The following is a 71,851-nucleotide window of genomic DNA, read 5'->3' as shown; positions in this document are numbered from 1 at the left end:
TCTATAGGGTTCCCTGAGGTTTTGATGGTGAAACCTTCATTGCCTATCACTCTCTCCTCCCTTTTCCATGTTGCTTTATTTTTCTTCATGGCAGTGACTATTCTTGACATGTTCTACATTTACCTGATTTCTCTTTTATCCTCTCTCTCCCCCCACCAACATGGAAGCTCCAGACAGGTAGAGATTTTGTTTTGTTCACTGTGATTTCCCTGGTGGCCAGATCAGGGTCTGGCGTGTAGTTGGAACTCAAAAATATTTGGTTTGGGTGGATGGATGGGAGGATGGATGGATGGACGGATGGATGGAGGATAGACGAATGGGTGACGAATGGATGGGTGGATGGATGGATGGATGGATGGAAGGTGGATGAAGGATGGATGATGGATGGATAGATGAATGGATGATGGATCGATGGAGGATAGATGGATGGATGGAAGGATAGGTGAATGGATGGAAGGATGGATGGATGGATGAATGGATGATGAATGGATGATGGATGGATGGATGGATGGATGGATGGAAGGATAGGTGAATGGGTGGAAGGATGGATGGATGGATGAATGGATGATGAATGGATGATGGATGGATGGATGGATGGATGGATGGATGGAAGGATAGGTGAATGGGTGGAAGGATGGATGGATGGATAGATGAATGGATGATGAATGGATGATGGATGGATGGAAGGATAGGTGAATGGATGGAAGGATGGATGGATGGATAGATGAATGGATGATGAATGGATGATGGATGGATGGATGGATGGATGGATGGAAAACAGATATGGTTCCTGCCCCTGTGGAGTTTTTAGTTTTGTGAAGAAGACTATGAATTTAAGAGTCATGAACAAAAATGAATGTAAAATTGCAATTGTGTCAAATGCCAGAAAGAAGAAAAAGGCAGCTTCCGTGAAGAATCTAACAAACGACTTTGGCTTGATCTGGAGGGGGTGGGGCCCTTACTCTGAGGAAGTACTTCCCTCTTTCTAACAGTAATTGCGCAGATATGATAGACCATGGTGGGGTTGCAAAACAAGATTGAAAATATGACTTTAGCCAAATGGTACCAGCTGGGGAGAGGGTTTTTTTCTGACTTAAACAGAACTTTTGAGAACCTAGGAACCAACTGACTATCTCCTCTTCTCCTAGTGCCCTATCAGTGCAGCCTAGGAAAGAGAGAAGAGCACTGAAAACGGTGTCCCCCTCCTTGGTTCAAATCCTTGCTTTGCTACCTCTCACCTGTGTAACCTTGGGGTACGTCACCCTCCTCAGCCTCAGTTTCACCATCAGGGGAATGGGAACCATAGTTGTAAAAGTGCTTTCTAACACAAGTCAGTAGGAACTTAATAAATATCTACTGTTTTTATGATTAGTGGTCAACTATCCTCACAAAAGAATTCTCACCGGTGCCAATTGTCCATTTACTCAAAAAAGTAACTATTGGCTGTGCTGGATGCACTGAGGCCACAAAGACAACTCTGGTGTGATTTTTGCCTCCAGATATACAATAATAGAGTAAGGGAGATCCATGGGCAGTCATGGGCAGAGCAGATATCTCTACTTGGGGGGTAGAAAGAGTTCAGAGGGGAATTCATAAAGGGGCCAGAGTACTGTAGCAGAGGGAATCCCGGAGAGCTTCTTGGAGGAGGTGAATCAGAACTCACTAACTTTAGTCCACAAAGAAGCACCTGGAGCAGGTAGAGGGAAATGTGGCAAGTCAAACACTCCATCTTCAAAGCTCTGCCAGGAAGTGACCCGCGTCCCTTCTGTCCCCAGCCCGCTGGCCAAAGCAAGTCGCTTGTTCATGCCCAACTTCAACAGGGATGGAAAGACAACCCAACCTTGTGCTTAGAAGGAAGGGAACGGACTGCAGGTGAACAGCCCCAATGACCATCACGTTATTGTCCCTGAAAACCGCCAGCTCTGTGCCCACTGCTGGGCTAGCAGCCCTGGATGTCAGGAGTTGGGGGGCCTGGTGGAGCAGGAGACCGTGCATAAAGGAGGGGACCCAGGCTCTGTCCTCAGGGCTCACAGAGCCCGCTCCCTCTCTCTTGACCTCCGGCCTGCATGCCTGCTGCTGTATCTGCCTGGACCCCCTCCCCTCATCCCTTGAAGCCCCGACTCTAATTCATTCTGCGGGTCTCAAGTCAAATCTTACGCTGTCAGAACTCCCTTAGCTGCCCCCCCACAACTATCCAAACGGGGATCCCCACTTTTATTCTCTCAATTCCCTCCATTCTTTCCCATCGTAGGACAGATCCCCATTTGTCATCATACATTTATTTTTGCGCAGGATTTTCTTGGCAGCCCTCCCCCCCGCCCCCCTACCAGGCTAGAAGCCCCATGAAAGCCGAGATCGCATCTGTGTTTTCATAGCCGCACCCTCGGCACCTAGCACAGGGCTGCACACAGAGTAAATACATACTCATCAAAAGAATTAACATATTAGGAAGGCAAGAAACACATGGAACGACCAGAAAGGATATGAAGAGAAGATAATAATCCCCTCATATTTGTATCATGCTTTTCATTCACACTGCCTTTTGCCAAGCGCCAAGGCAGGTGAACCCGGACCTCAATTTTCTCATTTCGTACCCCTCTCTCTCGTAACTGTGTTGCTGCCCCAACATCCCTGATACCAGAACGAGGATTTTTATCCTCAGCTTAGAGATGGGAAGTCTCAGAGAGGGACAGCGACCTGCTTTAGGTCACCTGGGTAGTATTGATTTGAGATCCTAAGCTTTGTCCTCTTCATAGACCCTCCAAACACAGGCTCTCACCAAATGCTCACAACTTGGGCTGGTTGGTTAAATGCAGCCACTGCTAAGTTTGGATCCAGAGATCAACCAGAAGGACTACGGAATATTGCAAATGAATGGAGTTCATGAACTTGGTTGATTTTTTGTTTTTTCAGCAGACTTCCATGTCTGCCTCGGGGGGGGGGGGGGGGGACAAAGTGTAACATTGGAAAAGGGCACGGGCGGGGGAGGGGGGGGAGGTGGTTCTGGAAGGAAAGGTCCTGAGAGCTTAGGGTTTGCTCCGCAGCTCTGCCTTACGGTTTTATCTTTTGTCCGTCGTCGAATTTGGTCAGTTTTGCGTCTTTGCCAAGGCTGGCAAGTCAAGCTCACCTTGGCGGTGGCTTTAAGGATCTGGAGAAGAGCGCAGAGGAAGGGCATGAGGAAGCCCTGCCCTTGAGGGGTCCCCAGCCCTGGTGGGAAGGAAAAGCTCTTATAACGCAAAGTCAGCCCCAGGCGCCGCTCAGAACCTGCTGGTGGACCCCGAGAGCCAAAGGGAAGCACCCCTCTCACTCTGGGGACAAGGCTGAGTCTAAGCCTTACGGTCTTCCTCAGCCTTGAGATCCAATGCCTGGTGAGCAACGGAAACTCAACTCCAATTGGCTCGAGGGGGAAATACAAGGGAAATTGTGTCCTATGTCATTGACAAACCCCGGAGTAAGGCTTGATCCAGCTCCTCCAGACCCTGCCTCTCCTCCTCAGCTCCGTTTGCTCTGAGACAGCAAGGCCTTCTGCCTGTGGTGCCGCCGCCGCACCTCCCACGTTCAAGTCCACTGCGAGAGAAACGCGGCTTTCTAGAACCCCCCCCCCCCCCCACGCAGCGCCACGATTTGCTCTGACTCCTTCTGATTGGGCCTCAGAGAGGCCAAAGGAATGTGAGGCTCTGATTGGCCAGTCGTGGTCACGTGGTCACCGCAGCTCGGTGTTGGAACCAACTTCCACCCACCCCCACCCCTACGCCTCCGGGTGAACAGAGAGCCAAGGAGCAAGGCTTCTGCGCGGAGCTTTGGAGGCTCTGATCGGAAGAATGGGAACTAGCTGGCAGATGTTCACCAGGGAGAGCTGTGATTATTATTCCTGTCTCAAAAATGAGAAAATTGAGGTCCAGAGAGTTTAAGCAACTTCCCCTAAGTCATGAAGATTTGGGGGAAATAGTCTGCATTGTTTAACCATCGTGCTCCAAATAGTACCCGTGAGGCTGGGTCACCTGCTGCTATGTCCTGAAAACTCACCATTTCTATCTGCATTTTTGGGAGACAGGTTCCAAGAAGGATGTTTGTAATTCAGTAGGCTTTAGTCTGAACAACTACGCCATCTGCCCTGTGGGCTAAAGAAAGCCCCACATCCTTCTCCATGAATAGAGCTCGGAGTCGTCCTCCCTCTACCCTCCCCCCCCCCTTTTTTTTTTTTTTTTTTTTTTTTCTTTTTACTTTTACTGGGTTGGAATTGAAACATCGTTGTAGCAACTATTAGTTTCCAGGAAAAATTGTAATTGCTCCTAGATGCGCTCACTGGTTTCAAGAGCGCTTTAACCTTTAACTTTCTCAGTACAAAAGGAGGCTTGCTGTGCAGTGAATCTAACAAGACCATCATTTATCGCTGGCAGAGTTCATTAGTCAATCGTAACAGTTTAATTATTAGCATTTTAATGCATGAGCGTTTAACTAGATGGAACAACAAGCTTTGGCGTACAGAACAAGACTCCTTAAAGGGAGCTGAATTAACCCACACAATTGTTTGTATTGTGGCGTGTTATTAAAACGAGATGATTAAAATTCAAGAAACAAATAGTTCCATATATTTAGCCAACAAACCAGCATTTGGCTTCACGGTATTGAGAGCAGGCTTTCTTTTTGAGCTTGAATTTTGAATTTTGAAATCTTTGTTTTCTTTTTCCTGCCCCAAATTATAAGCTAAACTGATACCAAGAAGATTCACTTTGGTCCACTGATTGTGATGGGGGGCTTTAGCAAAGAGATGGATGGGAATGCAAGCTGGTGAAGCCGCTCTGGAAAACAGTATGGAGGTTCCTCAAAAAAACTAAAAATAGAACCACCCTATGACCCAGCAATGGCAGGACTAGGCAGTGATCCAAGGGATACAGGTGTGCTGTTTCGAAGGGACACATGCACCCCCATGTTTATAGCAGCACTATCGACAATAGCCAAAGGATGGAAAGAGCCCAAATGTCCATCGATGGAGGAATGGATAAAGAAGATGTGGTATATATATACAATGGAGTATTACTCGGCAATCAAAAAGAATGAAATCTTGCCATTTGCAACTACGTGGATGGAACTAGAGGGTGTTATGCTAAGTGAAATTAGTCAGAGAAAGACAAACATCGTATGACTTCACGCACTTGAGGACTTTAAGAGACAAAACAGATGAACATAAGGGGAGGGAAACAAAAAGAATATAAAAACAGGGAAGGGGACAAAACAGAAGAGACTCATACATATGGAGAACAAACTGAGGGTTGCTGGAGGGGGTCTGGGAGGGGGGAGGGGCTAAATGGGGAAGGGGCACTAAGGAATCTACTCTTGAAAACATTGTTGCACTCCATGCTACCTAACTTGGATGTAAATTTTAGAAAAGAAAAAAGAAAGTTAAAAAGAAAAAGAAAAAAAATGGAGACCCAAAGGAGAAAGCCTATGAATGGTCTCGAGTGGCCCAATCTGGGAGACCTACTACTGTTATGGGTCCACGGCCCCAATTCTGGCTTCATGAAAGAATCGTCTGGACGGTTCTTTAAACTTCACCTCCAGAGAATCTGTTGCTCTGATGGTACAGAGTGGTTTCTTGAGTTTTTGTGGGTTTTTTTTTAAAGTTTATTTATTTGAGAGAGAGAGAGAGAGTGAGTGAACAGGGGAGAGGCAGAGAGAGAGGAAGTGAGACGATCCCAAATAGGCTCCTTGCTGCCAGTGCAGAGCCCGACGTGGGACCGTAACTCACAAACCCTGAGATCCTGACCTGAGCCAAAACCAAGAGTTGGATGCTTAACTGACTGGGCCCCCCAGTCCCCCCACACTGAGCCAGCCAGGCACTCTGTGTTTTGGTTTTGTTTCTGGTTTTTGACTCCCCAGGTCACTCCGACATGCAGTCAGAGTGGGGATCCAGGCTCTGCCTCCGTGAGACAAGGTGGGTCACTTAACCGCATTTGTCAGATAAGTCTTGCCAATGTCCGTAGCAGCTTTCTTCACAATGGCCTAAAGGAAAAACAGTGCACATGTCCATCAACGGATGAACGGATAAACAAAATGGGATGTCCGCATACAATGGAATAGTCAGGCAGCCTTCGAAAAGAATGAAATTCTATACATTCCGCCACATAGATGAAACTCGAAGACATTATACTCGGCGCAAGAAGCCGGACACAAAAGGAGAAGTATGAGTCTACTTCTGTGAAGGCCCGAGGATAGTCAGGTTCGTGGAGACAGAAGGCAGGTCAGAGGTTACCAGGGTCTGGGGGGGAGGGGAGGATCAGGCCTCAGGGTCTAATGGACACAGAATTTTCATTTGGGGTGATTAAGAAGCTCCGGAGACGGATGGTGGTGACGGCTGCACAATGTTGTAAATGTACTCCGTGCCGCTGAAGCTGACACTTAAAATGGTTAAAAATGGTGAGTTGGATGTTATGCATATGTTACCGCTATAAAAAAAAAAAAAATGGGGGCAAAAAATACACACATTGTAGAATCAAAATGTGTCCTCAAACCAAATTGTGGATAGAAAAGCCTTTTGTAAGCTTAAAATGGCGTATACATTTCAAGTGGTAGTAATAGTCTTTAATTATTTGTTTTAATCATATTGTTTTAATAAGAGGCTACAATATAAACAGCTGAGAAGGTTAATTAATAATGTCAAACCTAAACGAGTATAATTAATGTCACTCAGTGAAGGCCTTCACTAGGCTCAAAACATATTTTCTCCTGGGGGTAATCGTGGCCTGATTTTCCTAAACAGCTTCTCCTCCGACTGGGAAGCGGGAACTAGTAGAGAAAATGGGAAGAGGTGGAAAGCCTTGCATTTTTCACTTGAGGCCAGATCCCTGTTCCGGGGATCAGGTTCAGGGCTGCAGTCCCTGAACGGCCTCTCCTCTGACAGGCACCGAAAACGGACAATGCACAGCAAACAGTGTTCATAGAAGCTAGCCCTTCCTAAATGCCAGGCTCCTGATGGAAATAAAGTTGGGGGTAGTTGGAAGGATGGATGGGAAGAGAAGAGGTTGGATCCCTCCTCCCACGGCCGGGCAAAAACAAACTCAAAATCCCAAAGAATATTCCATTACTTCTTCGCTTCTGATTCAAGCGCTATGATCTGACCCGGTGTGTCTGGAATGCTGGGGATGTGGACCTGATGGCTGGACTGTGAAAATGTCACTTGCCCCTCAGCGAACGGAGCAAATCCCCCCTTGTTCCTCCCTCTCCTGCCGGATTCTCCTTAGAAAGTGACTTTGGTTCTGGGCTGATACCCGGACTGATAGGCAGCAGAGGTTCTAACAAATTCACCATCTGACATGGCTGCTCATTTTGCCTGAGGAGTCTAAAAGCACAGGGAACCAAGTCCCACATAGGTCTCCTGAATTTTAACTCGGTAATGTGCCCATCTCCCATCTATCATTGGGCAACAGAACTTTCTGGAAAGTTCTTCAAGCCAAACTAGTTGCAAAATAAACTCCATAGGCAGAATCAGGATGTAGGCATCACATACAGTGATTTTTTTTTTCCCTCATTTCCTATTCGCCAACCTCCTCAGCGGTGTTGGCCTAGGAATGATGGCAGGAAGAGTCCCTCTTTCTGCTAATCCCAGCCACATTGATGGGCTTTCTTAGCACTTACTGAATTGTGAGCCACAGAGTATTCTCTGGATGCCCTTGGCCCATTAGTTATTGGAGTTTGGGTTCATGAAGTTGGATAATGAGTTTCCTGCCCATGACTGGGGTTAGCATTTTTCACGGCCAGTATTTGCAAAGATCGAAACCCACACTGCCTGTCTCTCGAAATTCCTTCCTACCTTAACGGAGAAGAAGCTGGTGCAGGTGTCCCCTTTCTTGTCAACCCTGGAATGTGTCCTCACCCTCCTTCTCGAACACATATGAATCCTGCACTCCGTGAAAACAAGATTTTCAGTGTGAAAACATTCCTTCTTTACAGGAAGTGCCCGGGGCCCACGTGTGCTGACTTCCCTGGACCACATTGTGGGAACAGGAATGGTTTCTAGAGAGTTCCCTGTTCTGCTTTCAGGACCTAGGGGAATGACTGGCAAATCGTATGTACTTAGTAAAAATGTGTATAACAACAGAACCCACCTTAGCTCTTATCTCTGACCATCTCCATAAGGTGTGGCGATGGAGCGAGAAGGTGGAGAAGGAACGATCCCGATGTGCACAGAGAGAGCTGCTCTGAGGAATTGGAGAAAATACTTCCCTTAGACACCGGCACGACAAGAAGCAGCAGAAATTTCAGGAACCATCTAGTTGTATTCTCAACACCGTATCAAGAACAGCTGAGAATTTATTTTTTTCAGTTTATTTTATTTATTTTTTTTATTTATTTTTTTTATTTGTTTTAAATTTTTTTTTTTCAACGTTTATTTATTTTTGGGACAGAGAGAGACAGAGCATGAACGGGGGAGGGGCAGAGAGAGAGGGAGACACAGAATCGGAAACAGGCTCCAGGCTCTGAGCCATCAGCCCAGAGCCCGACGCGGGGCTCGAACTCCCGGACCGCGAGATCGTGACCTGGCTGAAGTCGGACGCTTAACTGACTGCGCCACCCAGGCGCCCCTATTTTATTTATTTTTGAGAGAGAGTGCGTGAGCATGAGCAGGGCAGAGAGAGAGAGGGGGAGAGAGAGAATCCCAAGCAGGCTCCACACTGTCAGTGTCACAAACCGTGAGATCCTGCCCTGAGCCGACATCAAGAGTCGGACGCTTAACCAACTGAGCCCCCCAGGAGCGCCCCAAGAGCAGCTGATAATTTTAAAAGAACATCAGAGAAGAGGAAATTCTATCAGATGATGAGGAGCACAATTGCCGAATTGAAAGCCACAACTAGCAGCTGGAAAACTTGAAAAATTATAAGCCAGTGAAATACAAAAGAAGGTCAAGAAATTTTCGCAGAATAAAGAGATGAGCATTTTAAAAGGAAAGATTTTTTTTTTAACGATTCAATAAATTCAATTACCATTTATCAGGAACGTCAATGGAGGTAGTAAAAAAAGATGGTAATCTAACAAGTAATAGAAGGAAATCATATAAAACTTAAAAAAAAAGAATGACAAGTCTTTAGATCCCAAGTGCTCCCTGAAAATCAAACAATATTAATTAAAATAGTCAATATATAGAAATACTCTGGAAATCTTGTCTTAGTCTTAGGTAAGGGAAATTCTTTTTTTTTTTTTTAAAGTTTTTTTTTTTCAGGGTTTTTATTTATTTTTGGGACAGAGAGAGACAGAGCATGAACGGGGGAGGGGCAGAGAGAGAGGGAGACACAGAATCGGAAACAGGCTCCAGGCTCCGAGCCATCAGCCCAGAGCCTGACGCGGGGCTCGAACTCACGGACCGCGAGATCGTGACCTGGCTGAAGTCAGACGCTCAACCGACTGCGCCACCCAGGCGCCCGGAAATTCTATAATCCTACCCAAGAAAGGAGAACGTGGCTGGCCTCAGAAGTCTCCTCAGCAATACAAAGCAAAAAATCATACAACCCGAGCTACTGAGGTTTTTATTTTCTTCTTGGAAAAGAAGTAAGAAGTGATGTACAAAATTTGAAGTACACAAATTATAAATAAACGGCTCAATGAATTTTCAAAAGGAAAACACCCATATAATCAGCACCTAGTTAAGAACCAGAACATGACCATGGGCCCTGAACCCACCTTCTGCCCTCATAACCACTTCATACCCCAAAGAATAACCGCCACCCTGACTTTTAACACCATAGGCAAGTTTAGCTTGTTTTCGAATTTTATATAGATGGACTCATTCCATGTGTGCTTTGGGTCTGGCTTATTTTGTTGAACACAATGTTTTTTTTTTTTAATATTTTTATTTATTTTTGAGACAGAGCACGAGCAGGGGAGGGGCAGAGAGAGAGGGAGACACAGGATCCCAAGCGGGCTCCAGGCTCCGAGCGGTCAGCGCAGAGCCCGACGCGGGGCTCGAACTCACGGACCACGAGATCGTGACCTGAGCCGAAGTCAGAAGCTTAACCGACTGAGCCACCCAGGTGCCCCGAACATAATGTTTTTTGCATGTAGCTGTAATCTTTTCATCCTCGTTGCCATATAGGATTCCGTTGTATGTATGTACGAATAGACAGTTCCATGGAATCGTCTATTCCACTGCCGGTGGGCATTTCATTAATGAACATTAATAGTCTTTTGGTGAACAAACGTGTGCATTTCTGCTGGGTATATACGTACAAGTGGAATTGCTGCCTCATAGGTAGGTGTACGTTTCATGGATACGGCCAAACCACCTTCTTCTAAACTGACTCTACCGATTTACATTCCTCTCAGCAGTATAGGAGGGTTCCAGTGGCTCCACATCCTCCCAACACTCGGTATGTCTGTTGAAATTCAGGCATCCTGACACGTCTGTAGTGGTATCACGTTGTGGTTTTTTGCATCTCCCTGATGACCAGTGACGCGTTCAACCTTTCTGTATGTTTATCGGTCATTTGACTGTCTTCTTTCAGAAGGGTCTGTTCAACTCTTTCACCCATAATACCCCTTGGCTTAACTACTATCGTTTGATAGTAAATCTTGATATCTGGTAGTGTAAATCCTTCCCTTTTGTATTTCTTCTTGAAAATCGCCTTGGCTTTTCTTGGCTCTTGAATTTCCATATAGTTTTAGAATCAGCTCATTTGCTCCACAGAAAATAAAAGTTTTCTGGAATTTTGGGGGGATGGCATTTAATTTATGGATGAATTTTGGGAGAATCAGCTTCTTTACAATATGCAGCTTTCCAATTCATGAATATAGTATATCCTTCCATTGCTAGATATTCTTTCATTTCTTTCAATAGTGTGTTGCAGTCTTTCTTGCGTACCTTTTGTTGGATTTATGTCTGAGTATATAATACTTTTTGAATGTGGCATTATTACAAGGATAGACAAATAGATCAATGGAGGTTCTATTCTATTCTAGAGTGTTTAAAATGTCTTATATCTTAATCTGAGTGTTCTCACAGATGTGTACAATTGCCAAAACTAATCTAACTATACTCTTTTCTAATATACTTTATCCATTTTCCCTATGTTTGTTTAAGCACAACAAATCAGTATGAAAGAGAAAAACATAAAAGATATGGCAGAGAATTCAAACTAGGAAAAAATGATACTACTGATAAAAAATGTAAATTACAATAAGGTACGATGATTTTTGACAAATTAGCACAACATTGGTCTCTTTTTGATAACATTACCCGTATAATAACCATAAGGGTACAAGAAGGCAGATACTTTTATATACTACTAGAGGAAGTATAAATTAGTATAAACTTACTGGAGGGCAATTGGGCAAAAGATTTAAAAATGTACACGCAAGTCCACTAGAAATTCCACTTTCAGAAATTTATTTTAAAGACTAGATCATGGATATAGCATAAATTTAGCTATTAGAATGTTCGCTACAAAATCGTCTATGAGAGTCAAATACAGAAATCTATCTAATAATAGGGAATTAATAAAATAAACTATGATATATAACGATGAAACAATATCAACCACTGAAAACTATGACATAGAAGAAAAGTTCATGCTATAGGAAAGTATTCTCAATGCAATAATCGGCAAAAGAAAGCAGCTGCAATAGCAGTCATTCGAGAAGTTTCCAATTTGAGTTTTTAAGTGTAAATTTATATATCTCATCACAAGAAAACAGTTGTAAGTGTGTGAGCTGATGATGTTAACTAAACTTATTGTGGTGATCATTTCACAACATAGACACATGTCAAGTCATTAAGTCAATTAGATCTAAACAAAACTAGAAGAAAAATATATATGTTGTATATATTTATACATAAATAATATTGATCTATTTGTCATATATATATATATATACACACACATATATATAAATCTGAAAGAGCGGGGGAGAGAGAGAGTGGGGGGGGAGAGTGAGAGAAGGGAGACAAGAAGGATATACAATTAAATGTCAGCGGTGACTTTCTGTGTATTGAGATCATAGGTGGTATTTTCATTTCTTCTTCTCATGCCTTCACTTTTTCTAAATGTTTAACCGGGCACATGTATCACTCTTGTACTGATAAAAGGAGTATTTTAAGAAACTATAAAAGAAAGACGGTATGCACCTTCTAATACATTGGAAAATGTCGATGAATGAAACTGTTCTCTTGCCAAGAAATAGAAATCGACGAAAGAAAAAAGTATACATTTACATACAGAGAAAAACACACCAGAGTTTTATAGGGATTGTGGGTGACTTCTTTTTTTTCTTTCTTAACATCCATCTTCAGTTTTCAAGCTTCCTCCAGGAACTATGTATTCCTTTTACAATCTGAAACAAGGCCATGCAAATGGAGAGGAGACAGGGCAAGAGCGGGAGCCCCCAGTGCGGTTGGTGGGTTGGTCTTTGTGCAGAATGGCAGACAACTTGCAGAGCTCTGGACACAAACACACGATCTCCATCTCTACTCAAACTCAGTCCCGGTGCCTACAAGCCCTCCCAGAAGCTTTCACTCTCAAACTTCACAGCCCACAGAGAGAGACCTTACTCGTCAGATTTCTACAGGTGAGGAAACTCAGCCCCAACAGGATGGTCACTTACTCAAAGTGGCCCAGGAAATATAAAGGGGAGGACAGATTTGAACCCAGGTTGACCGGCTTTCAAAGTTCATGCTGTTTTCGCTACATGAGTACTTTCTATTATCATATCACAACCAAGACCACCAAAACGTTGTTATAAACTCTAAAGCCACGATGCACAGGGGCCTCCTTCAAGATAAATACAATCTGTTTGGAATGCACCAGCCTTATTGAAAAATATTACTGAAATCAAAGCATTTTGCACTACTTTATTCATTATTTTTATGGTACTCCAGGATTTTTGTGGGATTTGTTTTTCATTTTACTTCTGTAAGCCTGCCAATGCTTTAAAGCAATATTTCAATTGAAGGGGAAAGGGGGGGGGAACCAGTTTTCCCAGAAAAATCTCCACAGGGCTTTCCATCCTTTCATACGGTTTGGGGAAGTCCTATCCCCCTTCCCCTCCCTACCCCCTTTCCCCAGCCCCCATAAAGTGCAAACTTAACACTGAAGCTACTGTTCAAAAAAAAATTTTTTTTATGTTTTATTTGTTTTTGAGAGCAAGAGAGACAGAGTGCGAGTGGGCAGAGAGCGAGGGAGACACAGAATCCGAAGCAGGCTCCAGGCTCTGAGCTGTCAGCACAGAGCCCGACAGGGGGGCTCGAACTCACGGACCATGAGATCATGACCTAAGCCGGACACTTAACCGACTGAGCCACCCAGGCGCCGACCCCTGATGGGAAAACAAACTGTTTCCCTCGTGTCTTCCACGTCTGTATTTTCCGAGGTGCCACGGACTGCTGGCCCTTGAGAGGCTTACAACCAAGGTTTGGGTTAAGACAGGTCAATTTTAGAACGTGCATTTTATTCTGCCGATGTGAAGCAAGCCCGTAATACTGTGGTTGCAGACGGTGCTCCCTGGAACTCTGGGGAAGCCTCAGGGGCTGGGGTTGGGGGGGTGGGGGCGCCCTGAAAAGGAGCGGTGGGCGAGGTGAGGATTCTTTGCCGACAGTCCCACCCTTGACTTCAACCGCAGTAGCTCCGCTGTGATCTGTTTCATGTATTTGGATTCCCCATCAGTTTTATTTTTGGACGAAAGACAATGTGGTTTAAAAGAAAAAAAAAAAAGGTTTGAAAAGAATCCCTGCTTTAATGCGCGGAAACACAGCAGAAAAGAACAGGCTACTCTGTGCATCAGAACGTTGAAAGAATGAAAGCACCTTCTTTAAATCTGCAACCGCTCAGAATGACCCTCCTGGGCCGAAACGCCTCTTTCAACAGCTGAGGACGTTGCGGACCAGAGCAAGGGAGAGAGAGACGAGGTCAGGGTCAGAGAGACGTCTCCGCGAATGCCGTAACAAACGCTGTAGCTTGCCCGTCCGACAAAACTTAGCCACAGGGTTTTAGTAAGCGGCTCACATTTCCAAAAGGCATTTCTTGACTTAAGTCCTGCCCCTTTCCATAACCAGAAAGAAGTAGGAGGAACCACCTGAGAGTGAACATTATTATTGAATGTTGAAATTAATTTGGAGCTTCCTACCAGTCGAGGTGAAAAGAGAAACCCACAACGTTCCACAGTTCTTATTGAGGGGGAAATACCAATTCTCTTTTTATGGGAGATGATTTCATGAAGACACGTCCTGATTTAAACATACAGAGAAAAAGACGTGTTCCCTTTGGGTTGGAATAAACCAGTAAGTCCGAAGATTACTAATTTTCCCATTTAGACTGACTTCTATGATCGGTTTATGGGTTAACATGTGAATTCACCCATTGGCCGCAGACTTCCACGGACATTATAAGTGAAATCATTGGTTTTGTACGTCGAGAAGTAAAAACTTGTTTTTCCTTTTCTCGTTCCATAGGGTTATAATTTTCCCCCAAACTTTGCATTCTGTGTTCCTTGTATCTGCAAGCAAGAGGTGGAATTCTGTGGAAAGAACAACAGTGGGGGAAAGGATAAAAATATTTGTGGGGTGCCCGGGTGGCTCAGTCGGTTGAGCGTCTGACTCTTGATTTCGGCTCAGGTCATGAGCTCATGATTTGAGAGATCGAGCCCTGCGTCGGGCTCTGTGCTGACCGTGTGGAGCCTGCTTGGGATCCTGTCTCTCCCTCTGCCGCTCCCCCACTCTCTCTATCTCTCAAAAATAAATAAATAATATGGGGCGCCTGGGTGGCTCCGTCGGTGAAGCGTCCGACTTCGGCTCGGGTCATGACCTCGCGGTCCATGAGTTCGAGCCCCGCGTCGGGCTCTGTGCTGACAGCTCAGAGCCTGGAGCCTGTTTCAGATTCTGTGTCTCCCTCTCTCTCCGACCCTCCCCCCTTCATGCTCTGTCTCCCTCTGTCTCAAAAATAAAACATAAAAAAAATTTTTTTAATAAATAAATAAAAAATACTCGTGATCTGGGGGGGCACTGAGTATTCCCAAGCCGTCTCACGAGACCGCCCGACACTATTGATTCCTACTCTGTGTCACTTACCTCCTGTACCCAGTGAAATTCACCCTGGGTTTCACCCTGGGTTTACCACCACACAACCCTTTAAAATGGTTACTGGTATCACAGATACAAAAAAGCCAAGGACTAACCAGGCTCACAGGTTTGCCCTGGTGACAGGGATCTCCGGTCCCATCCACCTGCTGTAAGCCAGGCACTGATCAAGGCACCCCAAGTCCCAGAACAACGCAGATCACGCCTCTGCCTTTGGTGACCTCGGTCCGGCGGCCAGAGACAGCCAGCAGTCAACACACACAGAACAGCAAGCAGATGAGAAGAGCACAGGCTGTGTCTCACGCTGGGAAGGAAACCAACCAGGGGCAGTGATGGAAATGGGAGGAACCGCCATGGCATTTTCCATTGGTGATCGGGCAGGGCCTGCCTGAGAAGTGACAGTTGAGCTGAGCCTGGAAGATGACAAGAGGCTGGTGGGCCGGCAGAGTCTGGATCTGCACCAGGCAGGTCAGGAGGCCTCACGACCCCTCTCGTCTACATGCTCCGACAGCCCTACAAGATCAGCACGTTCTTCCCTCTCGTAGGAAGGAGGCTCAGAGAGGTTAAGCGATTTAATCCACATCGCACAGCCAATACAACGGAGCAAGGTTTTAACCCAAGAATATCTGGCCCAAATCTGTGCTCTTAGCATTGCCTTCATTTGATCTGACTCACGGATTTACCAGCCACCGCCATTGGCAACTCGATTTACTACGGGTCAGTTGGATAACTAGTGAGCTGTCTATCCACTTTCATTCATTCTCAGCCTCCTTCCAAAGAGGGTTTGAGCCCCCGGATTCTCTGTACTTGCTGGAGTCTCCTGCAAATAGAGCCCCCTGCTCCGGCTGGGTCGATGGTTCGGAAATCCCATGAGAATGTCTTCTCAGGGTGCTCAGACTTTTAGAGAAACTCACAGACAAGGAACGTCCTCACCCTCTATCACCTTCTTCTCACCTCATCCAAGCTGTTCCCCTTAGACGCTGTCATTCAACGTTCAAAAGGTCCTACAAGTACCTCAATACTCAAGCCTCCCTTTATCAGGGCAAACACCAAACAAACAAACAAAAATCCTCCCACCTCTTCTGGTGATGCAGCGAACATCCCCCTGGAGAATCAAGGGGGCCCGTGTGTCCTGCTCCTCTCCCTGTCTCCGTTGTCACCATTTTGGACACGGATGGATGTCACCATGGAAGGAAGCCTCCCTTCGCGCCCTCCCGGCCCTGACCCGGTGAGAGCAGCCTGGAGTGGCGGAAAAGGCTCTTTCTAAGCCCGTGGCTCACTCCCAAGCCTGCTGGTTGATGAAACCCATTGCAATGACTTCGATGAAGTACAGGAAAATGTGTCACTCCCTGAATGACCACATCTGCCCAAAGTAGGCATGTTACATCATTGCCACACAGGACCTGACTCCTTCTCAACCAGGTGTGCAATCTGGGGTTTTTTTCCTAAATAATTTGCCAACTGAAAAAAAGAGGCTGCTATTCAGGGAGCCCTTATTAGCTCAGAATAACAGCCAACACGTGTTCAGCCTTACCGGGAGCCGGGACCTGCTCTCCATCTTTTACCATATTAAGTCCCAGCAGCCCGGCCGGGGTGGGAGGCAGGTGTCATCATCACTATCTTCCAGATAAGGACACCAAGGCATATTCCTTGCATCACTTGTGTGAGGTCTCCAGCTGGAAGCGGGGCGGGGGGCGGAGGGGACTGGATCCAAGCTGCTAGCTGCTCTCTCTGCTGGGTCTCATGCAATGAAACAGCTTTTCAAAGTCATACAAGGCTTTCAGCCCGTTACTCATGCAAAAGTCAGAACCTCGTATTTAGCTATTAGTTACGGACAAATCAGGAAAGGCAGAAACGGTGGCCATGATGTCAGCAGGTTGTTCTCAGATTCCGGTTTCGCTTTCAAACATGCAAAAATCATGCATGGCCAAAAAAAAATTTTTTTTTATTTTAAGAGGGGAGGCTGGACATGGGTAGTCAAGATCAGAGACGATGTTAGAAGTCTTCAATGATAGGGCCTGAATTAGCAGCTGCCTGTGACAGGTCAACCCCCAGGTTCTGGTGGCCCTGTCATTTGCAGAGTGACAGGTCTCAGTTCCCCAGACCCCCACGTGAATTCGAGCCAGATCCCCTGGACGACCGTCCAGGAGCCTGCACTGCCTCGTGGGCTTTGCCAGGATCTCGGCCCCCTGGGTTCCTAAACACCCAGCTCCCGAAGGAAATGCCACCCCCGGCAGCCATTTTTACTTGGGGGGGGTGATGCGTCAGCTCAGTGAGGAGCTCTGGGCTGAAGACTAAGTTTGTTTCCTTCCGGTGAGGCTATTTCAAGAAACGGCATTTTCAGCGTAGAAACGGATGATCTCTGTCGGGGCACTGCGTTCTGTGTCCTGCTGGTTCTGAGAGAAGGAGAGGGAGAGGGAAGAGGAGAGAACACACAGGGTCCCTGCTCATCCTGTGCCCCAACCCAGGCAGACAGGAGGCCGGAGACCCCCGGACCTCTGTCTCTCCCTGCTCACCGCCTCCAGCACCGGGGCGAAACGGGCCACACAGGTTCCCCGGGGGACACGCACAACGCACGCACACCGGGACGCGGGTGGCTCAGTCGGTTAAGCGCCTGACTCTCGGTTTTGGCTCAGGTCATGATCTCCCGGTTTGTGTGTTCGAGTCCCGCGACGGGCTCCCTGCTGGCGGCGCGGAGCCTGGTTGGGATTCCCTGTCTCTCCCTCTCTTTCTGCCCCTCCCCTGCTCACGTTCTCTCTCTCTCTCTCAAAATAAATAAAGACAAAATTGTAAAAACAGAAAAGAAATAAAATGTGGGCCACATATGTCATTTTAAATTATCTAATAGCCATATAAAACAAAATAAGTTGAAAAAAAGGTGAATTTAATTTTAATAGGTTATTTAACCTAATATACCCAAGATATTATCACCTTATATTGATTTGTAATCAACTTAAAAATTGTTGAGAGGGGCGCCTGGGTGGCGCAGTCGGTTAAGCGTCCAACTTCAGCCAGGTCACGATCTCGCGGTCCGGGAGTTCGAGCCCCGCGTCAGGCTCTGGGCTCATGGCTCGGAGCCTGGAGCCTGTTTCCGATTCTGTGTCTCCCTCTCTCTCTGCCCCTCCCCCGCTCATGCTCTGTCTCTCTCTATCCCAAAAATAAATAAACGTTGAAAAAAAAAATATATATATATAAAAAATTGTTGAGATATTTTACATTCTTCTCTTATACACTAGGTTTTTGTGTATTTTACTCTCCTCGTACATCTGAATTTGGACTAAGCCACACTTCAAATGCTCAGTACGTGTGGCCAGTGGCCGCCACACAGGACCACAGAGGCCTGGCTCATTGCTCTCCAGATTATCACGTACCTTCGGCATCAGGCCCCCCAAGGAACCAGCCAGCTCCCTGCTACCCAGCTGTGGTCATTGGCAACATCAGCTTTCCCCGGGACCCCTTAGAAATACAGAATCTCAGGCCTCACCCAGGGGCTGTTTAAATCAGAATCAAGGGGCACCGGGGTGACTCCGTGGGTTAAGCATCCGACTCTGGATTCGGGCTCAGGTCATAATCTCAGGTTCATGAGTTCAAGCCCCGCACTGGGCTCCATACTGGCCGTGTAGAGCCTGCCCGGGATTCTCTCTCTCCCTCTCTCTGCATGCCCCCCCCCCCCGCCCAGCTCTCCCTGTCTCTCTCTCTGTAAATAAAAAAATAATAATAAATCAGAATCGAACTTTAACACTCTCCCTGGGTGATGGTGGCACAGAAACTCTGAGAAGCCTGTTGTCGTCTCTGAAGGACATCTGGGGGCAGGGGGCTCACTCTCCATGCCCCAGGAAGCTCGTGCCATCGTTAACTGGTTCCAATGATTAGAAAAGCACGGGTCCCTCCTTTATCGAGTGTTCTCGATGAGCCGGGCCCCGTGTTAAATGCGTCATACAAATTATCTCATTTAAGCCCAGGACCGCCCTCTGATACGGGGGCTAATTTTGGCTCCTTTTTTAAAGATGGATAAACGGAGGCCCCACAAACCAAAATGACTCACCCCAGATCCTGCGGCCGGCCAGCAGTCTGTCTCAAGGCCCATTTTCTTAGCCACTCGCTATACCAGGGTTTCCCCAAAACTTCTGCCCGCCAGCTGCCCCGAGGTGCTACCCAGAGCCGATTCGGAGCCCGGGACACTTTCCCGTCTCCATAGCAAAGGCAAGTGTCGTCGGGACTCAACCGAGATGGTCTTTGGCACCACGGCTTAATTTTTTGTGTGGGTTTCTTCTATTCCTGATTTCATTTCTTTTCATTTAATATTTCATTTATGGCTTGAGCAAACTCTGTTGGTAGCTGCCTACTCAGCATTTCCTTTCCTCATCAAGATTTAGGACAAGTTTAGAAATTGGCAACTGAGCAAATAGGCAGAAATTAATAAAAGTCATATGATGTCATTAGATAGCTCAAAGGTTCCCGGTTTCCAATTAAATAAGGTAGATGGTTAGAGCAATTATGTAAGGTACACATATTACGTGAGGGACCCCAATTATGCGAGGTTCACGTATGGGTACCCTGCTGAGGACGATCCTGAACTTGCACAAGATGTCACGAGATACCAGCGGGAAGGCAGGGTGATCAGACGGGGCCAAGTGAAGTGCAGTAAGCAAGCTATGAGTTTTCCCCCTTAACCGCTCTGTGTCAGGAAAAGCCCCAGAAAACTGGAAGAACGTTGCTTTCCACCTGTCTTTCCACCAAGGGCCTGGAAATGCCAACTGCTATTGTTTTGGAAACGACCTGTATATTCTCAGTGCAAAAGAAAAGTCATTCGTCTTGAATAATAAAGGAAACCATCGGAGGAAGGATCAAGAATTTGACTTTTTTTTTTTTTAAACAATTTGATGCTTTTTTAATGACGACTACCTTCTCTGACTTTCCAGAGCGTCAAGAATCCCGCGTGTTTGAGGAAAGGGCGGGGCGAGGACACCGGAGGAGGAGGGAAAGGAGGAAGGATGATGTGGCACCACCAGGAAGCTCTACACGTCAGACCTATGGAAATAAAATCCCACGTCACATGAGATGCCTGCACTGATTTCCTCCAAATTTAGAAACTATATCTGGGGTGGTCAAAGAAGATAGCGACTCTGTGGCAAACACAACTTCACGTGGGTCGGGGGGGCGGGGGGGGGGGGCTACGAGGGATCCCAGAGAAGTAGTCATCCTCCTGAGCAGTGGATGGTAACCAGAGGACCTTTCTCACGATCAGTTGATAAAGAAATGTCAAACCTATCCAGAAGTCACAAACAGAGAAAACAAACAGCAATTTCAAAGAGGAGTCCCGAGTTAGCGTCCTCACTGCAGACAATCTGAATTGCAGCCCATGAGTTGTGACCTAGAGCCTTCTGACATGGGCATTTCTACACGGCTGCGGGCACCGGTTGATTTAAAGATGGGTAATGATCGCCCAGCACGATGATCCGGGGACTACAGTCAGTTGTGAAATACACCCCAAACCCCACCGCTGGCACCACCAGAAGCAGCCTCCACTCCCTGGTCACTGTTGTTCTTCTGCTCACCAAACACCTCACGTCCACGGTCGGGGTCCCTCCTGCAGGACGTGGGTCGGGGTCTCCAGGATAAGTGAGATCCCAGCCAGCAGGAAACTGGGATTTGGGTAACGTGCAACAGCTTCTCTGGGATAGAACCGACCTTTTTCACCACTGCATCCTCAAGACCTAGGATGATGCTTTGCTCCGGGGGGGGGGGGGAGGCGTTCAGTATAAAGTTGTCAACCGACCATCCTTGGAGACCTCACTCCTCTGTTCTAAAGCTCTTCATTGACAGCAGCGGTGACCACGGCAGCTAACGTTTACTGGAGGTTTATTTTGTCCCAAACGCCATCCTAAACATTCTACTGACTTTACCCAAACATCAGGTACCCCACCAGTGTGATGAGACCAGGACCATTATTCGTATCTGACGCACAAGGAAACCAAGGCACCAGAAGATTCGGTAACATGTTCGATACCGCCTGCCAGTAGGTGGCAGGACCAGGATTTGAACTCAGATCAGCCAGCCCCCTTATTTGGAACCGCCTCGCTATAATGTTTCATTTTTATTTGTATTCTGGGCATCCAGAAGCAAACAGTAACCCCAGACGCTCCTTTGGGGGAGGGAAAAGAAGGGCATTCTTCAGCAGAGGACGGCCACCCTCGAAATCTCTAGCCACCAACCCCACCCCCTCCCCACGACCCCCAGCAGCTCCATTCAAGGGCCCAAACATTCACTCATTCTGAAGTCCTGCTCTCCAGGAGTCAGGAACTGGTCCATGAAGGGAGGAGAATGTCGATACAATGTAGCATTGAAATAAACTTCTACCCAACGTGGCCAAGCTGGGAGCCCCAAGCTAGGCACTGAGCAGGGCGTGGGGACATCGTATGTGCTGTCGTCCAGCGGCTTCCAACCTGTCTGCCCCCACACAGACGAGGAGCTGGCCAGTTCTCATTTGAGCCCGATGGCGGGGTCAAGACGAAATGTGTCGGAGGCATGCAGAGGGGCTGAGATCACTGTGAGTTGAGGTCATTGCCATTCTTAGAGAGATGAAAGCAAAAAACAGCCCTGACAGATGACTCGAGTGTCCCTGTCATTTCTCAGCATTTCCCCGGAGATGCTTATTCAGAAGAAGTGGGATGGCAATGTTTCCGCGGCCACATCTGTACAGCAGCCCTAGGCCGAGGACGCCCCCGAACTGCCTTTAAGCTCCCAGGGTTCCACTCTGGTTAGAAAACCTCAGAGGAATAGCATCTCGGTGAAGGGTGCGCAGGGCTGGTTGTGGTTAGTGGCTGGGGATCGCTGAGGTTCAGTGAGGTCAAGTAAGCTTCTTGAACTTGGCTCTGTCTTTGAATAACACATACCAACCCGCTTTAACACTCCAAAGGGTAACCTCTAGTGCAAATAGCCCGGAGATCTTTCTCCAGAAGGGCCACAGGGGCACACGCCCACTTCTCAGGGCCCTGCCCAAGGCTCTAGGGAGCACTTCCGCCCTTCGCTGGACCAATTTTCCAAAGTGCTCTGTAATTAAAGCCTCCCAGAAGAGATCCTCTCCTTGTCACTGAGAAGAGAAAAATAGAGCATTCCTGCAACTGTTTGGTACCTTGGGCGGTGGGGCTTCATTTGTAGCCAGTTCAAGTAAAGGGCCACAATCGGAGCAGTAGTAGAAGCCAGTATTTTACAGGACAGCCCATCGAAGGCCCTTCAAGCATGTTCATCACCTTAAAATTTTCTTTAATGTTTATTTATTTTTGAGGGAGAGAGACGGACAGAGCGTGAGAGAGGGAGGGGCAGAGAGAGGGGGAGAAATAGAACTTGAAGCAGGCTCCAGGCTCCGAGCTGTCAGCGCAGAGCCCCACACGGGGCTCGAACCCACGAACCCTGAGATCATGACCTGAGCCGAAGTCGGGCGCTTAACTGACTGAGCCACCCAGGCGCCCTGCATGTTCATCACCTTTAAAGTGCAAAGGTAAAGGGGGCGCCTGGGTGGCTCAGTCGGTTAAGCGTCCAACCTCGGCTCAGGTCATGATCTCACGGTTTGTGGGTTCGAGCCCCCTGTCGGGCTCTGTACTGACAGCCCGGAGCCTAGAGCCTGCCTCAGATTCCGTGTCTGCCCCCCGCTGCCCACACTCCATCTCTGTCTCTCCCTCAAAAATAAATAAACATCAGAAAAAAAATTTTTTAAGTGCAGAAGTAGAGCTGACGTAGAGTTTGCTCTAAATAGCACGATTTGAATTGATTTTTTTCCCCTGTGACACTTTTGCAAGAGAATAGCTAGTTTGGCCTGTGTGGCACCTGGCATGGAGCCCCTTAAGCATAATCTGTTTCTGCACAGCGCATGGGTTCATTCATTCCCTCACCAGGTATTTAACGAGCACCTCCTAAATGCAAAGAGAGCCTGGAGAAAAAAAGACCAACAGGTCCTGCCTTCGTGGGGCTTGCGTTCTTGCGGGGGAGGCAGACAGAAAAATAATAAGATGTATCTGTTTGTCCCATAATTTGTGATCCATGCTGTGTAAAACAGAGAAATAAAAAGTGACTAGTATGAGGAAGGAAAAGGTATAGGTTGGGTTCAGGCTCAAGAAAGACCTTTTTGCACAGGGAAGCTTCATACTGCATTCAGAAAGGAGCCAGTCTCGCACAGGGCGGGGGGGGGGGGGGGGCGGGGAGATCTTTCCGGTCTGAGGAATAGCTTGTGCCAATGTCCTGGGGCAGGATGGGGCACAGCTGAATTGGAGAGGCTGAGAGAGTAGCAGTGGGGCTGCACTGTAACGAGTGAGAGAGAAGAGCCTGAGGGAATAGGCAGAAGCCAAGCCAGGTGCTCCGTGCTCTAAAGGTAGCCTCTCTTCTCCAACCTTCTGCCGGGTTTCACTCAGCATCTCAACACAACAGACCGGCGCCTAACTCCTCCCGCTCTCCCTCATTTAGCACCCCAGGAACACTGTCCCGTGGCTTTCAAAGAAAAACCGGCACCCTCTGGCCACCCTCTGCTTTGTTCCAGCAGCTTCCACAGCGATGAAAAGCAGGCTCCACAGAAAGAGCCTGGGTGATGTCCCCCCAGTGCGCATGTTCTTCCCACCCCATCGAGCCAGCCCGGGGTGGCTGCACTCAGTATTCTGCCACAGTCGTTGATAATAATTGTTGCATTAATTGGTGCTGTCCGGACCAGACAGAACGTAAAAGATCCCACTGTGTCCAATAATTAATGTTTTTCCCTCACTGCAACGCCATTAATAAGGGGCCCTTCCAAGAAACGAGTAATTGGCTGGTTGGGCGTCATTAGGGTATTTATAGATAAGCTTTGGTCTGAAGACATAGAGGAAAGCTGATTATGTTTATTTAGACTCTATTATCTATCGCTAATGTGTTATCCTGCGTTGCGATCATCCCCATTCTCTGGGTCCTAATGATCCAGGGCACACTCACAATGTGATTTCAGTGATCTGCAACGTGGCTTTATCTCTGCTGCAAGGCAGAGAGGGGGGACAGAGGGGACGGCTGTTCACAGGTTCCGCGTGCTCCCACTCATCCACCGTGAACCTTCTCTTTCCGCTGAGAAATTTAGAGCAAGGCTCTTGGAAGTACTAGAAAGACAGTTTCTCCTAATTAAACCTCAGAGGAGGGGAAGTTTCTTGGGTTTGTGATTATCTGAAGGGTTTTTGAAAATGTAAATCTGGTTGGGGAGACATCGCTTTGCAAAAATCGAAGGGAAAAGAGGCCGCCTGGATTTGAGATGATCTCTCAGTGACAACGAGTGACGAGGTCTCGCAGCTGATAAAACCTGGCCGAAATATATGCGTCACACGAGATAAACGCATATGCTTCCAAGCGCTCTCTGGACCCCGGGAAGCGGGCACGGTGGCATGGGGGGGCTGCTTTTTCTCCCAGAAGCCTTCGATCCACTTGTCCGTTGCTAAAAGTTTTAGGAAAGGTTTCTTACGTTATTTTTAAAAGATAGATGAGCACAACAGGGTGAGTGTACTTCATGTCATTGGATTGTACCGTTAAAAATGACTAAAACGGTGCTTGCTTCGACAGCACGTGTACTAAAATGGGAACGATGCAGAGAAGATTAGCACGGCCCCTTGTGCAAGGTTGACGTGAAAATGTGTGAAGCTTCCATATTTGGGGGTTTCTTTATGTTTCCAAGGAAAGGATTGAGTTTTTCTCATCAAAACTAGCTCTTTTCACAAATGAATTATCAGGTTACACTTGAAAAAAATGATCAAAACGGTAAGTTATATATATATGTGTATATGTATATATATATATATATATACACATACATACACGTATATATATACACACGTATAGATATACACACACATATATATACATATATATACACACACATATATATGTATACATATAGATATATACACATGTATATATATCTACACGTGTGTATATATATACGTATATATATACATGTATATATGTGTGTGTGTATATATATAGCCCATTACTAGAATAGGATAATATAATTTGTAAGCAGAATTCAAAAGCATAAAGAAGCACTGGGCTTTTTTGCTTTATAACTGTGATGTATCTGATATTAATTTTAGCAACCAAACACTTCTAAATGGTCTCTTCTGCACATGAAACGGCCCTCATGTTAATATTCCGAAAACCTTACCTTCACCACAAAAAGCCAGGACAATTATTTTGTCGGTTGACTGAGCTGGACAGTCAGTTTATGGGGGTGGAAGAGCGAACTCAACCTGCCTCGTTTTTACCACTTCCTGTTAAACTTGTTCTGTGGACAGTTCTTTATCCACTCCTGGCTGTTACTCTCACATGGGTCCCACAGCTTTTTGTGACTCTTATTTATTATAAAGAACCCAGTTCCATCTAATAAAGAAAAGTATAGGGGCGCCTGGGTGGCGCAGTCGGTTAAGCGTCCGACTTCAGCCAGGTCACGATCTCGCGGTCCGTGAGTTCGAGCCCCGCATCGGGCTCTGGGCTGATGGCTCAGAGCCTGGAGCCTGTTTCCGATTCTGTGTCTCCCTCTCTCTCTGCCCCTCCCCCGTTCATGCTCTGTCTCTCTCTCTCCCCCCAAAAAATAAATAAATGTTGAAAAAAAAAATTTAAAAAAAAAAAAAGAAAAGTATAGCCCAGTGGGGATGTGCATCTACGTGCTGCACACGTGTGATGAGCTCTAGACATCATATTCACATGTTTCAAGGCACGGTGGGAGTCTCCGGCCCCGAGGCCAAGTTCAGGCTCGGCCCATGTCTCACAGCATGTTCAGCGGTGAAAGGTGCATAACCTCGTTAAGCAAAGGTTCCACACCTGTGAGATGAGGGTGCTGCTGTTGCTCTTGGAAAGATGTGAGACGATGTCTGTGGAGGCAGGTGCGGACAAGGGACCCTGCAAATATCCACCTCTCCCCATCTGCCCTTGTACATGTGAAAGCATCCGACCCGTACGGCCCTCCACTCACCGCCCCTGCCCTTGCCCCCGTGCTGTCTTCTCTGTGAAGAACGCACTCGGGAGCCCTGACCCGCCTCTGGTTTTGCAATAAGCTCCCAGAGAGTTGACCTGTGCACGAAGGCGTGATGTAACTTTGCAAATTAAATGTGTAAGGCTTTTAGAAAAACGATGCCCTTTCCTCCCCAGCTCCCCACCGCTGGGAGCAGGTAATTTGTGGGCACATCTGTTGCAGGTGTTGGGGAATACTCTTGGAGATATTCCTAGATCCTGGCCTGGGGTCTAAAGGTTGAGAAGCTGGCTCCTGGGACCCGGCGACGCCTGCAGCGTCAGAATAACAGGAGTGAGGGGGAAGGCCTGGGAGCAGGGCTGGGGCTGGGCAGGTGGCCAAGGTGGCTGGGTGGGTCAGCAAGCGGGGAAGCCAGAAAAGACCAGGACCGCTGTCAGGGGCAGGAAAAGGAAGCAGGGGCTGCGACCCGAACATATACGTGCACCGTGTTCACCCAGATGCCGTTTACCGGATTTCTCTGGCCCAGGCAAGCCACTTAACCCCTCTTGGCCACGGGAAGAGTGCCGGCCTGCTTCGCCCCCAGGCTGAAGTTGTGCTGGCTGGCAGCACTTTAATTTACAGAATGCCTTCTGGGCATTCGCATCCTGCCAGGTGCAGGAGGTGGAGGCGGGGAGGGTGCAGGATCAAAGAGAAAAAGAGGCAGCCTTGCCTGAAAGAACCCATCACTCTTCTTCCGGTCTTGCCCGGGCTCCTCATTTTTCTCAGCATAAAATCCAGACTCGGATTCGAGATCCACACGCAACTTTGGGATCCGGCCCTGGTGCCGCCCTCGGGCAACATTTTGCAAATGCTCCTTTGCTACCCCGAGACAAAATCCGGAGGTCGCACGATTTTTCTACACGCTGAACCACTGATCGGGGTTTCAACCAACATATGCCTTCACTGTAATATAAAGGTGGGAAAAGAGAAGTCATAGGTAATAAGACAATGTGAATTTCATCAGGTAAACTCCCTGGCCGTGACTTCACTAGTCAACATAAGGACCTGCCTTTGTGTGTGAAGCCATAGCCGATGCCACAGGTACAAACGCACGTGACAACAGACGTGATCCTCGGGAGACTCGAATTCCAAAAGCGATGGTGTCGCGTGGGTGACACCATTTCCCAACTTGGTGAACATTACTGGGTCGCGTTCCAAACAGAACACACAGGGCAACCTTCCCTTAATTTATATGACAGTTCCGTTCCCAGACAAGGTCGTGTATGGCTGATACCCTGCCCAAGTGACCTTCAGTTTATACGAACGGGAGAGTTAAGTCCAGGGTAAGATGGCTTGCCACCTACGTGAATATCCGTCAGGACACCCCGAAGTCGTGCAGGACCCAGGACGGCCCATTGCTCTGTGGGACTGTGCCATGCACTGCGTGAAGTCTCGCGTCCTCGGTGCCTGCTCACTGAGCCTGCGGCACCCCCCTCCCGCAATTATCTCGAACGGTCTCAAGAGGGCAACGTTGCCCGCCTTGGGAATCACTGATCTAGCCCCTGCCTACCTCTCCAACACTGGCCTTGTCCTACTCTCTCCTCCTTCACTACATTCCCGGCCACATGAGCCCTTGGCCATTCCTGCAACACATCACAGGCCTTTGCCTACGGCATTCCCTCCCCCAGGAATGCTGTTCCCTAGCTGTTCACACAGCGGCCTTCTCACCCTTCGTGTCTCAGCTCACATAACATCTCCACGGAAACAACTTGCCCAGACGCCCTGTCTACAGTCACACGCGCATCCCCAGGCCTGCCAGTCTCGGCCATGGTCCCCTGTTCTTGTCCCTCACACATCGTGCTGGAAGGATCTTTTTCTAGGTCGTCTTTCTCACCAGACTGGGGTCAGCAAACTTTTCTGTAAGGGTCCAGAGAGCAAATAGCTTAGGCTTTGCAGGCCATATGGTCTCTGTCACGGCAACTCCACTCTGTCCTTACAGCTCAAAAGCAGCCACTGACCACATGTGAACAAACGGGCATGCCCGTGCACCGATAAAGCTTTATTTAAAAAAAATTTTTTTTGGGGGGCGCCTGGGTGGCGCAGTCGGTTAAGCGTCCGACTTCAGCCAGGTCACGATCTCGCGGTCTGTGAGTTCGAGCCCCGCGTTGGGCTCTGGGCTGATGGCTCGGAGCCCGGAGCCTGTTTCCGATTCTGTGTCTCCCTCTCTCTCTGCCCCTCCCCTGTTCATGCTCTGTCTCTCTCTGTCCCAAAAATAAATAAACATTGAAAAAAAAATTTTTTTTTTAATTTTTTTAATGTTTATTTATTTTTGAGAGAGAGAAAGACAGAGCACGAGCGGGGGAGGAGCAGAGAGAGAGGGAGACACAGAGTCCGAAACAGGCTCCGGGCTCGGAGCTGTCAGCACAGAGCCCGTCGCGGGGCTCGAACTCATGGACCGCGGGATCGTGACCTGAGCTGAAGCCGGAAGCTTCACCGACTGAGCCACCCAGGCGCCCCACCGATAAAGCTTTACTTACAAAACCCAGGTGGCCGTTGGGTTTGGTCCACGGGCAGGTTTTTCAAACCCAACACTAGCCTGTAAGCTCCTTATTTGTCCAGTTTCCTCTTGAATTCCTTGAGTCTGGCACAGTGTGGAGCCGATGGAAGGAGCTAGAAGAGTGCGTGGTGAACACATGAGTTTGTGGTCCAGCTCGAACGAGGAACGACTGGAAAACACAAGAAAGGCCTTCCAATTCTTAGCACGTAGGGAAAGCATTTACACGCCGGTCGCCCATCCAGCACTGAAGGAGTCTCGATAAGGAAGGGCAGGAGAATTCAGGGAGGGCTTCCCGGAGTAGGTGACCCTGAACAGCAGCTGAAGGAAGGATGGGATTTGGACCATGGAAGTCGTGGCCCTCACTTGTTCAATCGTTAATTCATTCCCTCATGGGAGGGACTTGTGATGACCGTCCCAGCAGGTGCAGGAAACACCAAGATGCACACGCAGCTCTGCCAGGGAGGGAGAAGTCCCTTGAGACCACGAGTGACAGTTGTTTGCTCTTTGAAGGAGTCACTTGAACTCCTTCTCTGAAACAAGAGTCAAGGTTATTCCCACCCTTCCCTCTTGGTTTTCTTCCCTCCAAAGCCCCAGGCCCTGCACTCCCTGCAGACCTCCTAACTGCTTGTCCTTCTTCTCTCTCTGCCTTGGCTTCTCAGAAACTCAGAGCCACATGGATGGCGCAGAGCCTTCCGTGGAACGGACGTGGCTGCCTCATTTCCCTGTCCCTGGGATTTCTCGTCAGCTCTTCAAGTTGTAACAGACACACCTCTGCAGGGCAGCCCAAGTCCTCTCAGAGGTGAGCCAGGTGGCTTCCGTGTTAAAAAAAAAAAAAGTTGCAGAATATTCCTCCTGTCTCCCCACCTGCTCCCACCCTGAGCCCATTTTATTAACACTGAGCTTGTTTTGAAGTCGAGTTTAAACAGCCCAAGTGATTGTTGGTATTTCATAACTAGTGCATTTTCTAGCTGCTAACAGTGGGTAACGATTTACGTATTTCTCGACACAGTATCGATACTGCATCATCAAAAAAAAAAAAAAGGAAGAAAAAAGAAAAAAGGGTCCGTATAGGAACTCGAGGCCATGATCTTGTAATCTCCTCGGCTCTGTGCCCTTGCGGTGACCCTGACTCACTATGTGAGGCGGGACAGGTCCTCCAGCATTTCTGCAGGGAGCACGGTGAAAGCTGGAGGCCACAGCCCAGAAGATACTAATGGTCACAAGTGAAAAAATCCCCCAAGGGCTGCTGTTGGCCGAGGGTGACCCAGAGTCAGTCTTTGGGATCAGAGAACCCCTCATGCGTTCCTTCGTTTGTTCGCCCATTCAATAAATCGAGTACCTTTCTTTCGGGTCAGACACCGAGCTGAGCACCGGGGGGGTCCGGTAAACAAGACCAGGAAGGTTCGTGTCTCCTCCCCCCGGCCCCGCCGTACCCAACCCCGTAGAGTGGGGAGGCCACGATAAGCAAGGGAGCTACCAAGGGAACAAGGTCATTGCAAACTGTGCCGGTATAACAATGAGCAGAGGGGGAGGGGGGAAGGACACATCAAGAAAGGCCTCTCAGAGGAGGTGACCTCAGAGCTGGTTGCGGAAAGGGCAGGGGAAGCAAAAGTCAAGGAAAACAACAGCGAAAGTCCAGAACAGGAAAGAGGGTGCACATGGAAGATGCCGGAGGCCAGGGAGGATTCCTGCCTCCACCTGAGAGGTTTTGGGGCAGAAAGGCAGTTCTCAGGATGCCTGGGAAACTGTCCCTCCCTATGTGCCTGTGGGGACAACCGGATGTCACTCCCCTCACACGGGAGGGAGGAGAGGACAAAACACTGATCCAAACAGTGGGAGACCCAAAACAGAACAAATTGGGGCGCCTGGGGGCTCAGTCAGTTAAGCGAACGGCTCTCGGTTTTGGCTCAGGTCATGATCTCACGGTTCGTGGGTTTGAGCCCCGCGTGGGGCTCTGCAGTGACCGTGTGGTGCCTGTTTGGGATTCTCTCCCTCCCTCTCTCTCTGGCCCTCCCCTGCTTGTGCAAGCACGTACTCTCTCTCTCTCTCTCTCAAAATAAATAAACTTTTAAAAAAGAACAAATAAAAAGTAGGGGTAAAAAATGAGCCAAGAACCCCCTTTCTCTAAAACCAGCGGCCCCTGTCCAAGTGGGCACGGCTGAGATGTCTTTCAGCCAGTGCCTTCGACTGCCAAGGGTCCGGCCCCTTCCAGACTTCACCGAGGACCCCAGGCCCCTGCCCCAGACCACGCCTGGAGGCTCCGGGTCCTTCGCGGTGCCATCTGGAGGACCGTGTTGGGAATCACCAATGATCTCGTATTAGGTGATGAGCTAAAGCTCTTCTCTCTGCTTCCTTCTCGAGACAATGCCATCGTGGGCCCGCCTCGGAAGAGAGACGAATCCACTTGATAAACAGCAAGGGCTTGTGGCCCCATCAGTGAGTGGGGGATGCTTTCAAGCCTTTCAGAACATCGTCACCCATGCCCGCAAGCCGGGGGCACTCATCTGGGGTCTGCCAGCGACATCTGAACACCAGGATCACACAGTGACAAGCAGGGAAGGCACAAAACGCTACCTCGTCACCTTTTTAATGAGTAAAATCCTCTGACTGCTGCCGGGGCCCTCAGAGACCAGCTATTAATGAGCGCTTAGAATAGATTGCGCTGTTTTCTCCATGTACGGTGGCCTGGGAGAGACACTTCAATTTCCATTTTACATCTGCTGCCACGTTCAAGTGTCTCCTTAAGGGCAGGAAAACACTTGGGCACATTCCGTCTTTAAAGAGACATGTTCCAAGAGAGCATTCCCTCCGCACAGCCGCATTCTATATGTGAACGTTTTCAATTTCCAAAGCATATATTTAGATTATGTATATGGAAGCCTGTGACACCCGGGGGGTCGGGGAGGTGGGGGGGGGGAGAGCAGGGCCTCAGCCGCACACGCAGCCCTTCCTGTCCCTTGGGGCTCAAAGAAGAGGGCTTCTGGTTTTGTCCTCAGATTCGGGGGCTTCACTCACCGAGATGGGGACAAGGACAGCCTAAGTTTTATTCCTATTTATGACCCTTGGTCCCAGCCAGCAGACACGTGGGTCCTAATGTGGGGAGCGCCACCATTTCCACAGGGCTGCGTGTGAGTGCAGATTGGGGAAGGGGGCCGGGCCCCGGGCCGGGGCCACGTGGGGCCCAGAAAGGAGACGTGACTGACCCCGGGCCCACATGGGGGCCAGGTGATGGGGCTGGACTCCCACAGGGGTCTTTCTAAGACGACAGGAGCGGAGGAGAAAAGAGGAGGGGAGACAAGAAGGACCTCTAGGCCACAGCCCGTGTCCGGAGGTCTCTGTGATGTCCCCGCGGTCATAGGAGCCAGGACCCACAAGGGGAGTGAGGGTGAGTTTGGGGAATGCGCCCAGTGTCGGGGCAGAGGGCGGGAGAAAGAACAACCTTGGGCTCTCGGTAGTTACCAGCTGTCTTAGCTCGGCCACCATAACGGAAACATCACAGCCTGGTGGCTTAAACAGCAGACATCAGTTCCTCGCGGTTCTGGAGGCTGAAGTCTGAGGTCAGGGCGCCAACACGGCTGGTTTCTGGTGAAGCCTCTCTTCCTGGATTGTCGACGGCTGCCTTCTCACCGCGTCCTCTGATGGCAGAGCGGGAGAGAAAGCTCGGCGCCTTTCGCCCCTTCATGAGGGCGCCAGTCCCATCATGGGAGCTCTACCCTCACGGCCGCATCCAAACCTAATTACCCCCTGAAATGCCCACCCCGCAAACACCACCACCCTGGGGATTAGGGCTGCAGCATATACATTTGGGCCGGCGTTGGGCGGTCGGGGGGACATAAACACTCAGTCCATAGCACCAGCTGTGTGATCTCGGGCAAGCCGCTTAGCCTCTCTGAGCCTTCACGTTGCATCTGTAAAATGGAATCAGAGTCCCCCCGGCTGTAGGTCTGTTGTCAGGATGGTGGGACCTGCCACGCATATAGTCCCTGGTGCATAGACAGAGCTGGCACAGTGACATCTGTGTTCGTTTCCAGAGCCCGCTGATCGTCAGCACCCTGCAGACCAAGAAACCCATTCCTCCAATCCACCTCGGGAGACCCACAGGATAAATGTGTCACGAGGAGCAGACATCCAGAGAAATACAACTTATCCACGCTCTGAAAAGGGACCGTGTGGGACAAGCCGCTGACAGGTGCGAAGTACCGTTGATTCCATCATGGTGGCCGTCCCCAGAACAAACAGCCCCAGAAAGCACAGGGGTTGCAACCCTAGGTCTGTGGCATTTCCAGTTATCTCAGAGCGCATCTAAGATTCTCGCCAAAGGTGGCTTGAGTTTTCTCTCACTCGAAACACCACCTCTCTCCGCCATCCGCCCTTTGGCAAGTGGCCGAGGTGACCCAGTTGTGCTGTGGCAGAGTCCGGTTCCCCGGCACCCATTCTGCCTCACTCACAAGCGTCCACGGTCTTGAGGCAGTGATGCGCCCAGTTACGGAACCTGCTTCCCGTCCTGTCCCACAGCCTGGTGTGGCCACACGACTGTGTTCCGGCCAGTGAAGCAAGAGAAGCTTCTAGGAAAGGAATTCTGGAAAGGTTCTCTGGAAGGGAGAAGAGACAAGTAGAGAAAGACGCTTTCGCTTTGCCCTCTTCCTCCTTCCTGCTCCCTGGAATGTGGACACGATGGCTGGAGCTGCAGCGGGCATTCTGCAACACTGAGGACAGGAGCCAAATGTGGGGAATGGCGGGGCAGGCGGAGGGACACAGCCTGAGCCCCAGATGATCGTGAAGCTACCATACCAGGACCTCTTGCACATCAGAGGGACACCTTTATGCACTTAAGCCACTGTGCTTTGCATTTTCTGTTAGGTACATTTTCTGTTAATCCTAACAGAAAATGTACTTAGTTACTAGAGGCTTAGTTACTAGAGGCTATGAGTGTGTGAAAGAGGAGCCCGGGTCCCTAGCCACCGATCTGTCCTCGGCAGGAGACACAGGTGGGAGGGGGACAGGAAGGGGACAGAACATCATGGCGCAGGGTGAGGGTCCGGCACACCTCCCGGCGGGCGCCTACCAAACTTGGCTAGTGCTGGACCCCAAGTGAGCGATCCATCTCTCCCCGTGTCACCTTCTGGAGACTTCTAGCGTAAGCCAGAGTCTAATAGGGGGGTGGGGTGCTGCCACAGGAAAAGAGCATAAGTCAAAATGAACCGTGGTTCGAACCCTACCTCTGACTTGCTAGCTGGGTGACTTGGGGGAGGCCACTTAACACTTAAGCCTCAGTTTCCTCCTCTGCAAAATGAGAATCATAGTAACACCTACCTCAAAAGGTTAGAAAACTATAAATTAAGTGTCTGGAATTCAACCCTCAGAAATGATAGCTCTTACTGTTTTTGTAGATTGGTTCTGAACTGCCACTGTTTTCAGAGAGAGGTTTTGGGGCAACGGCACATCGCCTCTCTGGGAATGCAGGGGGGGAGCAAGGCTCCGGCCAGATGGCAGTGGTCCACCTCTTCCCAGGTAGGGTGAAATCCTCTCTAGGGTCCCGAAGGTCACTCCCAGCTGAACTAGAAAGAACGCAGAAGCAGGAAGGAGGAGCCGGCTGGCGCCTGTCACTGGCTTCCTCACTAACTGGCTGTGTGACCTCAGGCGAGTCACTGCCCCTTTCTGGGCCTCAGTCTCCCCACCCATGAAATGCAGCTGCCAAACCCCCTGCGTCAGACCCCTTCCAGCATCAAAGCACAGCCCTCCCGTGACGCAGAGCGTCTGGAAAACCAGGATCGGAACAGCCAATCCGCCTGCCCCACTTACGCCTGCTGCCGATCTTGCCCCCACCCTCCTCACCCCTGCCAGCCATTCTCGGATATTCTTTCCAGTTGTACCCTATCATTTTGACGGCCTGCGTCAGGGAGAGACATCATTTCTGCAGACAGTAAGGCTAGATCTGAGGGTAGGGGGTGAGAAGAGATCTGAGAGAGTAGTTTGACTCCCTTTATGCAAACGTGATGAAACAGTTCAGACGTGCAAACCCTATAAATTGGAAGACGGTCGGCTTGTAAAAGAATCGTCTAGAAATACAAATAATCTTGCTCATCCGAGCCTTGCTCCTATGGATGATGGGAAGCAAATTACGTTGAGCGTTAGCTACCGAGCATGAGGCCTTAACCACGTACTTAACATGCGTCACTAATTCAGTCCTTGCCAGGAAAACCCCGTCAGGCAAGCGCTCCTGTCCTCACTCTGCCGGCAGGGTAGACAGACGGCAAAGTCCCAGATCTTGCTTAAACCGAGGTCACGCTGACAATCGGTGCTAGTGCCAGGACTCTGATCTTGATCTAATCTAGGCCGTCGCCATCACCCCATCACACCTGAAAGAGAAACACACGAATGGGATGAGGTCGCGCAACAGAACCGAACTTCGTCCTCGAATCAGCTGTCAGTGGCTGGCTGTGTGCCCTTGGGGCAGTCTCGGAGTCTCTCTTTGCCTGCGTTTTCTCATGTGTCAAAGGCAGGCATTGGAGAGCTCAGAGCCCCGCTCTGCAGAATGGCACCTGCTGGTCGATCTCCAAGCTTCCAGGATGTTCCGCCCCGCTCCGTACTCCATACACCCCGGCTGCCACGGGGAGCTCCCGCAGCCGTGGAACGGTGCCCTGCTCGGGGACCTCCGGATGGACAGATGGCGGGTGACCTTGACACGCCTTCCCTTCCCTGCCCACCCCTGCCCGGCTCCAGAACGCCACGGGTGCCTCCTGGGTCCCCCAACCCAGGCACGTCTGCTTACAAACCTAAGCGTGTAACGCTGCCCACGTGGGATAACAACTCCCGTCCTAGAGACTCTGTTTACCCAGCGGTGTCAGGGGGCGGGCAACCCTCGCCTGCATCACCCTTCACCTGTCGGCCGTGCGGTGCCAAAGTCTCGCGGCATCCTGCGAGACTTTTGCCAGTGTAGATGGTGCTGCTGTAAAGAATTTAACAGGCCAGCAACTGACACCCGAACCCCTTTGGATTCACCGATGGGTCTGATGCCCGTGAGTTGCCAAAAGCATTTATTGTCTCGTAATTTGATTTACTTTTTTCCACGCTGCTCCCAGCGCCTGCAAGTAGGGGCAAAATGGCTGATGTCTCCAGATGCCACAGAGGCTAATAAAACTTGCTGTGCTCCCAGCATGCTCTCTGCTGTCAGAAACCGGCAATTAACTTAATAGGGTTCTTGAAATGGAGTCGATCCGGGAAATGTGGCATGTGCTGACACCCTCCCGCTGATCCAAGCAGCCTCCCACCATTGACTTGCAGGGTCTGTTTGCTATTTGAATTATTTAGGAGCTTGTTATGTGAATTAAAAAGCAGCACTTTGCAGCATTAAGTCTAATATTTTATGATCTTCAATTGATTAGGTGGGCTTTCGGGATTACACGGAAAGGTTAAGATGGAACACGCCTCGGACAGGAAGCTCTCACCAGTCTGCTTGGCTCTTCAAAAACCGGGATGAGAACCCAGAAGGAGCCTGCCTCCCTTTTCCCTTCCAAAGGGAGTCTTCTGGAACCTGTTTTTGGACCATCAAAGAGCTTTTCCACCCTGAGGTGGATGGGTGGATGGGTGAGATGCCCTGGGTTCTCAGGACCAAAGGAGGCTGGTCCCCCATTTCTCTACCTTTCACTTACGTCTTTCTTGGCACAAAGATGCCACTGATGATGTGACGCCCAGAGGGACTGCATCCCAAGCCTGGGCCTGCGAAGGGAGAGCCCTGCTGTGGGTTCCCAGCCACTCAGTTGGGCCTGGATGGGCACCATTTCCACGCCTGCTCTTGGCCAAGGGTGTGTCTAACAATACCTCCCTCTACCACGAGTGCCAATTCATGCTTTCCTTGCCCTGCTAGCTGTCACCACCCTCTCCCCTGGCCTATGGCAATAATTTTCCACTGGGCTTCTCCCATCACCCCCCTTCCAGCCCACCCTACGTTCTGCAGCCGAACCTAGTTCCAGCTGTGAAACTCCCCTGCTCAACAGCATTCAATGGCTCCCCGTTGCTCGTTCAGTATATACTCATCAACCCGAGCCCAGACTCTCTTTCTAGCCTCATCTTCTATTGCTACCATATCAACCAGCCAGACTGAGTTACTTAGTATTCTTTAAAAACACCTCTCGCTTTGCTCAGGGCGTTCACTTGGTGTGTGACGCCTCTCTTCACCCCCTGAAACTCTACTAGTCCTTGACAATGAAAAGAGTAAATAAGTACATAATACAGAGCTTCCTATATTCCAAGCACCTTAAATGGTATTATTTAACGCCATTTAACCTAACCTGTAAGGTAGGTACCTTTACGATTTCCATTTTACAGATGGCAAAACTGAGGGTCAGAGAAGCTAGCGAACCACCCCAAGGTCACTGGGCTAGCTGGGATTTAAATCCAAGTAGACAACGCTCATCTCAATTCCACTTCCGTGGCAAAGCCATCCCTGCCTTTACCCGGGTGCCCTTTGTCCTCTGAGGTTTGCACCGTCCGCATTTTCCACCGCACTGACTTATTCAGGCAGCAGGTGCAGGCACACAGCTCTCTTCTCTACCGGGATGGCAACGCCTTGAGGCTGGGCCTCTCTCGTTTTCCTCGCGGGGCTTAGGGCCCGAGTTTGCGCAACACAGAGGAGGTGTTGACCCAAGCAGGCTGTCGACTTGCCCAGAGGGTGGTTCCCCACCCCAAAGTCACAGCCCCTGGAAGAGTATTTACCTGGTCCTCACTGCGCTTGCCACGCGGTAGAAGGAGGCATTGCCGGGTGCCCAGTGAGGGACGGCACAGGCTGTAAAGAGTGACTGCAATTTGAATCCGGGCACCTCCTCTCTTAACCATGAAACCTTGGGGAAACGAGTAAGTTAGCCTCGCTGAGCCGTGGTGTTCTCACCTGTGAATGGGAATAACGATAGTCCCCACTCTGTAAGGAAATCATCAGAATTAAATGGAATAATTCATCAAAAGCACTTGAGAGACGTGGTCCCTAGCACACGTTGGGGGCCTAGAAAAGGTCTGCTCCCATTACTTTGGATTGACCTTGGTTGAGCCCGTAAACCACCTCGTGCAGCTGTGGACCCCGGGTCTGGCCTTTCGACGCCTCCACCTCCCCACCTGGAACATGGGCTATGAAAAACTCACCTGATAGGATTATGGGGAAGGATTTAATGAAATAACAGATGGGCCCAGAACAGAACAGACATTCAATATAGTAACAATAATATGTTATTTTTAATTAATATAACCTTCGCCCAAGCTGAGAATATTTACTTTTCTAGCACGCCATGACGATGGTCCTTGACCCCTGGAATCAACAACCTTGTGCAAAACAAGTGACACCTGCCGCCCCCCAACCCTGCAGCCGCTGCGAGGAGAAAGGCGAGGGTTGCCACACAGCCCGACCTCCAGGGGGCGCTCAACTTAACAGGGGGGGCAGGACAGAAGGAGCGGGTCTGCTCCAGGGCAGGAGGGCAGGGCCGCAGGCACGGGGGCCCTGAGCAAAGTCCCAGAGGCTCAGCCGGGAGGAGCTGCTGACCGGTCTGTCACCTGTGATCCATCAGAGCTGCTGGTCGTGCCACGGGGGTGAGAGCAAGCACTTTGGCATCGGTGGCATGAAGGACAGCGCCTGTATGATTAGTGATACCTTCTTGGGACACCTCTGCCCTGAGACCCTAGGCTGCCACTAAGCCACCTTAAGTAGGGAGTTGCCTTCAAAACCTCTCTGCTGCAGGGAGGCCCTGAAGCCGGGAAGTTGTTCCCAGGACTGTTTGACCACCACGTTCTGCTGGGTGTTATTCCTGAAGGCAGTTGAGGTCCTCACCTTGGGCCACGTGGACACGTGGACCAGCTGAAGGGGAGCTGGGACCCAGAAAGACTCAAATACGTGCAAAATCCTGTATGAACGTATGGAGGGGTATACGTTAGGTAGAGGTTCTGTAAGATTCTGTATATGTCAGGATAGGCTAACCTCTAGCTGCGGTAACAACCCCTGCATCTCAATGGCCTAATGCAACATGTCACAGCCCCAGCAGACCGATAAAGAGTAGGTGATGAAGAGCAGGGCTCTGCTGGGTGCCCGGGGTCAGGATGCTAAGCGTCCGACTTCGGCTCAGGTCATGATCTCACGGTTCGGCAGTTCAAGCCCCGCGTCGGGCTCTGTGCTGATGGCTCTGAGCCTGGAGCCTGCTTTGGATTCTGTGTCTCCTGTCTCTCTCTCTCTCTCTCTCTCTCTCTCTGCCCCTTCCCCGTTCACATTCTGTCTCTCTCTCTCAAAAATAAAAATAAACATTAAAAAAAAAAAAAAGAGCAGGTCTCTGCTGACAGGAGCTCCACCGTCTCCAGCATGGGGCTTCCCAGGTCACCCTGAGCACTGACATTCAGTTGGCAGAGGGAGGGAGGAAATGTGCATGAAAGATCTTACAAGAAACTTCAGGGGCCAGGCCTGGAAGCAGCATATGTTACTCCCGCCCACATTCCACTGGCCAGAACTCGGTCACATGGCACCCCTGATTGCAAAGGAGGTTGGGAAATGTAGTCTTCCTAGGTACCCAGGAGGGAAGGAAAACTGGTTTGGAGAACACATAGCCTTTCAAAAAGGACTTGAACGAGGGGGAAGAAAGATCGAGAGGAGAAGAAGAAGAAATACCATTAACTTTATGCACATTGGTCATTTCGTCCTCACTCTTAGTAGATCTTTTATTTGATATCCATTTTATAGGGAAGGAAAGCGAAGGTCGCAAGACTAAGCCACTTACAGAGGATCGCACGGGGGTGAACGGTGGAGCCCAGAATTACACCTCACGCCTGTCTCTTGTCACCATACAGTCTTGAAGGCCCTCCATTTTGTGCCTTTCGTGCCTGACGCATTTTGAGTGGGAACGCAAATGTGAGCGGAGAAGATCATCCTGAGCTGGTACTTTGGGGTCAGCTCACACGTACGGACGTACTCTGCGCCAGACGTCATTCAGAAGGCTTTTCCATGCATTGCATCATGAGCTCCTCCCACCGACCTTGTAAGATTCATCCAGCTGGTATCATCTCAGCTTGATGGATGAGAAAATGGAGGCGCGGAGAAGTTAGCCAACTTTCCCAAGGCCCCACAGCTAGTAAGCGGGGGCACAGGGACCCCGACCCTAGTGACTACGCCCGTTCTGTGGGCGTGCCCTCCCCCGACCCGTGCGTGCACTCATTCAGCACCCGGTTGCTCGAGGCCACCCAGGAAGTCGAGGCAAACAGAGAAGGTGTTTCCTTCATTCTCGTGCCCCGCCATGCAGCCCAGGCCTGCCCCCCTCTCCCTCAGAAGTCAGAGCCTGACCGTGGGAATCCGCCCAAGGACACGTGGACACACCAGCAGTGTCACCAGCCACGGCCGAGCCCAGCAGCCCGTGGAAGATGGCTGCGTCCCCTTCACAACCCCACTCGAGCCTCCTGATGGTTTCACGAAGGTAGGTGTTTTACGGTCTCCAGCCACTGCCTCACTTAAGCCAAAATAAATTCGGTTAATGGGGCCAGGAGCAGATCTGGGGGGGACGTGGAGGGAAACCAAGCCAACACCACGTCTCCTCAAGCCACCCTGGCCCTCTGAGGTATTGTTTCACCCAGGGCGAGGCCCTGGGGACGGGAGAGCACGTCCCCTTGCCTTGCGCCTTGTACGAGGCCAAGGTGTTGACCTCCAGTGGACCCCGAGACTCAGGAAGGCGGTGTGGAGGAGAGGAAAGCACCGAGGTTAAGGGACGTGGACGCCCAGACAAAGGTAGAACTAAGGCCAAACGTTCAGAAGCTGGGGACCAGAGGGAACCACCCCCTCCCACCCCCCACCGCCGCCCACGTCAGGTCTGCACCTGCACCTGTGAAACTGTGGCAAAAATGCCAACACAGGAGTCAGCCCGACTTGGCTCAGGACCAGCCCCTCCATTCACTAGCCCCAGTTGTTCTACCCCTCAGTTGCTCGACCTGTAAAATGGGTGCAATGTCAGTCTCACATCACAGGACTATAAGAAGGCCTGGGGGGGTGAGCACAGGAAGCACCAAGCACGGGGTCTGGCATGAAGCCAAATAAATCCAAGTGTGGGCCCAGGGGCCTTTGAATACAGTCCTCTTAGAAACCAACAAACAGGGGCGCCTGGGTGGCTCGGTCCGTTAAGCGTCCGACTCCCGCTTAGGGCACCATCTCGAGGTCCGTGAGTTCGAGCCCCGCGTCGGGCTCTGTGCTGACAGCTGGGAGCCTGGAGCCTGTTTCGGATTCTGTGTCTCCCTCTCTCTCTGACCCTCCCCCGTTCATGCTCTGTCTCTCTCTGTCTCAAAAATAAATAAACGTTGAAAAAAAAAAAAAAAGAAACCAACAAACAAAAAGTCCCCGACTGTAACCGACTTAATTCTCTAATCATCTGTATCACCAAACGAGACACCTCATTATAGTCATTTGTTTCGCAATGAAAATACCCCCCCTTTCATTTTTCCCCGGGCCGTGTGGCAAGATCTTTGAGGTAGGCCAGTCACTGGTTCCCACAGTGACCTCGCGGACCAGCGCCCACAGAACTGAATGTTTTCTGAGGCCAGCAGTTTGCGCTTCACGGCTCACGTCCCTGGACATTATCATCGTTAATCCTCACGGTGGCCCTGGAAGACAGGTAGAGCTGGCCTCATGACCCTCATCTTACAGGAAATGGAGACTCCCCAGGGGTTTCAGTTAGCAAGCAGCCGCCCCGGGGCTCGAGGCCAAGTCCTCTGGCTCCAAATGCCGGGTGTTTTGGGGGACACCGAAGGGGCTCAGCATTCTCCTGGGCACCGGGACTTTGAGGCTGAGGCTTTCCTTGCACCCGGCAGGGATCAGAGCAGGGGCCCCGGAGCGAGGCTCTGGGGGTTCTGCCATTTACCGGCCCTGAGACCTCGGGCAGGCTGCAGGACCTCTCTGCGTCTTATCCGTAAAGTGGAGGCGATGTGACTTCCTGCGTCTTAAGGTGCTGTGATGTGTGGAGAGCAATTAGCACAGGGCCTGGTGGATCTAGGAAGAGCCATTACGTAGCACTACTGACCCCCTGTGCGGGGAACCACAGCCCCTCACCCCCCTCCTGTCTTTGCTTCGGATGCTCCATGACCCTGGAGGGCAGAGACCGAGACAGAGGTTCAGCGCAGAGTGGTGATTAGGAGTGCAGGCTCTAGTTCCGGGTTCAGACCCCATCCGTCTCCGGCTGTGTGACCTTGGTGAGCTCCGTGTGTGCTCTGAGACCACCCCCCTCCGCGCTCCGGAGAGCCAGCAGTCTTCAAAGTCTTTCCCAAAGACGAGACCCCGGCATGGGAGCTGGCCGCCAAGGATGGTGACCTTGTCCGAGATACGCATGGTCTATCGTGACCTCACCGAGGAAATAAATAGCGTGAGATGGGGAGCCAGGCCGGGCTTTCCAGAAATACTCTGTCCCTGGCTCCAGCTCGGGCACGGAGACACGGTGACCCCAGCCAGTTGACTCATCTCCCCAACATGAGCTGAGATGCCGAGGCAGCCCCACCCAGCCTCTCTCGGCCCTCACTGGCTCCTTCACGTGGCCTGGCAGGCCCAGCGGGAGCCCGTCTAATAGAGGCGCTGGCTCTGGGGAGGGCGAAAGACAGGTGTGAATCTGCGATTAAAGCCAAAGAGGGGCTATCAAAAGAGCAGAAAAGCTCTGACGGGGGGAGGTTGAGGACAAAAGGCCCGTGGCCCATGATGCAGCGGGTAGCTTGAGATGAGGCTGGGACATTGCTGCGCCCTGGGGTGGAGGTCTACAGCGGTCCCGGGCCATCAGGGAAGACGTCAGGACTGGCGAGCCAACCCAGAAGGCCCCTCCGTCCCTTCCCAGGTTCAGGGGCCACAGGGAGAGCTCAAAAAAGAACCGACTCCAGCCTCATGGTCAAAACTAGTCACGGTGGAAAGATCAGGACACCGAGTAAAGTCTCTAATTGACAGCCTTCTCGAAAACCTGAACCTCGTTCAGAAAATTACTGTCTTTATTTTTATGTAAAAAAAAAAAATCTAACTAATATGCTGACAATTCCTCTCATTGAACGACAGAAGTAGGCACTTAGACACGAGGTGGTTCAACTACTTTGATGTGCAGGCCGGGAGATGCGACTCCGTTCACCCATCTACAGTTTTTACAGAGTACCCCTGCTACATAGCAGACACTGGCCAAGGTGCCAGGACCTGCAGAGGACGAGACAGACAAGATCCCCAACTCCTACAACTTCTGCTTGGAGGAGGAGACAGACAATAAACCCAGAGCAAATAGAGAAAAACATTCCGATCAGGATAAACATGAGGAAGAAAACAAAGCTTTGCAATAGTGATGGGTGGGATGGGAAAGGCAGGTGGTCACGAAGATGTCTCAGAGGGGACCCCTAGGCTGAAGTCTGAAACAGAAGCCGGGGGGGGGGGGGGGGTGGGAAGAAGGGAAGAGCTCCACCTCCAAGTGCAAAGGCACTGGGGCAGGGACTCATTTAGGGAGGTCCAAGGAAAGGAAAACATGTATGTGGCAGGGGTGGGGTGAGACCCGCTAACATTTGTAGGCACCATGCTGGCACTCGACTGGCAGTTCATTAAGTGCCCTTGAGGACCCTTGAAGGCAGGGTTCCATTAGCAACTCCATTTAGGTCGTGGAGGCTGAGGCCAGAGAGGTTCAGCAACCTGCCCAGAGTTACCCACGGAGGACAGGGCAGGCAGGATTCCACCCGGGGACATCCCACATCCAGAGTTCGCTGGAGGAGATCCCAGGCAAGAGCTGGAGGACACAGCCCCCGTGGGCCTCGGAAAGGAGCTGGGGTTTTGTTCAAGTCCAACGGGAAGTGACCAGTTCACATAGTATGTCAGCGGTCAGGTCAGTGACTATTGGCAGCCTTCTTGCGCACCAGGCTGCCGGCGGTGAGCCTGCGGACAGGACACTGGGCAGGCGCCCCTCTTCGGACAGACACTACCGGCGCCCCCCACCCAACCCCGGCCACCCCCCCCACACACACACACACCCCTCCTGGGCCCATCCCCTCGCCCCACCCCCACCCCGCGCCTCCCTTCCGACCGGGCACCATGGGTTTGGGGACGAGACCTGGCGCTGTGCGCGCGCGGCGGCTCTGGTCTCGGGCCCCTCCGACCGCAGGGACGCGCGCAGACCCCAGCCATCCAGCGCCGCGCCCAGACGGGGCTCAAAGATCGGCCTCCCCGCACTCCTCGCTCGGCCACGCCGCCTCCTCCGGGAGCCCTCGGGGCGCCTCTCGGGGCGGCCAGCACCGCCAGGTTACCGGGGAGCCCTTTCTGCCGTCAACTCTGCCGCGCAAATCCAGCTCTACAGGCCAGCCCGGGGCGGGGGGGGGGCACGGAGCCCAGGGCGCCCAAGCGGGGGGCGCCCCGGCCCGTAGCGCGCAGACGCGGACCCCTGCGGGCACCTCGGCCCCGGGGGGGCGGCCCCGGAGGGGAGGGGGAGGGGGCGGCCCCGGGCTCCGTGACCCCCGGGCCGAGACGCCAGGAAGGTCCATCCGCGAACCTCCGCATCCCGACGATTGCCGGCCTCGTGGTGGCGCGGCCTGATTGGCAGGTCCCCCCTTGGCAGGGGTGGGGACCGGGGAGGGCTGTTGTGCACAATCGCTGTTTTTACTCCTGCCACCATTAATTCAACTACTGACAGAGAAAGGAGGGTCCGCCGCGGCTTTGTGTCACGCACTCACTGTAATTTACTTGAAAAGAATTAAATCACAATTACCTGCCATTCGTTTTGCATAAAACAAGCCGTAAGGGGCCGGGACAACAGCCCCATTGTTGCCCTATTAGAACAATATTTCTCAATTCGAAACTTGAAACACTCGAATTAGCAGCTTCGTTTGACTACGGCGGCCCACGGATAGCAAGGCTTGCTTTGCGCCCCACCTCGGACTCCAGACATTACAGTTAAGGAGCATCATTTTCATTCATCTAAGTCTAGACCGATCTTTTAAAATCGTCGCATTTACGGTACAAATGCACCTCCCAAATGTTGGAAAGGAAAACGTAACCTTTTATCTGTGACGTAGCCCAATTGATGAATTATCTAAATGCCATGAAAGCTCCTCTGGCTGGACCTAAAATCAGAGCAAACCGTAATTAACTCACTTGAGATTTGTTTCAATGTCTAAAGAAATCACGCTGCTTCTGAAATAAAGTTACTTCTGTTCTCATTCCTCCCCTTTCAGATCTGGTCAGCAGGTAAACATGACTGATTAGCCTTTAAACCAACGCTTTTCAAGTGTATTTAAAATATTCAATTCTGCAAAATTACATCACCGGGAACCTGTGTGTTCAGCGAATTTGAAGCCAGGCTGAGTTTTTAACAACTTCTGTAAAAGTAAACTGCCGCTTCGAGTGAGCTGTAGTTTCCATTAGCATTAATAGTTTTTCAGTAACAAAATGTAACTGTTCAATCAAGCCCGAATATTGAAAAGAGCCCAGTTACCAATTGTGAGAACTCTCGAACCATCAGGAAAAACAGCAAATAACAGAAATACAATTGGTAGCATCCAGAGTTGTGCGCAGGGAGAACAACATGCTATAGCAACTTGATGCATCTGAAAATGAGGAGGAGTCACAGAAAATAAGGTTGAGAACAGAAAAGATGACCAGAAAGGTAGAATTTTTAAATCTGAGTCGCAAAAAAATAAAATAAAATAAAATAAAATAAAATAAAATAAAATAAAATAAAATATAAAATAAAATAAAGTAAAATAAAATAAAAAATAAAGACAAGCTGAAATGCAGATTTAGTGCCGAGAATAATTAGAATGTGAAATAAGAAAACTTATGACCTAGAAGAGCAAGTCAAAAAAGGAGTGAAAATGCATTTGCTGTAGTTAGCACTGGCTTTTCCTAATTTTAAAAAATGCAATTTTGTGGTTGAAATGTTACCAGTATTTAAGAGGTTTTTTTTTTTTCTTTAAAGAGTGAAAGCTGCTAGCTGACGTTTTTTTAGTGAATGGCCTTTTCCTTTAAAAAACTATTTTATTGTCTGTGCTCTTTCATTTTTTTTAATGAATGTGTGAGTTAAAAGGTTTCCTTTCATTTCCAGTGGCTTAAAATTTTTTTAAGTCATTTTTCCCTTTTGTGTGTGAGACGGAAAATAACCGTTTGGCCTCAGCAGAAAACAAATGACAAGTGGATCAAACCAAGGACTCAACTCTATTTTCATGACTGGGTTTTTGAAGAATAATCCATAGAGATGGGAGAGGAAGGGATTCATCAGGCAAATGAAACAAAGTCCCTGATCTATATTCCTATTCTGATATCACCTCCTGGAATATCCGCAACATTTTAAGTTCCAGCCTAAGCCACGAATTCCTTCAGAACAAATCAAATGTCTTTAAAGAATATTTCTGTTTGAAAAGGAATTAAGCTCTCCTGAAAGAATTTTAAAGGTTGTGATATTCACAGTCTGATAAAGCAGCACCTTTAATGAAATTCTAATTAGCAATTTCATGCACTTTGCTATTAGTCATATCAGATTAGTGCACATTTTCACAGCCTTCCTTTAATTAAGTGCACTTATTCCAAGTTTCAAACACTTTCCTTATAAGATGAAAACTGTGCTGAAATGTTATTTAGTAAACAGAGGAAGTGTGAAAGTGTAGGTGTGCGTGTGTACATGGGCGGACATTTTTAACTGTCTACAAATTTTTTTTTTTTACATTTATGGAGTTGGTGAACTCAGGTTTTCATTTCTTTTTTCTTGTATTCTCAGTGTTTCCTTGGGATTTCCACAGGACCTATTCAAATCCTTAGCCCAAGTACACATCATGTGTACTTTGGCTTAAAATGTATTTCTGGATGTGTATGTATGTGGGACGAATTTTTTGCTTAAAACATCTTTTCCGTATGTGTGTATGTGTGTGTGTATTGTATATGGCTAGTGTATATACATATATGTGGGGGGAGAGAGAGGGGAAAGAATCAGAGAGGGGGAGAGAGAGAGGGAAACTTATACAACGTACAATATTTAGTTTTTTAAATCTCTGACAAGCAAAGGAAAAGCATTCGCCCATAAAGCAGCCCCCGCCCCTCATCACCTTTTGCAGGCATCTCTTTTCCTTTGAAAACAGCAATATGATTTCTTTCGACCTTCTAAATTTCCTTCTGAAGCTCCAGCAAGGAGCAGGCAGCTTAGCTTGGTGAGCCGGATCCATGGAGCACAGGATATCTTCCTTCATTTTAGACCCTACTTGTCTCCACTGGGAGAGTTCAGCAGTCAAGCCAGCCTTTTCCAGGCAAAGCAGGGACCGACCGCGTCTGGGGGCTCCAACCCTACAAAGCCCCGAATCCCGGGATCATCCCTCCCTCCCAGCCTGCTGGAGGGTTGCCCCAATTCAGGCAGATCATATTGTCTGGGAATCAAGCTGATCTTATCTGTAGCCTTTTGTCAAGCGGAAGTTTTTGTTGCCTGTTTTGCTCCGAGGTTGAAACTTGTAATATATTAACTAATTGCTCGCATCTCTAACACATGTTCTCCTGTTGGTGTCATTCATTTATACTGTAACATTTTTGACATTTTTAGATCGTCTCTTGGGACTCCTGGGCCTCTTAGCAGTTCCCTCCATGAAGAGTGTTTGCCTAATGATTACTGACTGACATCTCAATAACAGCAACGTAGGAGTTGGGTACATCTATTGAAGAGTTCTGGGGTGTGTGTGTGTGTGTGTGTGCGCGCGCGTTTTAATTCATGGTCCACTTTGTCAAGTCATGTGTGAGCCATAATTTAAGCTAATAATTACCAGACATGAATTCAATGAAACATTGGTGTCTACACTTAAAAAAAAAAAAAGTCCTGAATTTTAATGCATTCAGAAAACGTTTGCCTAGGGCCAGGCTGGGTCCAACACACATATGGAAGCACTTTAAAAGTGATAAATGATTTGGAATCTACCCTGTCTACTGGTGTGCTTCTCAGGAAAGAAAATTAGAGCTAACAGGTGTTAGATAGGGAATGCTGGGGCATTTTAATAGAATTGTCAAAATGTTGGTACCAGATGTTGACATTAATGCACACAACTCGGAACGTAATGCCGGGCCGCCATTTAAATGATTATTTGTTTAAATTTCAAGTCGCCAGCAGGAAATCCTTACTTTGTTCAGCACCTTTCTCTACACAGCATCCCCCTGCTCTTTCCCCTACGATTTGCATCAAAGTGTGGTGGTTGCTCGGCTCACATATGCATGCTTTAAATAATCCATGCCTGTCAAATTTCATTTTTTCTTTTCAGATCGTCCTCATCACGTCCCCATCCTCGCCGGCCTTGAAGTCCGCCTCAATGTATTCGTTTATGAGGGAAAAAATGATTTAAATACTGCCAGTTACAGGCTAATTAATCTTTGAACTACTCGGCAACTTCAAATGTATATACCAAGGAATCTGCATGAACTTGTAATTACTATGTATTTATACGATATTTTCCATGTAATCACCAAGTCGTTACATGGCTATGTGAGCCTTGTAAATCACGGTGATAGCAGAAAACTAATCTTTCCCGTGCCACTGCAGAAGGCCCATGCAGGAGCCGCTGGTCTCCACCACGGTCAATCGAAAGATCCAGAAGCCTCTGTGCTTTAAAGGACACAAGAATGCTTGCCCACAATAGAGTCCCAACTTAAAGAAATATCAGGGGACTGAGAGACGGGTGAGGTGGGCAGAGAGCAGTCTTTACATCCAGCTTTTGTACAAAGATGATGATTGGTTTGGGTCATTTATTCCTGATGGGGTTGAAAGGCAGTAAGAAAAAAAAAAAAATACATCTAGGCCAATGCCGCCATCGGTTGGGCAAGCAGTGTTCTGCTGTGACTTGGGGAAGGTCCTGAAATAAATTCCAATGTGAGTTTCGAGAGCAAACCCTGAGGCAGACTTGGGCTGTCATCTTTTTGAACCCAATTAAAGCGGAGGCAAAACCTCCAATTTTTCCAGACGGGGCTTCCTGTCCCAGCTCTTCAAAAGTAACTTCCTTCATAAACAAACTGTGTGTGTGTGTGTGTGTGTGTGTGTGTGTGTACATATGTGTGCATACAGATGTATTTGCGTGCCTGTGTGCGTGGGTGCGAGAGCTAATGTAATGTCTTCAAAAGCCACACTGGACCGCGTGGTCCCTCTTCTTAGAAAGCGATCACCCATGTGGGAAGGCCCGTTCTCTCCTCCTTGGGAGGTGCCCCCCTTTCTCCTCGACTGGACAGCTGAGGTCTGGTTTTCCTTGGCACAAGGACACACGAGGCTGTATACAGAACCAAGGCCCTTCTGGGAGCTACAAGGACCCACCCCGAGCAGAGCAAGGGGGACCAAGTGGCCAAATCTGTGCTGGATTCTGAATTTCTGCAGTCCCGGGCTTCCCTCTTTTCTCAGCCCTACTTAGGGGTGTGGAGGGGGACCGAGGCAGCGTAGCCAGGGGCCCCACCAGGGCCTGCAGCTCCGCCCACCCTGCCCCGGACCCTCGCCTGGCTCCCGCACAGCCCCGGATGACATCCCCAGCCCCCTCAGGCCCGATGGCTGTGTGGCTTGGCGTCCCCAAAGCCCTTTCTCTTCAGAGGCTCACCCAACTACAGCTGCACTGTGCAAAATGGTAGCCACCAGCCACAAGTGGCTCTACAGATAATTAATCAAAATTTAAGCTTCTGTCTCTCGTTGCACTGCCACATTTCAAGTGCTCAAAATGTGTCCCGAGGCCGCCATATTGGATAGCGCAGGTACAGACTATGTTCAAGAGCGTTGGTCTAAAACTCTACATAATTCTCTGTTCTCTGCCCTGATGTTTCCCTGCCCAGAGACAGTGGCATTCAGCAGGATCAAAGGACAAGACCAGAGAGGTTTCCCTGGGCCCATTAAGAGGCTGGCTCGCCTCCCCAGTAAGACCTTTCCTCACAGTACCTGGCCTTTTGGTGCGGGGTCAAGGTCAAACCCGGGGCTACTGTGTTACCCAGAGCCTGGTGGGCACTTGTTATGAGGAACAAAATCCCCAGGTCCCACAGAGCCCTGGAAGGTGCCTGAGACCATGGAGGCCTTAAGTGGCTAGGGGCGAGTTCTGTTAGCCAGATTGGCCTTTGCCTCATGGAGATGCCGGCTTTTGCCAGTGTAAGCCTGGGATGCCTCTCTGCCTCCTAAGGTAAGCGATTCCTAACTCGTGAGCCGGGGAGAAATTCTAACTATTCATTATCTTGCGCGGTACATGCTGCTCTTGGATGCTTGATTGATATCATATGCGACTCATCATCGTGGCTGTTTTTCCAGGGCTACCCCAGGCCAGGCCAAAGGCATCTTTCGTCCTCACTGCAACCCTATGAGGTAGAAACTGTGATCCCATCTTACAGATGGGAAAAACTGAGGCTAACACGTACTTACTGCCTCCGCTGAAGCCACACGGCTCAACAACGATGGATCAGGGTCCCGAGCTCGCCCCCTTCACCATCCCCCCCACAGGCCTGTTCTTCAGCCCTGTCTCTGCTCCTCGAAGGTGGCCGGGAGGCTAAGCGGGATGTCTGGCTTTCCAAACCCTCAGCATCGCTCATCGTCAGCGTGTGATTCCTTATCCGCTTCGCTCCCCTAACCGCTCACTGTTGGTGGACTAGTGCAACAAACAACATACCGCTTCTAAGGGCGGGTCTCAACAGGCGTGGAATCCTTTCGAATCCCGCCGCCGCCACCATCTAAAGGGCTAGCCTGCTGGACAATGAGAGCTAAGTGGCCCAGTTGTCCCCACTGCCCAGCTAATAGCAGGCCAACCTCCAGAAGCAACGCCACCTCGTTGACCTGCAGCTCGGCACAGATGCATACTCAGGAGGGGAGCCAGCCCAGCTGAGCCCGACCGAATTTGTTGACCCATAGACTCACCAATAAATGGTGGTTAAGTCACTCTATCTGCAAATGACTTGTGTCTCAGCGGTCACGAACTACGACACACTCTGAGTCAGATGGGTTTTCGTATGATCTAAATCTACTCCTGTTGTGCCCTCCGTTTCTTTGATTCACTGGTTATCTCTCAGGGCTATGTGAGAGCTTCTGCTAGGCGCCCCGAAACCTATCAACCAGGCAAGATTCAATAGTGCTCCTTCTGTCCCCCCTCCCTGAGCATCATGAAACCCCTTTGCTCACTGAGCAACCAACAAAGAATTTTTATTTAAAACATCTCACTCTGTGAGGGGTGCCCGGGTGGCTTGCCCAGTTAGGCGTTTGACTCTTGGTTTTGGCTCAGGTCATGATCTCATGGTTTGTGACAGAGCCCACATCGGGCTCTGTGCTGACAGTGCGGAGCCCGTTTGGGATTCTGTCTCCCTCTCTCTCTGTCCTTCCTCCAGTTGCTCTCTCTCTCTCTCTCTCTCTCTCAAAAGAAATAAAAAATAAACTTAAAAAAAAAGATCTAACTCTATGACCATTGGACATGAGATTCATTCCCACTTTTGGTTCTGATTTTGGACCAAGCCACAAAACATCCCACATCCACCAGGATGCTTGCTTTGATTTTCTTTCTGGTTTTCTTTCTGTTCATAGCCAGGAATCCAGAGGAGCATGCCAGTCCCTCCCAGATGCATCAGCAGCCAACAGAGCTGACTGAGACTTTATCCAACCTATTTTCCATTTTCCCATTGGATCCACGGATTCCGGGCCTTCCGAAACCTGGAGTGGAACTCACGTTGGAAAGCCTGGGGGCCTCGCGTCTGGAACAGTGCTGTGGAGCCCACAACACGTTCCATGCAGCTGGAACCGAGATGTGGGAAGCTGGGTCATGGCCAAGCTGGGCTGTTCCAGCCACCTCCACAAAACTTCAGCGCTCAGGGCTTCGGGTTTTATGGGTTTCCTCTGTAGAAACGAGTCCCTGAAATTTCTACGCACGTTACACCCTGCACTCCTTCGATATGTAGGTCTTGGTCGCCTACTGTGTGCAAGCAAGAGTTGGGGGGATAAAGTGGGGGAGGAAAAGATAGCTCTACTTGGAAAGAGCGCACGGGTGGGCAGGTATAAAAGTGACGAACAAAGTTGAAAGGGGGAATCGAATGGGTGTCCCGCAGAGGACAAAAAAATGAATACCTGCTATTTATGGACACTCAGGACTTGCCGAGCACTCTTCTAATCCCAAGCATCCAAATGTTTGAAACTCCAAAATATTAATTAAAACGTAGACAAAGGCATTGCTAATGTAATTCCTTACACCAAATCCTTGACCTCTTGGCTGACCTGAAGTGTGTTTATAAAGCAGAAGGAGCCCGTTTTAATCTGGGCCAGGAGCATTTGTTGAGAAGCAAACATCGCCGCAGAGCCAGAGGGACCAGCTTGTGCGCTGAGAGGCTCTGCATCTGCCGAGCCAAGCGGGGCCTGGGAGCTGGCACATGGCTTCTCCCCCGGAGCTGGGTGTCCTCGGGCTAATCACGGAACCTCTCTGAGTCTCATTTCCGCAGCTTAGCGTGGATAACAACTTTCCAGGCTTCCTGGGCTTTTTGTAAGGATCAATTCGAATGTTGGGTCAATATGTTGTCGACCAGTTGTGCGAACCGCTGAGCACTTATGCTCCGAGCTACGCTTCTCAGAGTGTGGTCCGTGGACCTACAGCATTGGCATCACTAGGGGAGTGATGAGAATGCGCAGTCTCAGGCCCTAACCCTGCTGAATTGGAATTGCTGAAGGCAGGGCCCGAGGATGCCCTCCGGCCATCCTGAGCGTGGTAAAGTCTGAGCGCGGTGGCCTTAAGTAATGCCAGTTCTGCAGGAGGGTCCCGGGTCACAGCCGTGGTCCCAGGAGAATCATGGAGAATGGCCTTTTGATGGCACGGGCGTCTCAAAGTGAATGATAAACTGTATGATCCCTACGAAGGGTTCACATGAGTCCAGCAGCCTTCCTGAGAGATGGAGATCACATAATCACCATGGAGACAGGGCTAGGAAAAGGGAGGAAAGGAAGACAGGTGGGCAGGCTTTCTCTAGGAACCGCCTTTTTTTTTTTTTAATTTTATTTTTTAACGTTTATTTATTTTTGAGACAGAGAGAGACAGAGCATGAACGGGGGAGGGTCAGAGAGAGGGAGACACAGAATCTGAAACAGGCTCCAGGCTGTCAGCACAGACCCTGACGCGGGGCTCGAACTCACGAACCGTGAGATCATGACCTGAGCCGAAGTCGGCCGCTTAACCGACGGAGCCACCCAGGCGCCCCTAGGAACCGCCTTTAAGACAACTAGAGACAACTGGAATTAGAGACCATGGTCATAGGCCCCAAGACCTGAGTGGTCCGGAGGGTCCTGCCTGCTGGGGCTGTTTCTGTGTGGACAATCAAGCCGCCACCTATATGCTAGTTTACTCACTGGGCCTTGCTTCCGCAGATCCTGGGTGGGGCCTCAAAATTCTCCTACACACAGTGCTCCTTGCTGCTCCTGCGCATTTGCCAGACCTGACTTAATCCCTCCCCTTGCGCCCTAGAGGTGAGCAAACCGAGGCTCAGACCACTCTCCCGTGGCGTGCAAAAGTGTGCACACAGCTGCCGGTGTCTCCCAGACCCAATTCTTCTTGGCCCTTTGCGTGTGCACCCGAGATTGAATCACCTCAGACCGCCGGGCCTGCCGCGAAGGAAAAAGGAGCGAAACATCGCAACTTTGGGCGAAGCGAGTGTGAGCTGTCTGGGGGGAGCTAGCCCCAACTTTAACCTGACCAGGCAGAGATCACCCATTTTTCAGATGAACAAATGGCGGTGCAGTGAGATTACTTGGCTTGCCGTGGTGGCTAAGGGGAACCTTACCTGAATTTCCTGCCACTACGTGGTCCTTGGATATTGGATTTGAAGTACGGATTGCCTTAGACCTAAGGAATCTCACTTCCTGCTGACCTGAATTTTTTTCCATTTATTTATCTATTTACTTATTTAAAGAGAGAGAGAGAGAGAGGGAGAGAAAGAATCCCAAGCAGACTCTGTGCTGTTAACGCAGAGCCTGACGCCGGGCTCGAACTCACAAACCATGAGATGGTGACCTGAGCCGAAATTAAGAGTCGGTCACTAGGGGTGCCTGGGTGGCTCAGTCGGTTGAGCGTCCCACTTTGGCTCAAGTCATGATCTCACAGTCCGTGAGTTCGAGCCCCGCGTCGGACTCTGTGCTGACAGCTCAGAGCCTGCAGCCTGCTTTGAATTCTGTGTCTCCCTCTCTCTCTGCCCCTCCCTTGTTCATGCTCTGTCTCCCTCTGTCTCAAAAATAAATAAAAAACATTAAAAAAAAAAAAAAGAGTCAGTCATTTAACCAACTGAGCCGCCCAGGCACCCTTGGCCTGGAATTCTTATACTGGGGACTCGTTCCAATGGATCTGGAGAAGCATTTGGTCTTTTAGAGTCTTACCTACGACACTAGTGTCCTATCTGGTCCGAGGTCGGCAGTGAGCCAAGAATAAGGCTGTCTCACCGTTTTGGCCATATCTGCACGACTGTCCTTTATCATTTACTCAAAATTTTACTTTACATTGATTTGCTTTGTTCTTGATAACTTTAATACATCCATTTTAAAAGAATGCATCACATTAGTATTGCTGATGGAAAACCCCATTCCACTCACCGTAACCCATTAAAACAAATACACAACCTTCGAAACATAAAAACGTTCCTCAGTGTGATACCTCCGGGCGGTTCGCACAGCACCAAGCATGACACACAGCGCATATGGGAAGAGCCCACGCACAGGGAAGCGTGAGGCTGGGAGAGGGGAAGGGAAAGAAATTCCCATTTCGGCGCTGAGGATGCGTGGCGCCTTTCCGAGAAGTCCCAGGGAGTGGAGGGAGGGTTGGACGTGGCCTTGGTTAAGCCACTTCCACCGCAAGCCTCAATTTCTTCAGCTCTAAAATGAGGCTAAGCATGGTCATGCTCCCCCCGCCCCCACCCCAGGATGCTTGGGGGGATGAGTAATTGGGATCGTGGCTGCTCATGAGCTTTATAAATAGTGACCCAGCACAAAGTTGAATGTTTGAGATTTTTTATCATTTCATTTTATTTCATCATGATAAGCGTACTCCTTAACCTTCACTCCCTGTTTTTCCCATGCCCCCACTCACTTCCCCTCCAGTAACCAGCAATGTGTTCTCTGCAGCGAAGAGTCTTTTCTTGGTTTCTCTCTCTCTCTCTTTCTCCCCCATTGCTTGTTTGTTTTGTTTCTTAAGTCCCACATATGAGTGAGATCATATGGTATTTGTCATTCTCTGACTGACCTATTTCACTTAGAAATGTTCGAGATCATTGTTCTCAGCTCTCCCCGTCACGTTGAGATGCCAGTCCCCAGCAGATGAAGGTTGCACAAGGGAGGTTGCTGTCGGAGGAAACTTTGTAACATTTGTCATGGCAACGTGTAAACATAAAACGGAAACAGACCAAATGCAAATAAAGCAGAGACCATCAAGACAAGGACTAAAGCAAAGAGGAGCCTGTAGGTCATAAGGGATCACGTGGTTCCTCTGATCTGTCTTCAGATTTAACGCTGAGCCTCCTGGTGGCAACAGGGAAATGGGAAAAGGGAAAACTGATCATGAAGGAGGGAAGTAAGGAAGCATTGTAGCCTCTTGGGGAATACAGAGCTCTTTCCAGCCTTGAATTTAAAGAGTGAGTTTTTCACACGTGGTTGAATACAGGGACACCTAGGTGACAGAAAAAATAGTCCTATCCCAGGGCTGTCCACCCTGCCTCAGCAGCCCCTGTAGATCCCAGCGCCACTTCTGAATCTGACAATGCATCCTGACGGCTTTCAGATTCTCTTTCATGTTGTCACTATCTCTACACGGAGCATAATGGGAAGAGTGCTGAACTGTGAGCCTGAGAACCCCAGCTCCGGTCCCAGCGTATAGGACCCCACCACACAAGATAGCTAATTCCAGCTCGCCAAAACTTCCCCGTCTCGGGTGCAGCGCCGAAAATCATGTTAGGAGAATTGCGATGGACGTGCACCAGAAATGCTCACAAGACAATACTGAATGGGAAGAAGGCAGGGTGCAATATCGTAAGTACGGCATGATTTCACTTATATTACAGACTTATAAAGAGGCCACAGGCAGAGTGGTTAGGACACAGGACAGGTGGCAGAAGCAGTCAGTCTTAAGTTCAAGTCCTACCTCTCACTGCCGCTGTGTGGCCTCAGGCAAGTCAAAACCTCTGTGCCTCTGTTTTCTCGTCTGCAAATGAAAGCAATAGTTGTTTTGAAGAGTAAAGAAATTAATATATAACGAGCACTTACAATAGTGCCTGGCACACAGTTCGCTTGCATGTGTGTGTGTGTGTGTGTGTGTGTGTGTGTGTGTATGGCTATGGAGAAGATCCAAAAAGAAAAACTCCAAAACGGTAAATATCATCTGACACCGATTTTGTTTCTCTTCTTTACTCTTTTCTTTACTTTTCAAATGATCTTCCTTTATTTTACTTTTCTACTCAGGGGTGCGGGAATATTTTATGCTTGACTTTCATCACCTGCAAAATCAGGATCGCAACATCCCAGGGTCACTTCGAGCTTCAAAGGAGACACTAAAGTCAGGGGTTTTTAAACTGTGAAAAGCTGTACCAGGCGGTGGGGGTGGGGGTGCGTTACTTGCATAAGCAGACTGGAGGCTTGAACCTCTTTGGACAGAGTTCCCCATGAGTGAGTCCTGTGGCTGTGTCTCTCTCACACTCTGGCCCGGGATCTCGGTTGGGGACTGCGTCCCTCACTCAGGGGAGTCACCTCTGAGCCCCCTCTCCAAAAGGTCCCTTGAGCAGCAAAGACATTTCCCCGTTCAGCCATCAAATGTTCACCAGCCCCTCGTGTTTAACAGCTGGCTGGTCCTTTATCATCCCCTTCCTGGTGGAAAGAATATCTTTCCTGCACCCTCCCACCGACACGCACCCCCACTCTGACTGCAATCCAGCCTCCGAATGTTTTCCATTAAATTCAGTGACTCTTTTTTTTTTTTTTTAAAAAAGTGCAGGGTCTCCTTCCTCGGGCATTTATCCCCCAGCGTAGGGGATATCTGGAGCCAGCCCTCTTCCTTCGCTTCCTGATCCAAATCCATATCTAGAAATGCAATTTTAAAATAACCAGGAGGCCCTCCTGCACTTTTCCATATTTTCTTCTTGAGTTGTTTTTTTTTTCTTCCTTAAAGCAAATCTGACATCTTAAGCGAGATACCACCGTATATTTATGGGAGTTTAATAACTTCTTCCATTAATAACATAGACAAACTAATTTACCCAAACGTGTCTGTTTTAAACTCTGGGAACAAAGGTGGGAGGATGAAAATCAATCTTTCCTTTGTACTTGAGCCACTGACCCGTTAAAGCTTTGAAGATCATTTCTTTAAGAAATTGTGAGGAGTTATTTAACTACAAACAGCGGCTACCTTCCCATTCCAGCTGCGTAATCAAGCATAATAAATTAGAACTTAAAAAAAGTGGACTCCATTTTTTTTTTTTCTGGATAACCGAAAATCCTTCAGAGCACTTTGACAAATCAGCTTCGTGGCAGCCACTGGTGGACTCGCCTTGCACTGGGGCTGGTTAATAACCAAGCCCCAGCCGTCTGGAGACAGTCCTGATCAGAGGCTGTTGGGAGAAACCCAGGTTTTACCTTTGAAGCAGGGACTTGCTAAACACTCCTGTCCCGGGCAGGAGGCGCGGTGGCCGTGGAACCCAACCACCCTGGGCGGTAATTTCCGGCCCCGACCTGAACCCCCACCAGACCGAGGGGGCGCTCAGTGAGCGGGAGTGGCTCGGGCCCGCCCCTGGGAGCTGCAAAGACCCCCGTCCTGAATCTGGTGAGCACTCCTCCGTGCAAACCTTTCTGCTACACTTTGATAAAAATCAGTCTCCGTGGGTCTTGAAAGAGTCAAAGGCCCTTCTTAATCAAATGATCAACTGTTCATTTTGAAAGCTTGACTGGTTCAATTAAGATCACAGGCAGGAGACGGGCAGGTCATATTACCCTCCTTGCCAGCTGGTCTGGCCGGTCGCGGTCCCCAAAACCTACCTCTGACCAGCCTACTCGTGTGCCCGCCCGGAATGTGCCATCACCTCCCCGCCATGAAATCTGACCACCCTTCAAGGCCCTGTTCTACGCCCACCTCCTCCCTGAAGCCTTCCCTGGTGGAACCAGCCGGCCGTGACCTCTCCTTCCCCCAAAATCTTGCAGCCATATTGTGTGTCCCCTCACTCAGGCATCTTCTAAGCTCTGCCCTAAGCAGCTCCTAAGCCTCTTAGGAGCAGTCAGACTGTAAGCTCCCTGAGGAGCCTCCCGGTAGAACAGGGCCTCTGTGAGCACGTCCGGAGCCCTTTCTCACCCCCGTGTGGGCTTGCAAACGGGCAGCCCTGGATGACAAAGGATTGGTTTACAAACATTTATTTGTGAATCACTTGTTGGGAATTTAGAATGTCCTCTTTCCGTTTTTCCAGAATAACGACGTTCTAAAACGATGCAGTGACGTTCTGGAGGGGGCCAGGCCGGGGGCTAGCCCACAAAGTCCTCTTTTGTCTAGAACATAACTGCGGTGCTGTTCAACGGACACACTCCAGTTACCAGTGTTAATCCACTGTGAGCTCAATAACCTTCCACGGGCTAGCCTAGGAACTTGACCCCATGATCCACTAGAGAGGGAAGTGCTTTGGTGAGAAACACACTCCCCTCCCCTCGCTTCCCCCACCCACGCCCTGTCACAGCGGCTGGAGGGGTAGGGAACGGGGCAAGGCTAGGAATCGCCTCCCCTGATCAGGTCAGGCCGGTTGCGCCTAAAACAGAAAGAGAGGGGGCTCAGAGAACTCGTGTTGGCCAGAGCCGGCCCCTGACAGCCGGGGGAACAGGAGTGGGGGTGGGGGCTCTAAGGTAGGGATCTTGAGGAACGGTACCTCCACCACAAGTCCGTGCGTGGCCTCCCAAGCATGCCCGAGCCCACCCTTTGGATAGGTCCTCTCCCAAAGGCATTATTTTAATCGAGAGATACAGCAGAGACGCCCGTTCACGTCGATGTTCCCTTAACTGGGGCTCTACTCTTCCCCCTTCTGTCCCCGGCACACGGCCACACCCAACAGCACCTCCCTGCAAACCCCCAGCCTCAGAGCACAAGGTCAGACCATGCCGGGACCCCCTGGGCCCTGCCCCTGCCCTGCTGTCTACGGGTGGCAACTAGCCACGCGGAATTTCTATGTTTTGAAACAACGACGCTTGACGGAGAGAGTGTTTCCGATCTTCCCGCAAGAGACAACGCCCCCTAATCGCTCCTTTCTGTACAACGCGTGCGTTTGCAGACAATATCGTGTACATGTCTCTTCTGATCAAGTGACCAATATATTAGGCTCCTGTCCGCTCTTTTTTCGAGAAATGTCTCCACCCAGCCTCTACTCAGTTCACGTGACCCCGGAACACCTTCTACAGGAACATATGAACACCAGGGAGGTTGACCGCGGAAAGAGAGCCAAAAGAGGGCTGTGTCGTGTGACTGTCGGGAAATCCTAATGGCAGAAGCCTCAAAAGGGAAGCTCTCAGAGCCGCCTTACCTTGTGGCTACGCCACTTTGCAGACGCTGTGTTAGAACCCATTTAAAGCATTCAAGCATATAATCAAATTTCAGTAATGAGTTATTAATTAAGCAGGGGCAACCAATTCTCTGCTAACTGCCTCATAAACAATCGACAGGAGATTTGTGAATTTTGACTTCCTGACACTATTAAACAAATCAATATTAGGTTTCAGACACAGCAATTCAGACAGTTTTCTCTGTTATTTGGCAGCCGTCTGCCTGGAATACTAATGAAAGAATTAAGAGCTGGAGATTTTGCATGTGTTCCATCAAAAAGATCCTTATCTGTGGGGAATTGGGGCCTGATTTGCATGGAAGAAGTCTTTGCTTTTGTAGGTACAATTTTTCTCAATATGTCACTCATTAGTATTTATAAAAGCACTGGGCAGTGGAACGTCCACCCGGCTTCATAGCAAGCAGCCGGAGCCCTACTGTAGCTCGGAACAAAGCAATTCATTTATTTATATATTTTGCAGACTGGTTAATTTCTAGCTAGCCTAACCCGCGGAAAACTTGGGTCTAAGAATTCAGCCAAGCTTCTTACTCAGCTTTTGTTTTTCAGAAAGATCTGTTTGTTCCAGGGTAGAAACAGCCAACTCAAGGAGGAAGGTAGAGTTTTGCAAAATCGGGGCAACCCCTAAGTGGCAAAATGTGGTCACCTACGACACTCACCCTTGACCTTCTCGCTTTCTCTCTCTTCCCTTTATTTCCCCTCAGCGTTCACTTAGTAGCACTGCTGTTAAAAAGGGCTTGTAGAGACAATGACAGCGATTCAACTCCGTTTATCTAAGGAAGAAATACAGCGCAGGTGGTGGCCGTGCCAGGGATCTCTCAGTCCTTCCCCCGTGCACCCCACACCCGGAGTGGGGGATCTGCTCAAGGGGCCACGCAGCGTGTACAATCCATCCGCTCCGTGGCCTCCTGGCTTAGTAGACCAGAAAGACACCAATTAGGAGTCAATGTGAAGGCTTGAGGCTTGGGACTAATACGGGGATAAGGACCCTTTCCGGACACGCAGAGGTGGAAGGTCCCCTGCTTATCATATATTTATCTAAATTCTTTGAAGCCAAAAACCCCCACAATTGTGAGTGTTTGTGTACACACACACACAAATATATATATAAATAGATAGATAGATAGATAGATAGATATGTCAAGAGGATTTGATAGTCCAAGACTCGATTCACATATTATATTTCAGATGTATAGCAACTGGTTGTGGTATATCTATTTACAGATAGGTAAGAGGTGGGGGGGGTGGGGGAGAGGGAAAATGGGTGATGGGCATTGAGGAGGGCACTTGTTGGGGTGAGCACTGGGTGTCGTGTATAGGCAGTGAACCACAGGAATCTACCCTCAAAACCAAAAGCACACTTTACACAGTGTATGTTAGCCAAATTGCCAATTTATATATTATATAAGGGTATAAATATATAAATATAGAATATAGAGTTATATCTAAATATATAATTTATAAGGTATATATAAATTTATATATACCTTATAAATTATATATTTATATAAATTTATATAATTCATAAATATATAAATTTATAGATTTATATAATTTATATGATTCATATAATATATAATATACATAATTTATAATATAATATATAAGTCATATAAGTCATATTAATATAATTAATATTTATATAAATATAATAATTTATATTACAATAAAATAAATAGGTACCAGGAAGCCAAGAAGAGGGATCTATCATGAGTTGGGTATTTACCACGTGCTGGGCCCATTCCCATACACTGTCTCGCTTAATTCTTACCAGACAATAAAGTAAGCCAGGTAGATAGTCTGACCTTGTCCAAGGTCACCCAGGACACGGAAGAATTGGGATCTGGGGCTGGTTGACAGCAGAACCCGTTCTCTGTCTCTGCTCTGGTTTGTTGTGAGATGTTTCACACTATTTCTTTGTCATGCAGAAAGAAGAGGGATCTATCATGAGTTGGGTATTTACCACGTGCTGGGCCCATTCCCATACACTGTCTTGCTTAATTCTTACCAGACAATAAAGTAAGCCAGGTAGATAGTCTGACCTTGTCCAAGGTCACCCAGGACACGGAAGAATTGGGATCTGGGGCTGGTTGACAGCAGAACCCGTTCTCTGTCTCTGCTCTGGTTTGTTGTGAGATGTTTCACACTATTTCTTTGTCATGCAGAATCCCTGTTAATCTCACCCAAAGATCATGTTTTGGTTTTTCACTGAAAAGCAGCAATTAGAACAATATGAAAGATTAACTATACATATGGTTTGCTGCTTGGGGACATGAAAGTCTCCCTCACTGTTTTGTAGAATTATAACTTGAGTTTCCACTTTCTTTTTTTTTTTATACCTTTGTTTTTAGATTTTAAAATACCTGTGTTATATTCACAGTCAGCGTCTCTGAGCGCATCTGCACTATTAGTTTGAAATTACTACAGAATTTATCGCCAAAATCAAGAGAAGATTCAGAAACTATCTCTGGTCCCCATTAACCTTCTCTTTTTCCTTGGTAGGGCAACCTGGAAACATATTATTTATTTACGATTATGTTAGTTCAGAGCGCCGGCCACATGACCACGAACAACTTGAACCCTCGAGGTTCCAACAGCCTATTCCTGGTGAATGCCGCGTCAGCCTTCGAATATTATTTCTGGAGAACGGAACCAGCTCTGGTTAGTTTAAGCAGAAAGGAATTTATTCAGGAGGATTGAGCCGTCCACGGAACGTCTAAGGAGAGCTAGAAGAGCAGATTTAGATGCTGCAAGACACGTGGTAGCCAAGGTCCCGCTCTGCTAGGAGAAGCCATGGCCACACCGCACGACGGCTCTGCTATCCAACCCACTCATCAGAGGCTACAATACTGAACGATGGACTCCACGAGCTCCACCGCAGCCAGGTCCAGATACAGGTGCCGGCACTCCACTCGACGGCACGTGTCATCCTCCCGTGCGCGGCCACCAACGTCTGTGGCTCTCTTCACTTCCAGGATTTGGGTGGCACGTCTACTTGGCAGAACCCGGATCGGACGCAGATTCCTAGCTGCAAGAGAATCTGGAAAGTGCGGTTTTGCTTTTAGCTGTGCAGCACCTCTCATACAAAAAGAGAAGCTGGAAGGGGGGTGTGAGGAATACTAAGCGAACGCATCCCCCGAATCGGCCACGGTAATGTGGGCCATGGTTCTCCTTTTGTAAAAATGAACCCGTACACTGTAAGGCTCACAATACACCCACCGTGTATAGGAAGACACATCTAGAATCTAATTTAATTCCCACAGAAATCCCCTCCGCCAGGTACTGATGATCTCATCCTCAGATGAGAAAACCGGGGCTTAGAGACGTTGAGAAATTTTCTCAACATCATACGGATTGTGAACAGCACAACGGAGCTTTGCTTTGCTGTGTTCTAGTTCAGCCAAAGAGCTGCTACAGGGAAACCCTCCCAGAAGCTCAGCCACTGGGGGGCTCAGGGACTTTCAGTGGCTTTTCATTTGACTCCCTAAGCCTCACGTGACTCCTCAGAAAAATGGAAATCTTTCCTATGTCACAGGTGGAGGAGTGAGAATGAACTCAGATAACGGATGTACATCCTCCACCTTCACATCCAGAATAGAATACGTCTAAGATAGGTGTTAAATAAGTGCTTGGATAAAGAAACTTGGAAAAACAAATCAAAAGAAAACAAAAAACAAAAAGGAAGGTTGTTCGCCTTTTCACCCCTTGACACCCATCCTTCTTCTGCCGAGTGGGGCATGATTTACTTCGTAATCTGCCTAATGCAGGAAGGTTTCATGGCCAATAGCTCAATGTTCAAATAGGATTATGTGCCCAGGGAAAGGGAACCTTTTATAGTAGCAGCCACTCACTTTAAAAACAGGAGGGCTGTTAACACTCAGACTTAATTAAACTGATTTCTTGATGAATCCAGTGTGACAGGGGCCAACACCATTAACTGTTAACACGCAAGAAACCCCCGGCTTTCCCTGGGGAGGGGGAGAAAGGGACATTTTAAGACTGTTGTTGAGGGTATTCAGGGGCTCCCCCTTCATGTTTTTGTGATGCTGTAAGTCAAATTTGGAATTCCTTTTTAATTAGTTCTGGCTGATGGATCGTGCTTCTGTAAATATGATCCTATATAGAATGGGTCACATAGGGACTGATTACTATTTGGGTTACACTAATTTTTTTTAAATGTTTTTTTTAACGTTTATTTATTTTTGAGACAGAGAGAGACAGAGCATGAACAGGGGAGGGTCAGAGAGAGAGAGAGGGAGACACAGAATCTGAAACATGCTCCAGGCTCTGAGCAGTCAGCACAGAGCCCGACGCGGGGCTCGAACTCACAGACCACGAGATCGTGACCTGAGCCGAAGTCGGACACCCAACCGACTGAGCCACCCAGGCGCCCCATGGGTTACACTAATTTTTTAAAACTTGGCCAACAAGGCAGTGGGGGTTGACTTATTTAAAGGTTCATCACTTATGAGTTTGGGACCCTCAGAGGGTGGAGAATGGGGAAAAAAATCTCACAAGAAATCTCTGCCTTCCATTGTTAACCAAATATCACATACAGACCCAATACAGGATGTGCCTCAAACGCACATATATGCACAACGAGGTTTCTTCTTTTTATTGAAAAACTTTTTAATTATACAAGTCATACACCTAAGTCTTGTTGCAAACAGTTCGGAATGAAAGACCCCTTCACCATTCGTTTTATCTAAAAAGAATAAAAAAGCTCACGCTGTGTCCCTACTTGTCCCGGATAACTATTCTGAGTACTTTGCATGTATTAACTTATATTCTCCTTTCGACAACCCAAGGGATTGCTACAATTATTATCAACATTTTGCATATGAGAAACCTGAGGCACAGGGAAGTTAAGAACTTGTCTGAGGCTGTGCGGCTACCATGTTGGAAAACTGGGATCTCAACCCAGGCCATGCTCTTAACCACCACAACATACTGATTTCAATCCTGTTGACCTCCACAGAGAAAGATACTGGTGTCACTTCGCTGGGGTGCCTCCCAGATATTTTCCTCGTGTTTACAAACATAGGCAAGCCCATAAAAATATCTTCCAAATTGTGTGTGTTATATGTTAACAGCATGGTTCCTAAAATGTGGTCCTTTCTGATCGGCATCACCTGGAAACTCGTTCAAGTGCAAATTCCCAGACCCGACCCTAGACCGACTGAATCAGTAACTCCAGGGCTGGGGCCAGCAACGTGTGTTTCATCAAGTTCTTCAGGTGATTCGAGGGCACGCTGAAGTTTGAGAACCACTGTGCTAATAACGCACAATGCATATTCCAGGAAGTAGATACCAAAACAGGGCTAAGCGGGTACAATTTTCATTAAGGGAGGTCCCCGTAGGAGAGACTATCGGGCAGGCGTGATGTAGGAAGGGAAGAGAGTGGAATTAGGAGGGATTCTGGGGAAACCATCAGACAACATTGCAAGACTGACCCCAGGGAAGGAAAGGAGAGAAGGGTAAGTGGAAGGAGCCTAGACTCCTGCTGAGGAGTCCTTGAGCAAAGCTGGCCATTGAAGGAGTCCCGTGTCTTCCGGGAGCAGGTTTATTTTAGTATTCTTCCTCTACCTAGTCACGGCAGGGAAACAGCCCATGGAGAGCACGGCCTTGACTCAAACACAGGGATGGATCTGAAAGTGCAACAACTAGGATCCTCAATCGACGATGCCACTTGGATCCTTCTTATGGCCGCCATATAACATCACAGGGAGCATTAGTTTTCTGTCGCTTGCTTGTTCATTCTACTCAACAGTATGTCTGGAAGTCCTTCCCCCTCAGTATATATTGTCTGCTAACTCAATTTATTTTTTTTAATTTTTTTTTCAACGTTTTTATTTATTTTTGGGACAGAGAGAGACAGAGCATGAACGGGGGAGGGGCAGAGAGAGAGGGAGACACAGAATCGGAAACAGTCTCCAGGCTCTGAGCGGTCAGCACAGAGCCGGACGCGGGGCTTGAACTCACATACCGCAAGATCGTGACCTGAGCCGAAGTCGGACGCTTAACCGACTGAGCCACCCAGGCGCCCCAACTGTACCATTATTAATTTACAGAGGTGTGATAAATAAAATACAGACATATGTCCAAATATTATTAAAATGAGAGTTTCATCATTTTTTATCATTTTGTTTTTCAGTGAGCAGATACTAAAAATATCTTGCATTTTTTTAACGTTAAATGGGCCCCTGTCTGCCAAAGGGCTTAGAACTAGTGGATTTGGTGGATCCTGGGCTCCAGGGAGCCCACTGCCTGCTGCAGAAGGTGGGAGGCGCTGAATCCCGGCTACCTGGGAGTTCCAGGCCTCCCCCTTCCAGGCTTTTACAGACGCTGCAAACATCAGCCCCGCAGAGAACGGGTCCCAGACGCCCCGCCAGCCCAAAGATTGCCCGGAAGGGTCTCTCCACGTGACGTGGCAGCAAATAGGAGTGATCGAAGGAGGGAAGCCTTTCTCTCCCACCACACTTTCCGTCCGCTGTCCTGCTATAAAGTCAGATGACAACAACTGGAACGTTATCTCCACTCCTGAGTCTTTGTGTCAAAGTTCAGGCTAATCGCGAAACCTCTCTGAGCCTCCACTTTCTGATCTGTAACATGCAAACAAACATACCCTTCATAGAGTGGCCATGAGAATCCAAGTGCAAGAGGGGCCCCCCGACTCAGAGAGGAGCACATTTGACACCCCAGTGAACGGTTGCTATCACGACTGTAAAAACGTTTTCCCATTGCCAAGCACCGTAAAGAAGAGAAGGGGGTCAAAACACCTTCCAAGCCCCTTTGCATTACAGAAGGAGTCTCCAATCCTAACCTTACATAAGAACCCTGGCCAGTGGCTCTTCCCACAATGCACGTCGGCAGCCCCTTCTCCGGAAACCCCCCAAAGCAAAGCCTGGGACTCCCACTTGCTGTTGCCCCCCCCCCCCGAAGCCTGTCACTCTCCCGGCACCCCGGCCAGGCGCAATTTGGCACTGACTTCTTTGTCTCTCGCTGCCTGCCTTAATCTTGTGACGCCAATTAACTTTAATGAAAGTTACATGGGAAAATTGCGGGGTGTAGACACACAAATATGTCTTTAGCAGGGAAACAAGGACAGGCTTAGAACCGTGGTGATTTCCAGGTGGAAAGAAACGTGGAGCTTTCTGTCTCCTCCGGGTAAAAGAGGATTTGCGAAACCCAAGGAGAACAACTCTTGAAGCAGAGGTTTGAACTGTGCCAAGTTTGTGACACAGAGGAAGCCGCTCCCAGAAAGGAAGTTCTGATTGAGAGTGACAGCTTTGCTGCCACTCCCGGGGGGGACGGGAAGGCATTTCTCTTGGACAGGTAAGCGGGCTCCACCCACCCACCACATGAGCCCGAGCGGGGCTGGGGACACACCTGACTGCGGGTGATGGATTTCCCCCACTTTTATTTAATTACCCTAATTCCTCACATCTGTAGAGGCTTTCAGAATTTACAGCACACCCATTATCCTGCTTTGGACCCATAACCACCCCCGAGAGGAAGAATTGTCGGGGTCCTTATTTTGTGCGCGGGCAAAAACGAAGCTTCGCAAGGCGAGGAGACTTGCGTGGGATGAAACCATAGAACGGAGGTATCCCCCTCCATCACGCAGCCTTCCCCTTGACCACGCATGTCCCGCTGGCTTTCTCCCTCACGGTCCTGGAAACTTACTTCCTGGCTGGGACGAGCAGCACTTAGCAAGGGCATGAGAACAAATTCACATTGCCCGACGTTCATCGCCGTGGCTTCCCGCCGTTGCCAAATCCTTCGACCCTCCTATCTGAGGGACGTCTCTAGGCTGTCTATACCTCTTCTAAGACTCCACCTTGAGATGGACCTGATGTTGCCTTCTAGGCCGTAAACTCCCTGAGTCTCGTCCAAACATTTGTGACTGCACCCTTTGTTTTTTCCGTACCACCCTGCCCCACCAAAGGACCAAGTAAACGGGCATCCCGATTACATTATTATAACATTCATTTTAAAAGAATTCCTTTGAGATTATTACCTAATAGCTCCCATTTCTCAAGGGCAGACTGTATGTCAGGCCCCGTGCTTTGCACGTTATTCACATTACCTGATTCAGTCCTCACCCCAGCCCTCCGACATGGCTACTTGTGGTAAGGCAGCTAGGTATCCACCAAAGAGCAATCTCTCCTTCTTCCATAGAAAGAGAATTGTAGCCGAACGCATGGTTGTCCAGCCGAAGAACTACATTTCCCAGGCTCCTTTGCAGCTAGTCTGGTCACGTGACTACATTCAGATGAGTGGGATGTTACTGCAAGTTATTTGTGCGATTTTTGTGTCATGTTTTTTCCCTCCAACGGCAAGCCCCTTACTTCTCTCTCTCTCTCTTTCTCCTCCCTGCATGTTGGTTTTGACCACGTGGATGGGAACAATGGCCCAGAGGAGGCAGAGCAACAAGATGGAAGGCGTTTAGGTCCTGGAATGACCACATGAGCAAAACTGCCTATCAACCGTGGCCATTCACCCAGGAGCGATGCATGAGAGGGAAGTAGACATAACTTTTGGGGGGGCGCTGTTATTTTGACAGCTCTTTGTTTTACGACGATAGCTTCGTCTTTAACTAATGCAGTATTATTACGTCTGTTTACAGATAGGGGATCTTAGGCTCATAAAGATTAAGTGCTTTGTCCAAATCCACACAAATATAGAGCAAGGAGTCAAGCCCACGTCTGTTGGATTCCAAAACCTCTGTTACGTGATTCATTCACTCATTTATTCGTCTAAGCTTTCATGACTATCTGCGTAATAGAAGCAGAAATCCCAGGGTTTTGCTGGTACAGGAGGATCATAAAGCCGTGTGTTGCCTCCTTCCCTTCCACTCTCGGGAGAATCCCCTGCTCAGGAGACGAGTTGCTTTGGGATGCAAATTAGAGTTAATTTTGAACTTCTACCTGGTCTTTGTGAAGCTCTAAGTGCACATGGCCCTGAGACAGGTGCCAGTTCCTTACACAGACGAATCCCAGTAGGCAGGCTGGGACTGGCCAAAGAAGGATTAAAGGAAACTGGGACCACCTTGATTAACGCCCAGAAGGCTTTTCCCTTAGAGAACAGGAGTCCGTGCAGATGAGGTTGCCTTGGGGGAAATGTCTGCACCCCTTAGAATATTCTAGACTGTTTGACCTCTGAGAATTAATATTTGTCATTGAAAGAGATACAGGTGTGTGTGTGTGCCTGTCTGTGTGTGTGGTCTGCTTATGTTCTCATATTTGTGTGTACATGTGGTTACATGTGTGTGGGTTTGTGCATATGCATAGATGTATGTGTGATGCACACATCTATTATACATGTGTTGTTGTGGTAGTGTTTGCTGTGTGTATGTGTGTGTGTGTGTTCATTCGCGGATGTATTTATGTTTGGGGGTTGGGGGGATACTGTCCCAGGTGTCCACAGGATGACTGGGAAGAACTATCCCTTCACGCCTCCCCCGGTGGGCAAGACCTGAGTTGGTGTGGCCAACCCCGTCCCAAACTGTCCTGTTCAAGTCCCTCTGGGCTTCTACCAAACACATACACACCTACACACACATGCACACACATGCGTACACACTCGTCTTTTTCAAACTTGACCAAATCACCCGGGTCCTGGGAATGAGCTTCAGGGATTATGGAAGCTCAAGGACCGGCTGCCGAAAGGAGGGGGTGAATCCCAGGGCCGGGCCGATCCTGCCGGCAGAGCGCGGAGCTTCCCTTGTGACACGCGGAAATTCATCTAGAAGGTTTACAGGTAGAGGCGGGCTCTCAGGCCAGGGAGGATCCCAAGACGGAGCCACCCCGGCTAGGAGCTCACGCCCACTATGCACGGTCATCTTGGTGCTTTTCTTCCGGAGAACCTTTGTGGGAATCCCATGAATTGCGCATCATCCCCTCCCAGGTTTGCAATTTCTGTTAATTACTCCCATCTCTCCAGTGAAGTCTGGCCTAGCTGTGCAGCATTAAGTGACAACGTTTCAGGGACAGAGAAACAGGGCCGTACAAGCCTTTGTGTCCTCTGCCTCGCCCTCACACCCCAGAGGTTCCAGGCCCCCTCCGCTTGCCAACCTCATTGCCCAAGAGCATCAAGCGGTGACCATCGCTGAGGCGCACAGAGGTACCGAGGATGGGGAAGTTAAGGCAGGCTTCAGAGGGGAGGAGGCTCGGGCAGGGATGTCTGAGGAGCAGCAAGAACCTGCCAGGTGAAGGAGGGGGGCAGAAGGAGAAGTGGGCGGTGTCCCGGTGCAGAGGTGACAACATGGCATTTTTCGAAACCCCTTTATACTGTGACTCACGGTGACCCATGGGTCATACATGATCTGGTGCACCTGTACATACGTATCACCGAGACCTAGATCCCTGAATCAGCACTTACCCCTGTGACAGAGGATGAACTTTAATATTTTCTGTCCTATTCCACACCACGTTTTATGAGTGCTGTGTAAAACATCCTCAAATTGGTTTTGGAACCCGCTGGAAATTCTTAATGAGTGGCCTGAAAAGCACGCTCTAGACAAAGTTTTCTGGGCGGCCGAGGTCCGAGGATCAGTGGGGCCTCACAGCTGAGCAGGGCCCGGACGAGGAGGAGGTAAGTGAGATGCCCAAGGTGGAAACGTGCGGAGGCACTCACTCTGGGGGTGGGGCAAGTGCAGGGGCGGCATCCGAGGCGGGGGCCTTACATTTTGCACCCCACATACCTCACTTGCCACAGCATAGTCTCAGCCTGGTAACCGAGCACCTATTCTGTGCCAGGCCCGGTGCCAGGCGAGCATGCATCATCGCATTCGATCTCCCCAGCTCCCCCTCTTTCCACTGAGGAAACTGAAGCCCAGAGGGCAGCCCAGGAAGCAGCCGCTATGACTGTTGGTGGCCCCCAGAAATCTCGGGTGACTCAGAGGCATCGGGACAAGGAAATGACAGGAATGGCTGGGGCGAGGGGAGAGAGCCAGCAGAGGGCCACCAAGAAGGAAGCCTGTCCTCCATGCCCAGGTGCCCACGTGCCCATTGATCCTGAAGCCCCAACACCCACATGGATGTTCTGCAGGGCAACTTCTCAAGACCACTCTCTTTTCCAGGTGCATGGAGCTCAGCCTCGAAATCCTCAATGGTCGTCTCCTCCTGCGTCTACTTGAAGAAAACGAACCTGGGCTTCACCAGACCAAATAGAATCGTAAAAAATATATCCGAAACCACAGCGGGCTATCACTACACGCCCACCAAAATGGCTAGAGTCCAAAAGACCGACGCACAAAGCAGTTGGTGGGTTCGTCGGCCAACTGGACGTCTTCACCCACGGCGGCTGGGTGTGTAAACGGGCACCTGACTTCAGGAAACGTTTCGTCAGTATCCGCTAACGTTAGGACATGTGTGTCCCATGATGTTGAGATTTCCCTCAACGGAGACGTAGGAACACGCGTAAGCGCGTTCACAGCAGCAGCCTCAGAATGCCCCAACTGGAAACTACCCAAAGGTCCGTCGCTAGAGGAAGAGACAAACACGCTGCGGAATAGTCCTATCATAAAATACGGCAGCACAAGGGAAATACACAAACCGTTGGGAATCTAGATGACTCTCACAAATACCTTGCTGGATAATGGCAACCAGACACAGCTGAGTCTACACCGTGTGATTCCAGGGCTATGAAGTTCAAAAACCAGGCAAAACAAAGCTGCGCTGCTTATGCACATCTGCTTAGGTGATAAAACCAAAAAGAAGAGCAGAGAAGTGACTTCTGTAAGAGAATCGGGTTCGTGGCTGTACCAGAGGGCTGTGAGAGTGGCTGGGAGGAGACATGGGGGGGCGGGGGCCTCTGGGGTATTCATAAGGGAACGTAAGTGGAAGCTACGTGAGTGTTAACTTACAGTAATTCGTTAGCATGTAAAATGTATGTATTATGGACTTTCCTATAGGTAAATTGTGTTTCACAATTTTATATATATATATATATATATATATATATATATACACACATCTACATCTACATATATATCTTTAGTGTTTTAAAAAGGTGGCCCCAGGGGCGCCTGGGTGGCTCCGTCGGTTAAGCGTCCGACTTCGGCTCAGGTCACGATCTCACAGTTCTACAGGGCATAGGTTCGAGCCCCGTGTTGGACTCCATGCTGGCAGCACAGAGCCTGGAGCCTGCTACGGACTCTGTGTGTGTGTGTGTGTGTGTCTCTCTCTCTCTCTGCCCCTCCCCTGCTCACATTCTCTCACGCACTCTCGCTCTCTCAAAAACATTAAAAAAATTTTTTTAAAGAAAGAAAAAAGAAAAGCTTTGCAAGGAGGAGTGCACACTCCAACTTAGCTACTAGGGTTTCCTCTATTAACACCCTTTGTGCCAGCATCTCAAGGTGCCAGCCAGGACCACAGCTTTGTGTGTGTTAAAAAAAATGCAGCCCTTCTCTGGGCGAACGCAGTGCACCACCCTTCAGAGCCCCCTGGGGGTCGTCCGTACAAAAGTCTCCTTGTTAGGCATTTAAGGGTCTTTAAAGCCCTCCCTTTTGGGGCGCCTGGGTGGCGCAGTCGGTTAAGCGTCCAACTTCAGCCAGGTCACGATCTCATGGTCCGTGAGTTCGAGCCCCGCGTCGGGCTCTGGGCTGATGGCTCGGAGCCTGGAGCCTGTTTCCGATTCTGTGTCTCCCTCTCTCTCTGCCCCTCCCCCGTTCATGCTCTGTCTCTCTCTGTCCCAAAAATAAAAAACGTTGGAAAAAAGAAATTTTAAGCCCTCCCTTTTGAACCAAGCTCTACATGGAGAAAACAG

The 71,851-nt window shown here is 49.3% G+C and overlaps 1 long non-coding RNA gene and 1 other non-coding gene across 3 annotated transcripts; one reads left to right on the top strand and one right to left on the bottom strand.

Annotated features, from left to right (window-relative positions):
• Positions 1–24,612: 24,612 nt before the first annotated feature.
• On the top strand, positions 24,613–24,717 carry LOC111557163. The gene has a single exon (XR_002737022.1). It is a non-coding gene; the product is annotated as a U6 spliceosomal RNA (small nuclear RNA).
• Positions 24,718–31,137: 6,420 nt separating this feature from the next.
• LOC109492719 lies at positions 31,138–46,970 on the bottom strand. Of its 2 annotated transcripts, none has more exons than XR_002736945.2 (2): positions 46,612–46,970; positions 31,138–34,925 (listed from the first exon to the last, which is right to left on the bottom strand). It is a non-coding gene; the product is annotated as an uncharacterized LOC109492719 (long non-coding RNA). The 2 variants fall into 2 exon arrangements; XR_002736944.2 differs by lacking the exon at positions 46,612–46,970 and adding an exon at positions 37,282–38,766.
• Between the last annotated feature and the right edge of the window lie 24,881 nt (positions 46,971–71,851).

Source organism: Felis catus, chromosome D2 (genome assembly GCF_018350175.1).
Source record: "Felis catus isolate Fca126 chromosome D2, F.catus_Fca126_mat1.0, whole genome shotgun sequence".
NCBI classification, from domain to species: Eukaryota; Metazoa; Chordata; class Mammalia; order Carnivora; family Felidae; genus Felis; species Felis catus.
This window is presented reverse-complemented; position numbering and strand designations above follow the sequence as displayed.